Below are 72,089 nucleotides of genomic sequence, written 5' to 3'. Positions count from 1 at the left end.
CTCCAGCGTTATTCCCACCATTAATTTCTCCATTCTTCTCTGTGCACTCCATAACTTTGTCTCCATCGCCTTCGTCAGTTTCCATGTCTCGCATATGTCAATAATAGCTGTCATTATACATTGATTGTAGACTATGCCTTTCAAACATAAAGACAGAGAGCCTCTCATAATTTTTTATACTTACCAAAGATTTTTCCAACCAATTGTAATACGCCTTCTTATTTCATGATCTTTAGTCACTTTCACCATCTGGCCTAAATAATTATAATATTCAGCTTCTTCAAGACTCATCATCGATTATAATTTCTCTGAACTTTCGTGCTGAATATTACTTTGGTTTTACTTGTATTCATTTTTAAACCTACTTTGAGACTTTCCTTGTTCAGATCACTCAGCATATCTTGCAAGTCTTCTGCTCTTTCTGAAATATGAATGATGCAATTCGCAAAACTGAGGCGATTGAAATATTCGCCATTAATCTTCAAACCTTTCTCTTCCCAACTCAACCTTCTGAAAATATCCAAGTTGTCAGTAGTTTGGGTGAAAGTTATCACCCTCCCGTATTCTTTTCTCGATCTTTATCTTGTATTCGAATTACAGCTGTACCTTTCGCATATATATACACTATATATATATATATATACATATATATATATATATATATATATATATAATGACAATACTTTGTTATATAATGTCGAAAGGTGGTTCCCACAATTTATTAGTTTATATATTCATTAAAGGGGGCCCACAAAACAGAAGCGGCCATCAACAAGAGTAAACAACTTAACAAAAAAGACAATATAGAACTGCTGATGCATACTATCAAGTACCCAAGCAGCATTTGATAACATAGAACAAAAACAATTTGCGATAACGATAGGAAGGGCATTAGCCCTCTCGTTGCAAGAGGCCATAAGACCTACATTAGGCAGTTCCATGTCCCTTGCCACCAATCCTCCCTATCCATAAAGCTATCTAGCCTCTTAATACAGCCAATTATTTCAGTGCTCACTAAAATGGTAACTAAGTCTATTCTATTCGTTGACTAATATATTGGTAAACCAGTTCTTGCTTATTTTCTTCTTAAATATAAATTTGTCCAATTTAAATCCATTACTACGAGTCCTGCCGTGTTGTCTTAATATGATGACCTTGCCTGCACCACCCTTTATTGGTTATTTGGCAATTGGTTAAAAAAAAATGAGACCGAGTGTCTGCCACAGAGGTTCATGAAGTCACCTGCCGCTCAGTCGTGCCCGAAGACGTCACCTGCGCCCTTTGTACGACGACATCCTTATGTAATTTATCTTCATATCTGCGTGCATATCAATAGGTATGTTACTGACTAGTTTACCGTCGGCTGATTCCCTATATTATTTTTGTTTATTTAATATTTATTTTTAATGTTTCACCTTATTGTAATTATTGTTTATTTGGTATAAATAAGCTTGTCCTTTTATTTTGTTTTAGTAATTTTACCTGCAGTTATTGCATAATTATCATTTGAACCTTTACTAATTATAATATATATATATATATATATATATATATATATATATATATATATATATATATATATATATATAAAATCGGTATAGCAAGGTTGGCTTTAACGCCAGAAGCACGGTGTAGACTCAGGACCTCACCGTGGGAGGATACGATGCTATCTACTATACCAGTGTGTGGGCGTTATAATTATTCGATTTATTGAACTAGCACGGGCAATCTCTACGAATTGAAAATCTTTGTTCAGTAGCTCGTAATACTATACATATTTGATATAACGGTAATAATAGTTTGTTTCCATTAGATAATACTGAATGTTGCAACGGAATATTTATATTTATTTTAATTCATTTCGTGTTTGAGAAGCGACAGGACAGACCGGGAGAGTTCCAACAATATCCCCAAATCAAGATGTCGCTTGCGCTCGGAATTATGGTATTTGGAGCCCAAAGTTGTCTTCTAAAATATCGCCTTCGTTCGTGGTGGTCCTGTGTAGCCCCATATTACGACTTAAAATACGGTAATATATTTTAGACAGTCTCATATTATGACAAAAAATACGGTCATGTATTTTGGCAAATTATACAGTATGATACCTTCTTTGAAATGTTGCCATATTCGAGTTAATAATATTCGTATGGTGGTGCTGTTTATTCGTTTTTTTCTATTACAGAAAAGGGAAAAACGCACATGTAATCTGTGAAATGAATGAAAATTTTACTTTCCTCTTCCCAAGTTATACTTTTAATAGTATTTTATTTCATAAGTCTTGAATTTACATGTTCCTCATACAGCTGTTATTTTAGTATTTTCTCAGTATAATTAAATTTGTTGTGTATGTATATACATGTGTGTATATATATGAATAAAATCCTCTGACGCTAGTCAACAAAAATAAGACAAAGCCACTCGACCGTGTTAATCGAGAGAAGTGATTCCTTAATTAAACTTAATAAAATCGCCTGACGACAACCAGAATAATTGTGGAGTACAAGTCCACTCCTCCGAACGGGCTGGAGCACGTTTATTGATCCCTTGGGAATAGAAGGGTGCCTGGAGCCACTTTTGGTTAAAGTGTCGATTCGTAAGACTGGCACCTGTACTGGCCAACGCGTAGGAATGGAAAAGTTAACCTTCAGAAAAAAAAAAAATAAATACCTACCACCTACCCCAAATCAATTGTACATGTTCTTATGAATACTTGAATTCTTCCCTTATTATTTATGTAAATTTGGTCAATCGCTCTCCTTTCTGACGTTCAGAAATTCGTTCTACTGTGAGTGATGATTGGACAGACAAAAATGCAAGACTGGCAGGCGGGGGAGCAATGAAGGCGAGCCAGTTTTTACATTCAAACATTAACCGTTTGACATTTTAAGCTCTCCGGTAGTATTCCTGACTATGGCGTATACCCTATGACACCTATCGTGTAAATCGCCTTTACGCAAGATATATCCGTTGTTCTTTTGAATATTATTGTTGTACATCACAGCGATAGTCATCAGCTGGGCGCCAAGATATGACGCTGTTGATGCGTCGACAGCACGTCATGTCGTCGTGTTTATCGATCGACAGTTGAAATTGGGCGCGTGGAGTTAGCCTCCCTCAGTCAATCCAGTTCGAGAGGAGCAAGAACCAATATAAACTTTTTCTCTGGATGACATTAAAAATTATAATAAACGAACAAACAAATCAATAAATGAATATCATGCTGCTCCCAACTTGCAGTTGTGAAAAAACAAAAGAACATTGCTTCCGATTTATCAGGCGAATTCAAGCCTTTGTCCAAGCTGTCTTGTGAAAATCGGCAGTTTATGCCTCACCATGGCTAGCCGTCCCTACACTAAACATCTGGCACACTGATATGTTTATTCATTATTACTATCATTGTTTTCATGATTATTATTATGGTTATTACTATTTAAAATTATTTTGTCATTATTACTATTATTATCCTTACTGTTATAGTTTTTATTAGTTATTATTAATGTCATTATCGTTTTTATTACTATTATTATCATTCTTGTATATTATCATCACCGTTATTATTCTATTCTTATTATTATGAAGGTAGAGAGAATATTGTGTGTGGAAAGCAGAAGTGAATGGAAGCAACTTAAGAGGAAGACCGAGAATAAGGTGGATGGACGAAGTTAAGGGAACATTGTATATAAGATGAATGTCTGTCGAGCAGTGAAGAGTGTGCTAAAATAAGGAATGGAGGGAGGCAGGATGGGGTGAGTGAGTCGTAATTAGGTAAGGAGAAGACATTCTGCAGGAATATTTTAACAAATTATTCACATGTTCGGTGAAATGGCAAATGGACTTCAATGTCTCAAAGTACAGCGTGTTAAACGTAGGGTTACACAACCCGAAAATAAATATAACTTAGATAACACATTTTCAGAGAAAACTGAGTACGAGACTTGGGAGTACTAGTGAGTCCTAGCCTTAAATCCAGGAAACTGTGCATTAGCGCCAGGAGTAGAACTTAGTATTATGTTTCATTGTTTGCACGATTATAAATAAAAGTGCAGAGGTAGTTATCAAACTCTTATCTGGCGTTAGTTAGACCCACCTTTGACTATGCGGTACAGTTTTGGTCTCCGCCTTATAGAATGGACACGAATTCACTAGAACCAGTACAAGGGAGAATTACCAAAATGATACATGGGCTCAGAAATTGACCTTACCAAGAGAGGCTTAGGCACCTTAACTTACACTCTCTGGAAAGACGAAAGAGTGCGGGGTGATCTAATAGAAGTATTCAAGTGGATCAAAGGCTTTAACAAGGGTGATGCAGTTAAGGTCATCATATTAAGACAACAGGGCAGGAATCGCAGTAATGGATTGAAACTGGACAATTTTAGATTTAAGAGGGAAACAGGCAAGATTTGGTTTACTATTAGGATGGTTAACGAATAGAACAGAGTTAGCTAACCTTGTAGTTAGTGAACGCTGAAACTATCGGTTGTTTTAAAAGAAACTGTTATGGGTGGGGATGATAGGTGGTTATGGACATGGAACTGCCAAGTGTAGGCCTTATGGTATCTTGCAGTCTTCCTCATTCTTATATCACATGAAGCGGTGGGGGTCAACCTGCTTCAGCTGTCGGGTCCTGCTGTGTTGTGCTGTGCCTCACTACATTGCCTCTGACCCTGAGCAATGTGGTGAGGGAAGGGATGGCCTTCGTCCACGAGGTGCTGATATGGGAGACGTGTGTATCGAGTTTGTACTAGGCCACCCCCAGTATAAGAGGGAGAACCTATTTCGGTGTGTATATATATATATATATATATATATATATATATATATATATATATATATATATATATATATATATATATATATATATATATATATATATATGCTGGTACATTGTGACAAGTTGATGGTGGAAAAAGAAGTCCCGGGTCTAGTTCCGAGTTTCTGAGTTTATTCCTGACCGGTTTCGCTCTATGCTTCTGAAGAAGCATAGAGCGAAACCGGTCATGAATAAAGTCAGAAACTCGGAACTAGACCCGTGACTTCTTTTTCCACCTTCATATATATGTGGAAATGGAAAGAGTGAGTAGTTTGAAGTAAAGGTGGGACTTCGTCAAGGATGCGTTATGTCACCCTGGCTGTTCAACTTATACATGGATGGGGTGGTGCGAGAGGTAAATGCAAGGGTAGTGGGTCAGGGATTGGAGATGGTTAAAGAAAATGGAGAAAAGTGGGAGGTGAGCCAGTTGTTGTTTGCGGACGACACTGCGCTTGTGGCAGGATCGGAGGGATTGAGGAAGTTGGTGGCAGAGTTTGGGAGAGTATGTGATTGAAGAAAGCTAAAGATAAATGTGGGTAAAAGTAAGGTGATGAGATGTACAAGGGGTGAAAGTGGCAGTAGACTGGAAGTGAGCATAAAGGGAGAGCGACTGGAGGAAGTGGATAGTTTTAGATACTTGGGTGCAAATGTGGCAGGGAAAGGTGGAGTGAAGGTGGAGGTAGAATGTAGATTGAGAGAAGCGAGTAAATGCCTTGGTGGATTAAAAAGTGTAATGAGGAATAGACATTTGGGAATGGATGCTAAGAGGAGACTGCATGAAGGAGTGATTGTGCCAACAGCACTGTATGGGGCAGAAACATGGAACATAAGAGAAGAAGAGAGAAGGAGTTTGAATGTGTTTGAGATGAGGTGTCTGAGAAGTACGATGGGGGTTACTAGGCTAGATAGAGTGAGAAATGAGGAGGTGAGGAGAAGAACGGGGGTGGAAAGGGAGTTGGGAGATAGGGTTGATGAAAGAATATTAGGATGGTTTGGACACATAGAAAGAATGAGTGAAGAAAGACTAGTAAAAGAGGTATGGAAGGCAGATGTGGAGGGAGTGAACATGAGGGGACGTCCTAGGATGAGGTGGATGGATGGGGTGAAGGGGGCTTTGGGGAAGAGGGGAATGTCTGTTGAGGAAGGACGGGAGAGGACAGAAGACAGGGGCGAATGGAGAATGGTTGTATATGGATGATGTTGGGATAGCATGAGGTGGAATGGGCGGGTGGATGGGGGGTGAGGTAGTATGTGTGAGCAAAATTTGACGCAGCCCGAAGGGATTTCTCCCCGTCCTCTTATTTTATGCAATGGGGGGACGGAGAGGGGGGGTCGCCGATTTAATGAAGCGGCCTTGCTGTGGATGTGCTGTGTCTTGCGACACTGCTTCTGACCCAGGGCAGTGGACAAGGTGCAGGGATGACCCGTCATTCAGGAGGTGCTAAGATAAGAGGGAGGGTGGAGGGGTGTGGAGTGTATTCAGGGATGGAATGGGTGGGAATGATTTTATGCCTTTTTCTTTTTGGCTACCCCCCTTGTAAGGGGGAAAAAGCCTTGGTATATGTATGTATGTATATATATATATATATATATATGTGTGTGTGTGTGTGTGTGTGTGTGTGTGTGTGTGTGTGTGTGTGTGTGTGTGTGTGTGTGTGTGTATGTGTGTGCGCACGCATACATTAGGCCCTATTTTTTGTAATTGCCACTTACTTCAGCTCCCAGTAGTAGGCGTTTTGCCTGTCAGTGGACCTAGCATGTTCCTCCATCTGGCTCTATCATGGAAGGCCCCTCCCTCCCTTCCTCACAGTTTCCATGTTGTGGCTGGTCGTGGAGTTTCACGAGCAAAAGACTTTTTATTCCACCGGCTGGCTAGGCCTGTCGTAGCAACCCTCATCCTCTCTCATCAGGGCTTGGGACCGACAATGGCGTTTATTGTCACTATTATTATTATCATTATTATTATTATTATAATTATTACTATTACTATTATTAACATTATTCTTACTAATTATTATTATTACTATTATTATTATTATTATTATCATAGCTGTTATTATGGTCATTGTCATCTTTGTTATCATCATTATCATTGTTATTATCATTATCATTACTAGTAGTGCTTTTTACTGATATTGCTTTATGTTAACGCCGTTATTAAAACTACGATTACTACTGTTATCGTTATCGTCTTAATCTTATTTTAATTATTTGTTATATACATATATATATATATATATATATATATATATATATATATATATATATATATATATATATATATATATATTCATACTCGGCTACCATGATGAACCTGCACATGCTGTCGCATATCTTCACGGAATTAAAAGTCACCCGAGTTCGATTCCTGAAAAATTCATCTCCTCCGCCCAGCCGCACAAAAGGGCGCAATGCCTGCGCGGGCACGTCGACATTTTGGAGACGAAATGCCGATGAAAAAAATGTCTCCTCTCTGCTCCGCATGGAAATATATAATGAACGAATATATAGAATAAAACAAAATTAAATAAAAATAAATTAAGAATAATAAAAACACATACAAAGTTTCTCCACTTTTGTTGAAAATGTCGTCGGACTTGGCTGGATGCCACAGGACCTGCAAGACGATATGACGTCACGGCTCCCGAACCCACAAGACGACATGACATAATGGCTCCGAACCTACAGTCCCATACTGACTACAGTCGATATTTTACACATTATAGAGACACCCCAACGGACCAGAGTCACGTTGTAATCTATTATGACTGCGGATCCATTTCCACTCAAAAGATGAATGCTGATCAGTTATTATTGACAATCCTTAAATCACGTCACATACTTACGGAGGTAAAGGCGTGTTAGTTAACCTGACAAGCAAATTTGTAAGAATCCTTTTATAACAGAATAAAATCGTCTGACGTCAAACAGAGCACAATCCTTTTATATAGGAAGTTATTTCATTTCTACCGTGATGAATTTACCCCTAGTTCCTCTACACTAAGTCCATAATCAACAAAGCACACAAAAATAGAAATATATTAATAAAACTCTTAACCAATAAAATAAGAAATATATATTACATACACATGTAACCAGACTGGATCGTAATATAGAATTAATGCTAAAATAAGGCGTGATATATGTACCCCCTACCATGTCATATTTTTACAAAGGATTACAAAGGCGGAGCATGCCGACAGGAGACCTTTTGGGCCATAACTATGTCGGATACGAAAAGAAAAATATAATGAATAAATAGATAGAATATTATAAATAATAATAAATGCATAGGTATAGTTAAATAATAAATAAACAGGTAAACAGTAAATAATAATAAATTGACACAACTAAAAATAAATGTGAAATTAGGAAATTATAATATACAGACAAATGATAACAAAACAAATGATATAAACTAAATGACAGTCGTTACAGCATCTTGCTTAGGTGTTTATCTAAATGATTCTTAAAGCTTTGAACTGAACTACATTGCACTGCCTGTCCAGGAAGTTTATTCCATTCATTAACTACACGATTGGCGAAGTTGTTTCTACCCACTTCAAAATTAAATCTATTTCCTAACAGTTTTACTCCCTAGGTGGGCTGAATTTATCCTTGTTTAGAGGTTGACAGTTCCAAGAGGCTGAATGGAATTGTTGTCGACCTAACGACCGTTACACCCCAGTCGTGACGTCAGCAAAGCTTGTGACGTCATGTCGTGCTTGACGAGAATAAATATCTTCAATACGGAAACGCATTTTTACATTTTTTCTTTTTGCGTCAGGCGATTTTATTCAGCTCTAGGCTAGTCTGGGTCCCTATGATCGAGGGGTCCCGGTCCTTCTAGAATCTGTTCTCATCTGGGGTCCTTCCATCGGCAGAAGACAAGACAACACGAGCAAAGACAAGACAAGGAAGGATATTGCTGACAGAAGACAAAACAAGCTATGACAAGGAAGGATTGTACCAAGAGAAGACAAGACAAAGCGAGCTAACACAAGACAAGGAAGGATATTGCTGATAGAAGACAAGACAAAGCGAGCTATGACAAGACAAGGGAGGATATTACCGAGAGAAGACAAGGCAAAACGAGCAAACACAAGACAAGGAAGGATATTGCTGAGAGAAGACAAGACAAAGCGAGCTAAGACAAGACGAGGAAGGAAATTGCCAAGAGAAGACAAGACAAGACAAGACAAGGAAGGATATTACCGAGAGAAGACAAGACAAAACGAGCAAAGACAAGACAAGGAAGGATATTGCTAAGAGAAGACAAGACAAAACAAGCTAAGACAAGACAAGGAGGGATATTACCGAGAGAAGACAAGACAAAACGAGCAAAGACAAGACAAGGAAAGATATTGCTGAGAGAAGACAAGACAAAACGAGCTAAGACAAGACAAGGAGGGATATTACCGAGAGAAGACAAGACAACACGAGCAAAGACAAGACAAGGAAGGATATTGCTGATAGAAGACAAGACAAAACAAGCTAAGACAAGACAAGGAAGGAAATTGCCAGGAGAAGACAAGACAAGACAAGCTAAGACAAGACAAGGAAGGATATTACCGAGAGAAGACAACACGAGCAAAGACAAGACAAGGAAGGATATTGCTAAGAGAAGACAAGACAAAACGAGCTAAGACAAGACAAGGAGGGATATTACCGAGAGAAGACAAGACAACACGAGCAAAGACAAGAGAAGGAAGGATATTGCTGATAGAAGACAAGATAAAACAAGCTAAGACAAGACAAGGAAGGAAATTGCCAGGAGAAGACAAGACAAGACAAGCTAAGACAAGACAAGGAAGGATATTACCGTGAGAAGACAACACGAGCAAAGACAAAACAAGCAAACACAAGACAATGAGGGACAATGCAGGGAGAAGACAGAACGAGTTCAGACAAGACAACTGACGTATTACCCACAATAAAGGCCCGAGGTCATAGTGACGTCACTGTGACGTAGGCGACAATTATTTTGCGCGACAGAATAAGTTATAATATTGATAATAATAATAATGACAATAATAATGATAATAGTAATAATGATAAGAATAATAATTATGACAATCACAATAATAAGTAATAAGAATAATGATAATCATAATAATAAGTGATAATAATGATAATAACAATAATGGTGATAATAATGATGATAGTAATAATAATGACAATAATAATAATAGCAATAATGATATGAATAAGAATTATGACAATCATAATAAGTAATAATAATAATAAGAATTATGATAATCATAATAAAAACGATAGTAATAATAACAATAATGGTAATAATAATGATGACAATAATGATAGTGACAATAATAATGATAATAGTAATAATAATAAGGATAAGAATTATGATAATCATAATAACAAATGATAATGATAACGATAATGATGATAATAATGATGATGATGACAATAATAATATTCATCATGATAATGATAATACTATTAATAATGATAATAAATCAAGTAGAGAAAAATAATTGTCTTATGTTTATTATTTTGATTTCTCAGATTTCGTTTTCCTCTTTGTCATTAAGCAAAGAACGAACTAAGTGACAAAAATAAAATTCACAAATATTATTCAGTTGCACCTTAATTTCTAGAAATAATCTAGCAAGCTCTAACAAAATTTTCGAGTAATTCACAAAAATGGTTTTAGCCCAGATGCAACGTTCTTTATTCTAATAAAAAAAATACTATTCTATTCATCTTAGGCCTTTCACACTAGCGGTTTGAACCGCGCGGAAACCGCGGGGGTACCGCATAGTCAAGGTAAAACTGCGCGGTTGTGTGTGAACACCTCCATTGAGTTACATAGTAACTGAACCGCCGCGGATCAAACCGCTAGTGTGAACAGGACATTAGAGGTGGGGGCGGACCCCTATTCGAGGGACCTCCCCTCAGACCGAGACCCCACGCGGTCCGGCAACTCTCCTACATCAACATCAAACCGCAGGTTTTAGGAAAAATAAATAAACGAAGACTGACGACATAAAGTTTCCTCATCCTCTTCATCCTGACAAAGGGAACAACGATCTAATGATATCTAAGGTCTTAGCAACGCTCCCTGCCGGTTGCCAAGGCACCAGGTTCGAGTCCTGACAACCCCCAACACCTTCTGTGTTATGTCTTTGAATGACTATAGAAAGAATATAATAATTTCATATTATATATATATATATATATATATATATATATATATATATATATATATATATATATATATATATATATATATATATATGCAGACAAACCACTGGGAAAATGAAAGAGATGAGACCGAGCGCTTTCGTCTATTCAGACATTTTCAAGGTATAGATACATAAAAGAGACAAGTATATATACTCAGAAGGTTAAGGTGGATCTCTCCCAGTGCCATATTGGCTCAAGTGTCCGGACATTTGGTTTACAATTTTTGTTATGATAAATTCATCCAATTTGTATAATCCTTTACTTAAATTTAAATTATTAACAAATGTATTCTTGATCAGACTGGATTCTATGATGTTTCTATTCAAATAAGAATTACTTTTGACAATTACTTTAGCTTCATTCCAATTGATACAATGGTTAAAATCCCTAAGATCTCATTTTGTGTTTAACGGTAACTATTATTTACAGAATTTCGGTATGGCAATGGGTAATCCGATTTCTCCAATTCTTAGCAATCTTTATATGGAATTTTTTTAAACAAAGTTGTTACCCAATGTTCTCCCCCAAAATGTTACTTGGTTTAGGTACATTGATGATATTTTGTGCATTTGGCCTGTTAATGCTGACCCGTCAACTTTCTTGTCACAACTTAACGCCTTAGTCCCTTCAATCAATTTTACCATGGAAATAGAACAAAATAATCAATTACCTTTCCTTGATGTATTGATATACAGAAACGAAAGGTCTTTCAAATTTGATGTTTATAGGAAACCCACCAATGTTCTTTCATATGTTCATTTTTACTCTTCTCATCATTACAGGACCAAAGCATCTGTGTTATCTTCAATGTACCTTCGTGCTTATCGAATTTGTAGTCCGGAGTTTTTGGATGATGAATTCTCAAGAATAAATGACATAGCTTTAAAATTAAAATATCCAAATCATCTAATTGAAATTTCTCAAAAAATGGCTAGAAAGTCTTATTTTGATGACAAAACTAAAGAAAATTTTAATTCTAAAAATCTTCTCGTTCTTCCGTATCATGACAACTTCATTAAATTGCCGCATATTCTTAAGAATTTCAACATCCAAACCATTTTTAGGAACTCCAACACAGTCAAAAGTCTTTTGATTAAAAATTCCCCTGAAAATAAGGAAGGCTGTGTATATAAAATTCCATGTAAAGATTGCAACAAATGCTATGTTGGTCAGACTGGAAAGGAATTAAATGTTAGAATAAAGCAACACAAATATAGCGTTAGAAGTGGTCAAAAGTCCAACGCGTTATTTGTCCATCTTAGGGATTTTAACCATTGTATCAATTGGAATGAAGCTAAAGTAATTGTCAAAAGTAATTCTTATTTGAATAGAAACATCATAGAATCCAGTCTGATCAAGAATACATTTGTTAATAATTTAAATTTAAGTAAAGGATTATACAAATTGGATGAATTTATCATAACAAAAATTGTAAACCAAATGTCCGGACACTTGAGCCAATATGGCACTGGGAGAGATCCACCTTAACCTTCTGAGTATATATACTTGTCTCTTTTATGTATCTATACCTTGAAAATGTCTGAATAGACGAAAGCGCTCGGTCTCATCTCTTTCATTTTCCCAGTGGTTTGTCTGCATACTAGTATCACGCGTTCAAGTGATTTCTTCTGCATATATATATATATATATATATATATATATATATATATATATGCGTAGATAACCACTAGGAAAAGTAAGCTAACGAACCAGAGCGCTTTCGTATAATTACATCTTCAGTGCTGATACCAAAAAAGGAACTGAGGATGCAATTATACGAAAGCGCTCTGCTTGCTTCGTTAGTTTACTTTCCCTAGTGGTTACGTACGCATTTGTGAACACACGTTCCTAGTGTTTTTATTGCATATATATATATATATATATATATATATATATATATATATAATATAATATATATAGTATATACACATATATAAATATAAATATATATATATATATATTTTTTCATCCGACCTAGTTATGGACCAAAAGGTCTCCAGTCGGTCTGCTCCTCTTTGTAATCCTTTGCAATATTCTCCGTTTCTCATTTCCTCCCTAGTTGACATTTTCCAATTTTATAGTATTTGATATTTCATAATTATTTTTATATTCATAATTAACTATGTTTCTTAGAAATAAAGTTTCATAAATCGTAATTGTCCAGATTATTTCTATCCTCTTAAATCGATCAGAACCTGGATAAATATTAATATTAACTCTGTTTAATTAGGACAAATATTATTAAAGTAATTAAGCCCTAAAATAGTGACATAATTTTCTGTAATCTTGTTCTTTGTATGTTCTCCTTTTGCACAAAACAGTCAATTTTGACCCTTACGTCAAGGATAAGGTCGACAACTGACTAGATTAAACAAACAAACAAAATCATACACCACTTCGAAAGAGGTTAACTAACGTGGACTAAATCTAGGATTAATGATTTGTGAAAAACTCCCCCTATCAGGAGGACTTTGTGGCGTGGAATCGAGTGAACTGTGCCCTTGGACCCCAGCGAGTTGGACCAAGGGCACGGTTCATTCAATTCCACGCGGCGAAGTCCTATGTAAGGGGCACCGTTATAGCCTCCTGATAGGGAAGAGGGGAGGGCAAGTTTTGGTCTCGCATCACACCCAGGGTAAGGGTGGCAGCTTCGGTCGCAGCTCAGCGTCTCCTGGTGTAAGTCCGTATAACAACGTTTAACTGTGGATGAATTGGACCATCTGGCTGGTCCCCAGCTGGCACCGGATCGAACCAGCTACGTCCAGCTGCTGCCATCATTGATTAGTCCCTTTGTCAACTTCAGTAGCACCCCTACGGATCAGAGACACTCATCCTTCCTGTATATCTGGGGATTCCCCCCTCCCCCCCGAAAAAATTGTGTATATATATATATATATATATGTTATATATATATAATATATATATATACATATATATGTACATATATATATATATATATATATATATATATATATATATATATATACATATTCACACATGCAAAGTAGACCACTTGGAAAAAATAAACTAACGAAGCAGAGCGCTTTCGTATATTACATCCAGTGCAATAAGTACTTTTTGCACTGAAGATGCAATATACGAAAGCGCTCTGCTTCGTTAGTTACTTTTTTCTAAGTGGTCTACTTTGCATAAGTGAACACACGAACCCGTGTTCTTATTAGCATTTATATATACATATATATCAGTTGCATAAAATATATAGCCAATACCCCATACGGAGTGGGTACTATGGGTGATACTACGTCTACACACTATAAATACACTAGAAAAAGAATTGGTTACTAGTTTCCAAGTGTATAACCGCACTAGAGAAAGTAAAGTACGATCTTGTGAACAGGATATTCCAACGTGGTAGATATACTAAACAAAAAAAGAAAAAACAAATGCTAAAATACAGAATAATAACATATATCCTTTATCTACATATATAACATATATCCTTTATCCGCGGCCTTTGTACAAACCCTGTACAGCTAGACAGACAAGTTCTTGTGCACCTTATATCCTACAGATGCTGCATTTGACAAAGAGCATTTGGTAAAAAAAAATATGAGGGATTTTTATCATGAACGAGTGGGCTCAGCCTTTTGTTTACATCCTATTGTTTACATATGTTGCCATGACAACGACGGTCACCTTGCGCTCAGTCAATGGCTGATGAAAAGTCTTTTAATTTCATCTTGATGACGAATTATATTTATTCTTTATCTTTTATATAGGCAAAACAAAATATATAAAAATTTGTAGTCCAAAATAAGGTTAGATTGGAATAATTTCAACAATATTTTGTGCGGAGCATATGATGCATATCCAACCTTTGATCAAATCAATCAATCAATCTGCCATTAGGAGTCCCCTGTTGGACGAAAACCTCTGCCACGTTACTCCTGCAAAATTCTCTATCTCACCCACCACCTTCTACAGCAGGTTGACGAAGTGCCCTTTGGAGGACGTCCTCGGACTGCGGCGTTGGGTGCTCCTCCACGACCACTGCGCAGCCTCTGACTCTCTGTTCACTCGAGTACGAGTATATCCTCGAGTTTAAGCTGGTCCTCAAAGTGCCGATCCTTAGTGTTATACTATGAGTATGATGGGCGACTATCAAGACCCACGCAGTGACAGTATTTAAGGACCTCGAAGACGACCTTCGAGAACATCGAAGACGATATCGAGTGGGACCTCAGAGACGATCTCGAGTGGGATCTCGAGTGTGTCATCGACGACGGTCTCGAGTGGGGCCTCAGGGATGATATCGAGAGGGCCCTCAAGGACAATATCGAGTGGGACCTCAGGGACGATCTCGAGTATAACATTGGGGACAATATCGAGTGGTACATCGAGGACGTTTTCGAGTGGTGCATCGGACGATGTCAAGTGGGACCTCGGGGACGATGTTGAGTGGGACCTCGGGGACGATGTCGAGTGGGACCTCGGGGACGATGTCGAGTGGGACCTCGGGGACGATGTCGAGTGGGACCTCGGGGACGATGTCGAGTGGGACCTCGGGGACGATGTCGAGTGGGACCTCGGGGACGATGTCGAGTGGGACTTCGGGGACGATGTCGAGTGGGACCTCGAGGACGATGTCGAGTGGGACCTCGGGGACGATATCGAGAGGGACCTCAGGGACGATGTCGAGTGGGACCTCAGGGACGATGTCGAGTGGGACCTCGGGGACGATGTCGAGAGGGACCTCGGGGACGATGTCGAGTGGGACCTCGGAGACGATGTCGAATGGGACCTCGGGGACGATGTCGAGAGGGACCTCGGGACGATATCGAGAGGGACCTCAGGGACAATATCGAGTGTGACATCGCGGACGACCTCGAATGTGACATCGAGGACGATTTCGAGTGGTACCTCAGGGACGATCTCGAGTGTGAAATCGAGGACATTATCGAGTGGTACATCGAGGACGATATCGAGAGGGACCTCAGGGACGATGTCGAGTGGGACCTCAGGGACGATGTCGAGTGGGACCTCAGGGACGATGTCGAGTGGGACCTCGGGGACGATGTCGAGAGGGACCTCGGGGACGATGTCGAGTGGGACCTCGGAGACGATGTCGAATGGGACCTCGGGGACGATGTCGAGAGGGACCTCGGGACGATATCGAGAGGGACCTCAGGGACAATATCGAGTGTGACATCGCGGACGACCTCGAATGTGACATCGAGGACGATTTCGAGTGGTACCTCAGGGACGATCTCGAGTGTGAAATCGAGGACATTATCGAGTGGTACATCGAGGACGATTTCGAGTGGTGCATCGATGTCGAGTAGGACCTCAGGGACGATGTCGTGTGGGACCTCAGGGACGATGTCGAGTGGGACCTCGGGGACGATGTCGAGTGGGAACTCGGGACGATATCGAGAGGGACCTCGTGGACAATATCGAGTGGGACCTAGGGGACGATGTCGAGTGCGACATCGAGGACGATTTCGAGTGGTACCTCAGGGGCGATCTCGTGTGTGACATCGAGGACAATATCGAGTGGTACATCGAGAACGATTTCGAGTGGTGCCTCGAACGACGTCGAGTGGGACCTCGGGGACGATGTCGAGTGGGACCTCAATCCAGCAATTTAAATTTGAAGAAAATATAGAAAAGAAGCTTAATGTTAGTGAATACAACAACTGTTGAATAAGAAATTTGATAAATAAGCCGAGAAAGTAAAAACCAGATCTTACCGATGTTAAATCTTCATCATCTCCACCTTCCCGCTCTATGACGTCATATCGCCAGGAGCGTTACTATTGGTGAAAAGGTTCTTGTCGCCCCTCTCCGTCAACCAATCGTAGGCCTCAATACGAAATGCTTCAGGCATTAGTTGCAACATTAAAATGATATGAAGAATATTATACGTTTCCATTAATAGTCAGGCTTTCATAGAAATAAATCGTATTCTAATATTAACTTCTCAAATGTAATGATCGCAACTTCGTAGAGAATAAATTCCTTCACCATGCATTTCCGATAAAATCATTATTAGGTGACACATTCCAACACGATCACAGTTGTAGGCTACTATTTACATACTTGTAACTACATAATGATTTGTCTAGATATGCGGCAGCTCATGAAAATATTGCTTTGCTATGATGTAGACTTGCTATAACCACATTTCAATATTGATATTTTTCTAACATATGAAACTGATCAATCGGTCAACAAACCTTTGTGGTTATTTTTTTGTGCAAATGTGGATCCGCACTGTGAACGTGGGACGATCTTCAGGGTCTGAAATTTCCTGATTTTAATTATCATCCTTATTCCCTCTACACATAAGGCCGTATGTTGTCCATCACAAACGTTTGAAATTTTGTGACTAACAAATATCAGCCCTATTTTCTCCTTGCATAAGGTAAAGTTGGTTGTTGCTGCATTTTCTAAGACATTTTCCTCACGTAATTGTCCTCAGCTTTAAAATCGGCCGCTGTTTGCCAGAATATCTAAAATATAATCGTAGCGAAATCGTATATATATATATTTTCAACTTAATGATATTGCTTGGCGTTATACTCGTACATACAAGATACTGAATTATAGTAATAATAAAAATTGCCAAAATTATTCAATACATCGACAATAGCTGTGAAAAATAACTATTCTACCCCGTCCCCGGGAAGCTCCCAGGTCGATTCCCGATCCATCTTTATATATAAGTAAATGAATTAATACAAAACAAATACAATATAATAAAAAAAAAATCAAACTCGCTCCATACAAACATTACCATGCACACTCACAGGCCCAAACAAAACCGTATACACACACACACACACACATACGCATAGAGACAGCCGCCCTCATATTTATGTGATGACGTCGACAAGACGTATCCAATGTCCTTGACCGAGCCGAGTGTAGTATTGATTTCATCCTCACGCTATTATTCCCTCCCTCTACGCCCCAAGCATACACACACATACACAACGCGTGTAGCGGGTACCAAAAATCATTGGAGGCGGGGTTAGGGGGGGTCTGGGAAGGGGGTAGAAGGGGGGAATATATTAAGGTTGTGCTAACGAGAATTTGTGTTCAATCAATACACGGAGCAGTTGCGCATTGCATGTCCATTTTTTTTTTTTTTTTTAGCGGGCGTGCTCATAGTCTCTAAGTCTTGATTTTTAATCTTATCTGTTTATTTGTATTGTTAATATCATGTCTAATCACTTATCTGATGGATTATGTTTAATCACATTTTTGTGTTTATTTTATTTGTTTATTATTCTATCAAATCTACTTACATATATTTTTGAGTGGGTTTATCTGTATTTCGTATGTCTTGTCTTGTACACTACCACACACACACATTATATATATATATATATATATATATATATATATCTTTTATTTGTATTGTTAATATCATGTCTAATCACTTATCTGATGGATTATGTTTAATCACATTTTTGTGTTTATTTTATTTGCTTATTGTTCTATCAAATCTATTTACATATATTTTTGGGTGGGTTTATCTGTATTTCGTATGTCTTGTCTTGTACACTACCACACACACACATTATATATATGTATATATATATATATATATATATATATATATATATATATATATATATATATATATATATATATACATATATATATATATATATGGGAGCGAGTGGCGTCTCCCAGACAGCTGGAGAAAAGGGGTTCCTTTCTTAGAGCACAGCGGGGGAGAATTTCCCTCCCCTGAGACGCCATCTTGAACCCTTTGTCGCTGTTTTATCTCGCTAATAAAATCGCCTGACGACATCCATGACAGACACAAGATCCGAGTATCACTATGCTATTTAATTCGTGTCGAATTTAAGCGCATAGATTTTTAAATTATTTTATTTTATTCAGTATTAGACGAACATAGGCGTGAATCTTTAATCTCTCGATATATTTTAGTTAAATCTATTTTCACGGGAATGAATGTGAAGCTATTGCAATAAAACACAATGAAATTAACAAATAAACCAAAACGTACACCGATGATGACGGTTGCAGGATAACATTATCATGATAAATGTATATTAACCGCAGGAAATGCTGCCACATAAGGTTACATGAAAATATAATTAATAAATACAACAATTATCATTATAATAATAATAACTGGGATCAATATGGGGACCCCGAGAATCTTTATTCTGGCTGCTGTAAGCCGATTTTATTCAGCTGAAGGAAACCCGCTCTATGGCAAAAGGTTGATGTTTATTTGATCCTCAAGGTTTGCAATTACTTCAAAATACATTTCCCCACTCTTTCATTTTGTTTTCCCCGTGCATTTCTTCAGAAATCATCCCCCCACTAAACCAAATGTTGCTAACCTAACCGATGGGAATTTGGTGGAACGAGTTAACCAAATTAAATTTGGCGTCATGAGAAGTCGCCATACTTTGGTCCCGTTTCCCGCCACGCCGCTACATCTGGTGGCGTCGAACCCCCATCTGCTATTTATGGCCTCAGACATAAACTTTATTTTAAGTCTCCCTGTAGGCTTTCTCAAGGTACGCCAGCCCGCGCGTGTATGTGCGTGATTCACCAAGGTCTTTGATCACGTGTTGGACTCGTGACCGACATCTATTACCCTTCAAATTGAGAATTCTTATATACCCCGATCTATGGACAATGCTGTGACATACACATTTTCAGTCATGTGCAAAGCTCGAATTCAGATAATTGAATTAACGTGTGTGCGCGCGTCTGTCCGTATGTACACACGCATGAACGCGTCTAATGTGCACATGTACACGTTTGCTTTGTCTACTTGAACACTGTAGCCTTACATGCGTGCATTTGTCGTTTTCTAGACTGTCTGGTCGACCGCGTTCAATTTTTCCTCATTTGATGTTTTTTTTTTAAAACTGAGCTTATCTTTTATCTTTCTTTGTTTATCTATTCTATTTTAATTAGTCATAAGACTTTCTTCACTTCTTTTATAGTTTGAGTCGTTTCCATTTCGTGATTAATTTCACTCGCCTATTATTTTCACGACGGCACACTAAGCATGCTCATTTCTTTTGTTACTTCGTTTGGGTAGAAACGACTTTGGTTACAATATTCTAGACTTCCGTAAGAACATCTAACAATGCGCCTAACATTCGTATTCTAGGTTTAAAACTTCTTTACGTTCGTCATTTCAGCTTTTCATTATGACGCATTAAATCTGACATCTGGAAATTATATATATATATATTGCAACCGAAGTCACTTCTACTCAAACGAAGGAGCAAAAGCAATGAACATGATAGCGAGATAACCAAAATAATACACGAGTTCAGAAATTTACCGTGCAGGCACCTTAACTTACACTAAAAGGACACAGCGTGCGGGGTGATCTGATAGATGTGTTCAAGCGAATAAAGGTCTCCCACAAGGGTGATACAGACAAGGTCATCATATTAAGACGACAGGGCAGGCTTCGCGGTAATGGATTTAAATTGGACAAACTTAGATTTAAGAAGGAAATAGACTTAGTAACCATGTAGTGAATGCTGAAACTATTGGATGGTTTGAGCAAAAATTAGACAACTTTATGGATGGGAATGACACGAGATAATGGACATGGAACTGCCTGGTGTAGGCCTTATGGTCCCTTGCAGTCTCAAGTTCACCCTTATTTACTGGGTGTAAATATATACAGTAATAACGATCTGATAGCATGATTAAGTGATATGACTATTTTTTCATAACTAACACATGGGGATTGCCTGTCAAGCAGGGAAGGGAGAGGACATGGATGTTGTGAATTTCGCTTGAAGGGAGTTCTTGTCTGTCCCATAAAGTCTGAAGTGGATAAGGTTGGTGGGTTGCCATGGAAACAAAGCTGTGGGAAGTAAACTAGCTTTGGCTGTCTGACCCTGCTGTGGTGGTGCTGTGTCTTGCTGCATTGCTTCTGACCCAGGCAGTGGGCTGGAAACAGGGATGAACTTCACCCCTAGGGAAATAGATGTTTACTAGGGAAACAAATAGGTCTAGGGAATGTATACCTTGACTGGCTACCTCGCTTATAAGGGGGAAGAGACCTTTTGGTACATAAATAATACAAGTGGTTTGTCTATCTTAGTTGGCCCACCCCACTTTTAAGGGCAAGAAGCATTTTGGCATATATTATGTATAATCAGACTTCTGCCTTGCAAGTCTCTGTATCCTCACATATAATACTACACACCCATGCAAGATGGTCATACCTTTCTGTGTACATGTACAGGAAAGGATCCTGTCATGTTATAATCCCATGATACAAAGACAATCAGGGTAGACGCTTGATATCACCAATTACCTACCAACCCACTACATTTCAAATGAAAGTGTGTAGCCTATATGTGAGTGGTTGAATACCCAACACAACTACACACTTTTATTAATAATATGTAAACCTCAGCCATGGCTGAGGCAATGATGTAATGTATAATAAGCAGATATAGATAGAAACCTGGCACCTATGATATTAGAAATGCCAGGTCAGCATTTTGACCTGGGACATCCAGGCAGGTCCAAAGACTGGCATTCTGACCATGACAGTACTTGCAAATGGTCACTCTCACAATTGTATCCTCTGGCTAATATACTCAAAAGGACACTTTGAGTTTTAATCTGGGGTATATCCCTCAACCCAAGGATACATCTCTCTACCTGAAGAGCGGTCCTGGGCTGATGGTGTGAGGATGTAAACACACCAACAAATCTTGGGAAATTAGTGATGGTGTTATTATCCTATCATCACATCCCTTTCTTTCCCACTCAAATTCCAAAGTAATTTAGTTTAGTGACCATTGGACTTGAATCTATCAATTAAACAATCAATATAAATTCATCTGTTACCACAGGTTTTCCTTGTAGAACTTTCAAATGAACATAATATACTATAATGGTAATATGTACAATACATACAGTTCATATACCAAAGGCTTTCTTCCCCCTTACACGGGAAGTAGCCAGAAAACAAAGGCATAAAAACCACTCCCACCCATTCCATCCCCTACATATTCCACTCCCCTCTACCTTCTTCCCTCACTCTTATCTTGGCACCTCTTGGATGTCAGGTCATCCCTGCATCTTGTCCACTGTATATCCACAAAATGCTTTTTCATCTTTTAAGGGAGGAATGAATTAAAGCACATGTCTGCAATCATTCATACATGCATACCAAAGGTCCTTTTTCCCCCCTTATGTAGGGGAAGCCAAATCAAAACACACACCCCTTCCCAGGGGAGAAATAACTTTGGGCTGCGAAGGGATTTCTCCCCCACATTATAAACAAATAAAACCAATTCAACTTCATATTAGTACTTTAGGAATGAAGGGCCACCCTGTTTTCCGTCTCACTGATTGAATTAAAAGCAACACAGCAAAGGACAGTTCCTCTAGAGCCTTGAGTTTAACTGACTGAAAACCACAGCCTCTCTCTTGCAAGATTTGCAGCCTTCAGGTAAACATTTCTATGTTGTATTAGTTTGGGATTGTTTTTATGTTTTTGGAAAAGGGGAGAAGCAGTCATTGGTTGTTGGCTCTCCTTCTGTGAAAAAGTGGAGGACAAATAGTCAAAGTTGATTGAAAAAGATCTTGGAGATCAAGTGACAATTCCTCTGGATGGAATCAAGAACAATGACGAGATCTGATGACAAGCAAGAGAGAGAGTGTGATTTTACAGAGCCTAAATGTGTGATTTTCTACTCAGAAAATGGCAGTGATGGTTCAACTACCTTTTACCAGGTGATGGAATTTTGTTGTTATGTTTCTGTGCACTCATGACTGAGTTATATGTTGAACAGATTACTTACCTTCAAGAGATTTGGTCATGTGTGTATGTATTAACACAAAGAATGCATTACAGCTGAACTGTTATGAACAAATACAACACTCAAATACCTGGTTCTCCTAGTTGTGTGTCTATCAATAAATACACACCTATACCAAAGGCTTTCCCCCTTACAAGGGAGGTAGCCAAAAGAACAAAGGCATAAGATCTATCAATAAATACTGTACATTCAAACCAAATCTAAGATGAGGGGGAAACAATGGGTGTTGGATGGGATCAGAATGGGTAGAAATGGGTGCATGCCTTGGCTGGCTATGTCCTTTATAAAATGGATGACGACGACAACATTCCCTAGGCTGTCTAGCCAAAAAGTCCTCCCAGAGGAATACAATGGTTGGATTGGGACTTTCACATTAATCCCTTGTGGGGTGTATGTTGTCCTGTTGGCATGTGTAATTGTGTACAATGCAGTCTTCCATAATGTGTTGTATAGTTTGGGGTGGGATGTTACATCCTGGACAGATATCTGTGATGCACTCATCCATCCACCTCTGGTAATTTAGAAGGGCTGGACGGTGATGTGCCGCAGCCTGGCCAGATGGACTTTGTCCTCTCAAGAGAGAGAGGATTCAGAGGGAAGGATGTCGGTATGTGTGTGTGTATTTACCTAGTTGTACTTTATGGGAAGGGGAGCTATGCTCATGGTGTCCTGCCTTTGTATCTTGCAGTGTCTAGTTTGCTCTTAAATTCGTGTATGGTTTTTGCACACACTATTGTTTTGTCCAATTTGTTTGTGTGTGTGTGTGTGTGTGTGTGTGTGTGTGTGTGTGTGTGTGTTGGGGAGGGGGGTTTGGTATGTAGAAAGATAGAAATACAAAGAATAATCTTTGTTTTTGTATTTTGAGAACTGACCAATATCCACATCAACACACCTCACTTGAACAGCTACAGCACTTTTGATCAATCAATCCGTTTCCCTCAGTCTCTCGTGCATAATACCCACAATCTTCAGGTAACTGGCAACAGCCTCTGGGGAGGACCAGAGGTAATTTAGAGAAGAGATATTGCATTTGTGTCTCAGGATTGTGAGTGTGAGGTGTCGTGGTATTGGGTGTTCTATGTCCTCTGTGAGGTAGATTGGTCTAGGGCAACCTGAATCTGTGGCCAGGCCCCTTCTGTGTCGATACTCTTTTACATCACTTATGACATCAAAACAAAAGAAAAAATACATAAATTTTATTGGAAAAATTAAAAATCACGAGAAAAAAAAATTACAAAAAGTTGACACAAACGTAGGCCCACAACTTCTCTACTTCTTTCTTTCTAGATTGGCCATCTTGGAATATAGAAAAAAGGAGAGGATCTAAAAACAAATCTTCTGCTCCTTTGGCAGTGAAACTTACCAACACTCAAGGTCTTCTCCCTGCTTCTTTGGCAGTGAAACTTACCAACACTGAAGGTCTTCTCTGGGTTGTTGAAAAAGTACCGCAGTCTTGAATATGCAGTGCATAATTGACTATATAAACGCATCTATTACTTTGGTTTCTCCTTTGTTCTGCTATCCAACATACTGTTGTAGTTTTTCGTAACCGGCCATCACCAAAAACTTGAAACTGCTGTCGTCTGTGAGGTCTGACAGTTCATCACACTCAAGGAATTCATTGACAGGTAAGAGCAATTCCTGAATATCACTTCCTGTATAAAAAAAAATAATAATAAAAATAAATAAAAAATAAAATAAATAAATAATATATTCACATATAACAAGGGCTTTCTCCCCCTTACAAGGGAGATAGATAAAGTCATACATACATATAACAAGGGCCTTTTTCCCCCCTTACAAGGGAGGCAGCCAAAGTCAAAAGGCATAAATCTACTCCCTCCCATTCCATCTCCACATACTCCACTCCCATTCACCACCCCTCCCTCCCTCTTTTCTTGGCTCCTCCTGGATGACAGGTCATCCCTGCATCTTGCCCACTGCCCTGGGTCAGAAGCAATGCAGCAAGACACAGCACATCCACAGCAAGGCTGCTTCATTTAATTGGTGACCTCCCCTCTCTGTCCCCTCATGCAGAAAAAGAGAAGACAGGGAGAAATCCCTTTGGGCTGCATCAAAATATAATTCACACATATTCCCTCAGACCCCCATCCTCCACCCACACCCTTCCATGCATCACAGCATCATCCATACACAACCATTCTCCACTCACCCCTATTTTCTGTCTTTTCCCTTCCTTCCTCAACAGACATCCCCCTCTTTCCCAATGCCTCTTTTGCCCCATCCATCCATCTCATCCTTGGTCATCCCCTCAAGAACACTCCATCCACCTCTGCCTTCCACACCTCTTTTACTAATCTTTCTTCACTCATTTTTTCCATGGTTCCAAACCATCCCAATACTCTTTCATCAACCCTATCGCCCAATTCCTTTTACACGACCGTTCTCATCCTCACCTTCTCGTTTCTAAGTCTATCCAGCCTAATAATTCATATCATACTTCTCAGACACTTCATCTTAAATACATTGAAACTCCGCTTCACTTCCTCTCTTATGGGCCATGTTTCTGCCCCATACAGTGCTGTGGGCACAATCATTCCTTCATACAATCTCCTCTTATCATCCATTCCTAAATGTCTATTTCTCATTACACTTTTCAATCCCCCATGGCATTTACTTGCTTCTCTCAATCTACATTCTAACTCCACCTCCACTCCTCCCTTTCCTGCCACATTCGCACCCAAGTATCTAAAACTATCCACTTCCTCCAGTCTCTCTCCCTTAATACTCACTTCCAGTCTGCTGCCACTTTCTCCCCTTGTACATCTCATCACCTTTTACCCACATTTATCTTCAACTTCCTTCTTTCACACTTTCCCAAACTGTCACTAACTTCCTCAATCCCTCCTCTGATTCTGCTACAAGCGGTGTCGTCCACAAACAACAGCTGGCTTATCTCCCACTTTTCTCCATTTTCTTTAACCATCTCCAATCCCAGACCCGTTACGCACCACCTCATCCATGTATAAATTGAGCAGTCAAGGTGACATAACACATCCTTGGCCAAGTCTCACCTTTACCTCAAATCACTCACTCTCTCCATTTCTGATTCTAACACAAGCTCTACTATTCTCGTAAAAACTCTTGACTACTTATAACAGCTTTCCTCCTATCCTATATATTTGCAATACCTCCCACAATGCCTTGCTGTCTACCTTCTCATAAGCCTTTTACAAATCCATAAAAGCCCAAGAAATATCCTTACCTTTTCCTAAAACTGTCTCGTATATCTGTCTTACCACAAAAATCTGGTTTATGCAACTCATACCAGTCCTAAACCCACACTGTTCCTCACCAAGTACTCCCTCTGTTCCTCTCCTAATCCTATTGTACTCTAAGTTGCTAGCATTATGCTACATGTACATTTAGTAAATGCGTAGTTAGAATTCCGTATGTGTGTTTGTACATGGGTGCCACAGCGTGAATCTTCGAGAACGTCCATAATTGCCATTGGTACATCTTAAGTAATTATCAAATTATTTGTAATGCGAAAGTTGAGTGAATGGGATATAGATCCTTATTACTATCAAATTTGAAGTTGTCATGTAACTGAAAGTGTATGAATGTAAAATTTCTGTGTGCGAGTGAATAATTAAAATAATTGTATAAATTAGATTTAGCAACTGTTTTTGGATCAGTCACGCAGGCAGTGAACAGCGTGAGCTCTCGTAGGGTGCATTTCAGGTCATTTTTCTTGACTGTGGTGAAAGAGTGTGAAGACGTAGATTGTACTTTTCACGTACAATATATATTAACTTTTGACGTGCAGCGTTTTACTCCACCTTATTGTTAACCAACCAATAATCCTCTCAATCAAAACCCTCCCATAAGTTTTCCCAACTACACTTAACAAACTGATTCCTCTGAAACTACTACACTCACACTTGTCCCCTTTTCCCTTGTAAAGTGGAACTATACAGGCACTCCTCCAGCCCTCCGGCACTCTACCCTCTCTTAAACAAACATTAAATAACCTCACCAGCCAGTCCACCACAACTATACCTACTTTTTTTCAGACATTCTGCATGGCATCCATCCAACCCAGGTGCCTTACCTGGTAAATACGGTAATAATCTCCCTGGACACCATATAAACCATTACCTCCCTTTTGAACAAATCTGTACAACAAATTCTATTACTAGCCCGACACCTAAACCCTTACCTTGTGTAAATGCCAATTCAATCGTCTTAAAGAGAAGGGTATCGCTGATGGCATCAATTGGGTTATCAACGTCCAAATCTGACCAACTGTTACGTCGAACGGCTCTGACCCAAATGTCTTTCTTGAGTTGCTGAGCTTCTTCGAGACTAGGAACATATGCCAGGAGATCTAAAGCTTTCTTGAAATCAAACTCGTTAGCATACAAGTTCTCTTCTCCAGTGTACATCTAAAGAAAATGGGTAAAGAAATAGATAAAATACATTACGAGACTACAATCTATTATAATACAAATATAGCTGGAATGTGTTTAATTCATAAACACTGAGAAAAATAGTAAATACATATCGTAAACATGATACCAAATTTCTACATGAGCACGAGTGAAACATTATGAAAAAAAAAATAATAATAATAAATAAATAAATAAATAAATAAATAAATAAGATAAAATAAATAAATAAAATAGATAAAAAAAAAAAATAATAATAATAATAATAAATAAAATAGAATAAAATAAAAATAATCTATCAAAAAGATTCCAAAACTTTAAAACTGTCATTCAACTCACATGGATTAACTGAGTAGGCGTGAGGACACGCATTGTGTCGGCATCGAGGGAATGCGCAGAGAGGACGCTCTCGGGAAGCTGTTCCTGGAAGAGAATCAGATCTTCCTCCTGACTCATTTCCGTTTCCAACTCGTCCCCAATCGCTCCGCTTGCCAAGCCGCACAATTTGCTGAGACTCAGGAGTGTCTGGTATGAAACAAAAGAGAATCAGAAAATTGGAATGAATAGGTCAATACATGAAGATACACACAGATTACTGTTTTTTGAATGCTTGTAACAACATCTTTTCACTGTCATAGTTTTATATTGTTATAATCTTGTAGGATGTATATTTTCAGCAGAAATGCTGCTATACCCAATAAGCCAATGATTATTATCATTATTATATCTCGAACAAACTGAATGAAGAAACAGTGAGTGCAAAAACTATACCAGAATTTAAAATCAAACTGGATGCTGAAAGATACAAAAGCGGGTCACTACGAGCATAGCTCTCTTCCCCGTAAAATACAACTAGGTAAATACATAAATACAGCAAAGGCTTTTTCCCCCCTTACAAGGGAGGTAGCCAAAGGACAAAGGCATAAAAACCACTTCCACCCATTCCATCCCCACATACTCCACTCCCTTCCCTCCCTCTTATCTTGGCTCCTCCTGGATGACGGGTCATCCCTGTATCTCGCCTACGGCCCTTGGTCAGAAGCAGTGTCGCAAGACATGAAGATACTACATACAATATACTGTTAAACCTCGCCCAACAACACGACTTCAGTGTACATGAAATTTCACATTTACACAAACAGGTAAAATATCCCAGTGTTTGCCAAACACGACCATGATTCACGATAGCATGATCTGAATAGTCCACCCGGTCATTTTGTGAGCCCAATGTCTGGAGAGGGTCTGGGAACCTAACCTATTTTTTCCAATAAGATTTGTTATTTGCCCAACACGAAATTCATCCTGCACAATGGGCTAAGGAACCTAATATTTGTGTTGGGTGAGGTCTGACTGTATTATATACCAATTGGCTTCTTCCCCCTTATCAGTAATGAACCATGCCCTTGATCCAACTCACCAGGGTGAGCAGGGTTCAAATCATCATTGTCTCGACCTTCGCCACAAGTAACAATGTCCTGTAGTAAGCGAGTATTTCCACATCAGGACCCAGAAGACAGAACTGGTTTACCATCCCCGCTTCCTCATTCACTCAAAATAATTTACAGAACTGACAAGATCATCTCTTCTGACTGTGTCATTTTACTGTCCATTTACATCCATTCTCCCTTCACTCCTAACTTGTACACTCTCTTCCCCGCTTGACAGACATTCCTCTCGCACAAAAAGTCCCCTTCACCCCCATCCATTCACTGCATTCTTGGTCTTCCTTTCAATTTCCATCATCTACTTTTCTTCACACTTTTTCCTAACAATGTCCTTACTCCTTATTCCAATATATCCAAACCATCTCATTACTCTTTGATCTACCTCACTCGCTGGCTGAGCAGGTTAGGGCATCTTTACTTGCAGCAAAGGTCGAGGGGATGGTGGTTCAAGTCCTGCCACTGGCAAAGTTTAACCAAGGGCATGGTTCATTAAATTCCATGCTACAAAGTCCTCTCTGAGGGGCACCGTCCTAGCCTTCCAATAAAGGGGAATTTGTGATGTTATACCAGAGGTTCACAACCTTTTCTGGCTTGAGGCCCCCTTGCCCAGCCTTTCAGAAGTCCCCAGCACCCTTATTAGAAAATCTAAATTCTAGTTTGTCAGTATTTTGTTGATTCAACATCAGCGTAACAAAATTTCGTCCCTGGATAATATGAAAATACTCATCTTTACACTGATGCTGCTTTAGTGAACAAAAATGGATGACAATACAAAAATATAACTGTGAGAGTAATTTTTGCCCTGAATTTTGGTGGCACCCTCAGTTGATCTCACGGCATCCTTTGGTGTTGCGGCACACCAGTTGGGAACCACTGTGTTAAACCATATCCCATCACCTCATTCGTGTCAAAACTCACTGACACCATGGATGACCCAACAACAATAACGGCCAAAATCCATTCCTGACGGCATTACCTTCTTCCTGCTCAGGTAATTCGATTCCTCGTATGCGAGCTGTTTGAGCGTGCCATGTGCCTTTGTGAAGTCCCTCTGTTGCAGGTGATGCAGCCACGACAGCGAGGTGTAATCCTGCAGGAACCTGGCCAGTTCCCCGGCTCGTCCTCCGCTGTGACTGAGGAGTTTGCCTCGTTTTCCAGTTTCTAAGTACCATCGGAAAACAAAGTCGGGGAACCCCTGAAGGAAATTTTTTAAAGAATACTTTTTAGTGTTTGGACTTGGACACCAAAATCTTCACATCTCAAACTCCTTTTTAGAAGATGAAGAAGAAAATTAGCCTGTATATTTATGGATCTAGTGCCAATTTGGATTTATCTACATATGTACATATACACATGAAAAAAAAAAGTTATATATATATATATATATAACTTGAAGTCCACAAATATTGTGTCAAACTCACCTCAGATCCAAACTGATTCATGTATCTGTTTAACCTATCTTGGTTATCTGTTTTGTCACACACTTCCACAAGAGTTCTGAAGTCACAATACTTCTCCGCCAATCCCACCGCTTGGTCATATTGGCCATCAGCAACTGTAAAAAAACATTTAGAATTAACAAAACCATTAACAGAAACATCTATATACATACATATACCAAAGGTTTTTTTCCCCCTTACACGGGGTAGCCAAAAGGCAAAGGCATAGAAACCCCTCCCACCCATTCCATCCCCTACATACTCCACTCCCCTCTACCTTCTTCCCTCCCTCTTATCTTGGCACCTCCTGGATGACGGGTCATCTCTGCATCTTGTCCACTGAATACATGGGGACTTTAAAGCAATCAACCTTTTATATACACATAACTACAATACTCAACATGGCTAAGTCAAATCGCATGCTTACCGAGGGGTTGAATTAGATTATATCTGTCTCGTTCATAATCCTGAAGGAGCTTTTGATGCCAATCAACATCTAGAACAGCCAAGGACTGGAGATGGGGTTGGTAACCCGTCAGAACAATGTCACTCAGTTCGACCAGTTGCCCATACAGCTTTCCACGGGTAGAACCATCCTCAGCACGTGCCACACCGACCTACAGATTAATAACAACCTATTATTTCATAAAATATATATATATATACATATACCAAAGGCTTTTTCCCCCTTACATGGGGGGGTAGCCAAAAAGAAAAAGCCATAGAAACCACTCTCACCCGTTCCATTCCCTACATATTCCACCCCCTCCACCCTCCTCCCTCCCTCTTATCTTGGCACCTCCTGGAATACCTCACTATACGACAGAGTGCTATAAAGTAGGTAAAACAAATGTTGGGTGCATATATGTAAAAGCCCGAGGAGGCAAAAATTGAGGGGGGGAGGGGGTTGAAAGGGTCAGTGAACACAACCCCTCTATTATTTACAATTAAAACCCACCTCCATATACAAATTTTCGCATTGTGACTGGTCAACTGGGAACACAACTCAGTTGTTGTTGTTGTTGTTGTCGTTCCCTAGACTGTCTGTCCGAGCAGTCCCGTCTCCCCAAGGAAGGCCACAGCCGAAACTGGGTTTTCCCACAAATCCTTTATAGAGTGTATGTTGTGTTGTTTGCATGCATGATTGTGTATAATGCAGTCTTCCATTATGTGTTGTATGGTATGGGGTGAAGTGTTACATCCTGGGCAGCTGTTCACAACACGGTCGTCCAGCCTCTTCTGGTAGCTTAGAAGTGCTGGGTGGTGACCACATCGCAGTCTGGCCAAGTGGACTCTGTCCTTTCGTGGGAGAGAGGATTCAGAAGGGTGGATATCAGGGGGTCTGGCATGCAGCAGTGTGTTGTCTTTCAGTGTGTTAATGGAGCGGTGAGTGATATGATTATGAATATGTTTCCGGAGGCTGGTATTTGGTGGTTGTGGAGGAAGAGAAGAGAGTATCTGTGCGTAATAAAGGTCTTTGGGTGTAGTTTTAATGTTTCTTGGTGTGTGTGGGTGTTCTGCTATGTAGTGTAGCGGGTGTGATGTGTTTGTGGTGGCTGCAGCAAGTGTTTGTGTGCCTCTCATGTCGAGGTGGTCCTTGACTTTGAGGACTTTTGTTTCATGGTGTAAATGGTCTGTAGGTGATGTATTTGTGCAGCCTGTAATTGTTTTTAGGGCTTTGTTTTGTATGATTTGAAGGGTGTTGTGGTGTGTCTCACTGAGATTAGGAGCCCATGCAGGACTCGCATAATTCATCACTGAGCGTATGCATTGTTTGTATATTGTTATATTAGTTTCTTTGTTTTGTCCAAATGTTGTTCCAGTGATTGATTTAAGTGCGTTAAGTCTAGGTGTGCATTTGTTTTTTATGTTTGTGAGGTGTTGTTTGAAAGACATGGATGTATCGTATGTTACACCAAGAATTTTCGGTGTGTTTGTGTGTGGTATAAGAGTGTTGTTGATGTAGAGATGAGGTATGTATTTGTGTTCTTTTGTCCAGTTGGTGAGAAGTGTTGCTGTAGATTTGGTTGGAGCTATTTTGAGTCTGTTTGTGATGAACCATGTGTTGAGTGTGTCAAGGTAAGGCTGGATTATTTCTGCAGCTTTGTCTGTGTTACGATGTGTGCATGTGATTGTTATGTCGTCTGACACACAACTCAGTTGTATAGTGAGGTGTTCCTGTATATTATATGCATAACAATATATACCAAAAGGCCAATTCTCCCTTATACGGGGGAAGGCTTCGTCAAAGCATACACCCGCACTACACCTATCCAAAATTCTATTTGTTATCCCCACATCTGAAAACCTTGCAGACAAAGAGTCATCCCTGTCCGCAGCTACACTGGGTCAAAGGCAATGCAGTAAGGCAAAGCACTTCTACAGCAGAGCCCGAGAGCCTATCTATATAGGAAAAGGCTTCTTCCCCATTATAAGGGGGGTAGCCAATCAAGGCATACACCCATCCTCCACTCATCCTATCTAGCCACCACAATGATGCCATTTTGTGAGAATTTTCCACAAATTTGCTCACATGGGATGTTTTGTGAGTAAATTATATGTTGCAATGAAGTTATTTGTGTATATAATAATTCCTCCTTTTTGTGGAAAAAATGTGGAAATCCAGATTTCCTTGTGGGAAATTTTGTGGAAAAAATCTCACTCATTTGTGGGAACTGGCATTGATCACAGTGGCAACACTGAGCCCAAGAGCAACACTGGCCGATCCGCACGGCCTCATTCTACAGTAAACCCTCCCCCCTTCAAAAAGATAAACTCAGGACCTTGACAGTTGTTGAGTGTTGTTCGACGATAAGTGTTCGAAGACCTCTGGGACCCGTGCTGGCTGTCCATGGTACGTATTCTGCGGGAGGATCAGTCGCACTGGTGCCAACGGCTTCGTGGGTTTTGGCTTCACTTGCAGCATGGAGCAAAATAAGGAGGAGAGCATTGACGGAGTAGATGCTGCTGGGGGCATCCCGAGGTGCGACATCGGCGGACAAAATCTAACAAGAAAATAAGAGATAATAAAAATATTTCCATTTAAAAATAAACAGGTTCTTTATCACAGTTTTCTTAACTAAGGCCACATTGGTTATTATGCATCATTTAAGGAAACTTATCACCTACATCTTCCTGAGCTTTAAGAAGACCCCAAACAATCATCTCGACGTTTGTTACTTTTCTGTAGAACAAATCTGAGTGAGTGAGACTTCCTGACGGAGTTTCACCGCTGTCAGCCAACGAATGTCTGGCGGAGAAACAGAAGCACCAGTTATTGTCTGTACGCAAGTATTTGTATGTAAATATACATATCTATGTATGCTAATAAGAACACAGGTCTGTGTGTTCAATTATGCAAAGTAGACCACTTGGAAAAAATAAATTAATGATGCAGAGCGCTTTCGTATATTACATGTTCCGTGCAAAAAGTGCTCTGCTTTGTTAGTTTCTTTTTCCAAGTGGTCTACTTTGTATATCTATGTATCTATATACCAAAGGCTTCTTTCCCCCTTTTAACCACTTCACTCCGGGCCAAAATCTCGCGGGCAGCATTAGCTGCCAGACGTACGATGTTGCGTCATAATACTCGCACCATATAAAATAGTCACCGCTTATATCGATCGTTCTCTTTTTCACCCGTGAATTTTAATAACCATAGAAAATGTGATGAAGCCAGTTTAGAGAGTATGTCAGTTATGCAGGGACAACTACAATAAATATAATCAAGACGCCGATATGGCAGCCTAGTGTATCCACTTGCTCCTCCTGCCGCCTGCGTAGGCGGCACCGTATGGAAGAGGTTAAGGGAGGCAGTCAAGTCAAAGGTATTCATTCACTCTCACTCTCTCCACTCCCATCCACCACCTTTGCCTCCCTCTTATCTTAGCTCTTACGGAGAAAAGGTCATCCCTGTTTCCTGCCCAATGTCTGGGTTAAAAACAATGCAACAAGATATACATACATTATCATTAGTAAAGTAGTATAGTTCCATTTTACAAGGGAAAAGGGGACAAGTGTGAGTGCAGTAGTTTCAGAGGGATCAGTTTGTTAAGTGTAGTTGGGAAGGCTTATGGGTGGGTCTTGATTGAGAGGATTAGGAGAGGAACAGTGTGGATTTAGGACAGGTAAAGGTTGCGTAGATCTGATTTTTGTGGTAAGCCAGATATGTGAGAAAGCTATAGGAAAAGGTAAGGATGTTTTTTTGGGCTTTTATGGATCTGGAAAAGGCTTATGATAGGGTAGACAGGAAGGCACTGTGGGAGGTTTTCCAGATATATGGGATAGGAAGAAAGCTTTTAGGAACTGTCAAGAGTTTTTACGAGAGTGTGTCAGGAATGGATGCGAAGAGGAGACTGTATGAAGGAGTGATTGTGCCAACAGCACTGTATGGGGCAGAAACGTGGAACATAAGAGAAGAAGAGAGAAGGAGTTTGAATGTGTTTGAGATGAGGTGTCTGAGAAGTATGGTGGGGGTTACTAGGCTGGATAGAGTGAGAAATGAGGAGGTGAGGAGGAGAACTGGGGTGAAAAAGGATTTGGGAGATAGGGTTGATGAAAGAGTATTAGGATGGTTTGGACACATGGAAAGAATGAGTGAAGAAAGACTAGTAAAAGAGTTATGGAAGGCAGATGTGGAGGGAGTGAACATGAGGGGACGTCCTAGGATGAGGTGGATGGATGGGGTGAAGGGGGCTTTGGGGAAGAGGGGAATGTCTGTTGAGGAAGGAAGGGAGAGGACGGAAGACAGAGGTGAGTGGAGAATGGTTGTATATGGATGATGTTGTGACTGCATGAGGAGGAATGGGCGGGGGGGTGGGGGGTGGGGTAGTATGTGTGAGTTAATTTTGACGCAGCCCGAAGGGATTTCTCCCCGTCCTCGCCTTATATGCAAAGGGGGACGGAGAGGGGGGGTCGCCGATTAAATGAAGCGGCCTTGCTGTGGATGTACTGTGTCTTGCGACACTGCTTCTGACCCAGGGCGGTGGGCAGGGTGCAGGGATGACCCGTCATCCAGGAGGTGCTCAGATGAGAGGAAGGGTGGGAGGGGTGTGGAGTGTATTTAGGGATGAAATGGGTGGGAGTGTTTTTATGCCTTTCCCTTTTTGGCTACCTCCCTTGGAAGGGGGAAAAAGCCTTGGTATATGTATGTTTGTGTCAGGATTAGAAATGGAGAGAGTGAGTGGTTTGAGGTAAAGGTGGGACTACGTCAGGAATGTGTTATGTTGCCCTGGTAGTTCAACTTATACATGAATGGGGTGGTGCAAGAGGTAAATGCAAGGGTGGTGGGTCAGGGATTGGAGATGTTTAAAGCAAATGGAGAAAAGTGGGAGGTCAGCCAGCTGTTGTTTGCAGACAACACTGCGCTTGTAGCAGGATCAGCGGAGGGATTGAGGAAGTAAGTGACAGAGTTTGGGAGAGTGTGTGAGAGAAGGAAGTTGAAGATAAATGTAGGTAAAAGGTGATGAGATGTACAAGGGGTGAAAGTGGCACCAGACTGGAAGTGAGCATTAAGGGAGAAAGATTGGAGGAAGTGGATAGTTTTAGATACTTAGGTGCGAATGTGGCAGGAAAGGGAGGAGTAGAGGTGGAGATAGAATGTAGATTGAGAGAAGCGAGTAAATACCTTGGTGGATTAAAGAGTGTAATGAGAAATAGACATTTGGGAATGGATACTAAGAGGAGGTTGTATGAAGGAGTGATTGTGCTGACAGCACTGTACGGGGCAGAAACATGGAACATAAGAGAGGAAGAGAGAAGGAGTTTGAATGTGTTTGAGATATGGTGTCTGAGAAGTATGACAAGGGTTACTAGGCTGGTTACTAGTGAGAAATGAGTAGGTGAGGAGGAGAACAGGGGTGGAAAGGGAGTTGGGAGATAGGGTGGATGAAAGCGTATTGGAATGGTTTGGACACATGGAAAGAATGAGTGAAGAAAGACTAGTAAAAGAGGTATGGAAGGCAGACGTGGAGGGAGTGAACATGAGGGGGCGACCTAGGATGAGATGGATGGATGGGGTAAAAGGGGCTTTGGGGAAGAGGGGAATGTCTGTTGAGGAAGGACAGGCGAGGACAGAAGACAGGGATGAATGGAGAATGGTTGTATATGGATGATGTTGTGATGCATGAGGTGGAATGGTTGGGGGATGGGGGTGAGGTAGTATGTGTGAGAGAAATTTGACGCAGCCCAAAGGGATTTCTCCCCGTCTTCTCCTTTTCTGCATGTGGGGACAGTGAGCGGGGGACAAGATGCAGGGATGACCCATCATCCAGGAGGTGCCAACATAAGAGGGAGGGAAGAGGGTGGAGGGGAGTAGAATGTATTGAGGATGGAATGGGTAGGAATGGTTTTTATGCCTTTGTTTTTTGGCTACCTCCCTTGTAAGGGGGAAAAAACCTTGGTATATGTATGTACGTATATGAAATTAAATTAAAAACCAAAAGTGCATTAGCTTATCTCACTTGTTCTTGCAGAACCCTTAGGGACCTTTTGCCGAACCTTAGGGTTCCAGAGAACTCTGGTTAAGAAATGCTGACGTAGATTTTAGACGTTACCTGATTGCCATATCGACTAGTTGGCGATATTCCTGATGGTGGGTGTGGAGTGCAGAAATCATGGCCAGCTTCTCGCCATGCTCGAGAACGAGAGCTTTGGTCCACGTGGCATGGCTGTCTCCGACGGTGACCAATGACAACCGTGGCCAAAGTCCCGTCTGTGGGGCACAAAGAAACTTATTTCATCCGCAGTGAGAAATGAATCTTTCGTGGAATGTATCTAACCATTTTTCTGTGTTATTTTACCATTTGCAATTGAATTCTCAATTAAATAAATAGTGGTTTTGGAATATTGTAATTGACAAAGAATAAATACACAGAATATTGAATATGAGAATCGAAATGTTCAATATAAGGAGAGTTAAATTTGTGCAGCCTGTACTTAAGCTACACAATCTATACACAACATTCCCTTTACAAGAACATCATGGAGAAGGACATTAAAGTGTTAGCCATATCAGATTTAATATTTCTAATTTATTTTATTATGATTATCATCATCATTTTTTTTTTTTTTTTTTTTTTTTAACACAATAGATTTTTCCACTGTAGGCAATGGTTATGTGGGAATTATATTTTAACAGAGCCCAAAGGGATTTCTCCCTGACTTCTCTTTTTCCACGTCAGGGGACAAAGGTGGGGGTGGGGGTAGGGGGTTATGTTATGCTGCATTACTACCCAGGGCAGTGGGTGAGATGCAGGGATGACCTGTCATCCATGAGGAGCTAAGATAAGAGGGAGGAAGGGGTGGTGGATGGGAGTGGAATGGGTGGGAGTGGAATGGGTGGGAGTGGGTGCATGCCTTTTGATTTAGCTACCTCCCTTATAAGGGGGAAAATGCCACTGGTATATTGATGGACAATGGATTTCTCCCACAATGGGTGATGTCAATTCAGTCATAAGTTGAAAGAATAATAAAGAGAGAGAGAGAGAGAGAGAAGAGACAGAGAAGAGAAAGAGAGAGAGAGAGAGAGAGAGAGAGAGAGAGAGAGAGAGAGAGAGAGAGAGAGAGAGAGAGAGAGAGAGAGAGAGAGAGAGAGAGAGAGAGAGAGAGAGAGAGAGAGAGAGAGAGAGAGAGAGAGAGAGAGAGAGAGAGAGAGAGGAGAGAGAGAGAGAGAGGAGAGAGAGAGACAAAAACAAACAGGGTGGTTGAAGGAGGGAGGTGGGGGGAAGAGACTTACAAACACAGAAACACTAATCACAGAAGTTCTCTCATATAAAGTTCTTCTAAATACCAGGGCAGTGGGCGAGATACAGGGATGACCCGTCATCCAGGAGGTGCCAAGATAAGAGGGAGGGAAGAGGGTGGAGGGGAGTGGAGTGTGATGGGGATGGAATGGGTGGGAATAGTTTTTATGCCTTTGTTTTTTGGCTACCTCAATTATAAGGAAGGAAAAAAGCTTTTGGTATATGTATGTATCAATACCAGGCCTTTATGTTAATACACTTACCTCTTTCAGGAACTTCAAATAGTACTGGTAAGCTGTAGTTTTGTCCGAAAGGAAATTGGCGATAAGAAGGGGAGCAGTTGCTTCTACTTTTGCTTCTTGTAGGTTCTCCGCCCATCGTGGATCGTTGGCAGGAGTGTCGTCCAGTAGGTTGGCTGAGAGTTGCAGCACTGTTCGGTCTAAGGTTGTGTTGTCCAAAAGGTCATCGAGGATACTCTAGAATAGAAGTGAGTACTATCAAACTAGAATAGAAGCGAGTACTTTCAAACTAGTAAAAGAGGTGTGGAGGGCAGAGGTGGAAGGAGTGAACATGAGGGGGTGACCTCAGATGAGATGGAAGGGATTTCTTCCCGTCTTCTCCTTTTCTGCATGAGGGGATGGAGAGGGGAGGAGGTAGCCGATTTAATGAAGCAACTTTGCTGTGGATGTGCTGTGTCTTGCAACAAAGCTTCTGACCCAGGGCAATGGACAAGATGCAGGGATGACCTGTTATCCAGGAGGTGCCAAGATAGGAGGGAGGGAAGAGGATGGAGGGAAGTGGAGTATGTTGGGGATGGAATGGGTGGGAATGGATTTTATGCCGTTATTTTTTGGCTACCTCCCTTATAAGGGGAAAAAAAGCCTTTGGTATATGTACATACTATCAGACATCGCCCAACATATCTTGACCATGCAGAAAATTTCACATTTACACAAATAGGTAAGATATCCCAGCATTTGCAGAACACGACCATTATTCACAATAGCACGATTTCAATAGCCAGCCAGGTTGTGTTGTGCGCCAGTGTCTGAACCTGTTTTTTCCGACAAGACCTGTTATTCGCCCATCACAAATTTCATCCTACATGATGGCTAAGGAACCTAATACTCGTGTTTGGCGAGGTCTGACTGTATGTCATTTACTAGGAGAAAAGAATCTTAATCATTTCCACAGCTCGCTCTCTCCTTCTTTCTCTAAGGCTCTCTCTCTCACACACTCTTTCTCTAGAGCCATACAGGAATATCTCACTATACAACTGAATTGTGTTCCCAGCTGACTGGTCGCAATGCGAAAATTCATATATTGAGGTTAAGGGTTTTACATGTAATTAATAGGGGGGAGGGTTGTGTTCACGGACCCTGTCATCCCCCTCCCTCTCAATTTTTGCCTCCTGGGGCTTTCACTTACATCCAACTTTTGTTTTACCTACTTTATAGCACTCAGTCGTATAGTGAGGTATTCCTGTATAATCGAGACACCAACACCAGCATCTTTGTCTACCCACTTGCACCTCATGACGCCTACATTGGCATCATAGTATGGAAGATGTTAACCAAAAATCTAAGTTCAAGTTCTCGAAAGTTTCCACATTACATACCTGTGCTTGAGTCATGTTCTTCCTATTGTAGTGGAGGAAAGCCGTTTGCAGTCGGGTTACTTTGTCTTCGCTCGAGCCGATCTGCTCCTGACCTACGCTGGCGATGGACATGCTAAGAGCCTCGGAAATCCTTGACGGTTGATCTTCTGCTATGCTCTCGTTCAACATCATACTGTAATACATTTCATCCTGAGTGAAGGACTTTACAAAGACTAAATTTTTTTTGCACGAATTAATCAAATATTGCATTCGGTTTCATTAAATGAAAAATCGACAGCCCTAAAGTGGTTGATAATAGTCCTCTGGGTCTTCTACAGATCTCTCCAGGAAGAAACTTTGGACTGTTGTCCATGTTGTGTGAGTGTTGGACTGTTTCTATGTCAACAGCCAGAGCCCTTACATGCCTAATTGCCACCCCAGGGCAAAGTTCTCAGCGATGCCCACCCCTCCCCCATCACCACTAACTCCACCATTCCCTTAAAGACTATTATAGCTATTGGCTTGCGAAATAATTAAACATATTTTATAAATGTTATTTAATGTCCCGATTGCAGAAAGAATATGGGAAAAAAAATTCATATTCCGTTGATTCTAACACAAAATTTGTATATTATGGTAATATATGCAGGGCTTCATTGACCTTTTTTTTCATTATAATTATTTTGTCAGCCTTGTGGGTGGCATATCCAGACTAGAATTGCCGCCCCAGGGCATATACACCCCTCTGCCTCCCCCCCCCATGTGAAGGCCCTGTCTCTGGCTGACAGTCATTGGGGGAGGGGGGGGGGCATTCACTGACTATCAGCTCTCCATGTATGAAAAATACAAGAAATACAGCCGAAGTTGATAGAGATTTAGGGTTCAGTCCAAGGACCAAATGTCAGCCCCACAGGGCTGCACCACATGATGGTGAGGGGACTGACAGGTTTTCAAAATAGACAGTTTTGCTGTCCATCTTGCAGTACCACTACATACAGATAGCAGTTGTTGTGGTGTACATGCGTGCTAAAGGCATTGTACAATTGTCATGCATTGTACTTGTGAGTAGATCGGGAAATACATGCTTTTCCCTTTTGTATAAAATACTATGAAACTTATTTCTATTAATTTATTAAAATCATTGTATTAATTGCACTTCCATGTGGTTGTGTATGTTCTTCTCGCCAACCCAAAGTGGCATCAGTTTTGATTACGCCTTCAAAGAGTACGCACATTTTTGTTGTAGTGCTTATTCAAGTGATTAATACAATATTTTACATTGTTAGTATACTTCCATTAGCCACCCGTGTATATAGTTACTAGTACCTTTCTTTCATTAATGTACATGAGAAGAACGTAGGTAATAAATTAATTACCTGGACTGGTTAAGCTGATGAGCAGGAGATATGGAGACAATACCATTATTCGCAGAAAAGAACAGCGGATAACCCTTCGATCTGCCAACCCCAAAGATACTGTCACCAGCTCCTGAAAATTCTACTCGATCTCCCGAGTCTCCTTCTCCATTTGCTGTACGGGATGAGGAGCAAAAAGTAAAATGAAGAGCTCATACAAAGATTCAAGTCTGTATTTTTTCATTAATTATTTTTTTCATGATCATAAAAAAAAAAAATCAATAAATAAATTTTTTTGATTTTACCAGACATGTAACAAGACTAAAACATTTAATATACTTTGGATCCTTTTTTAATTTATAAACACAAAAACCTAAACATTACAAAAAACGAGGTATATTCTTTACCTGATACACACAAAACTGTGGTTTTGTTATAAATATAAGCAGTATTTTTGCAAAGCAAGAAACGCTGGGAGAGCAACACAGATTCTGCCGACTCCTGGTAATATTCGGAATGCTTGAGGACCGAAAAATTACTGACTCCAGTGGGAGGTGCATCAGTGCTTGTATCCAAAGTTACTAAAAGAAAAAGAGAAAGAACTATGTATTAATATCCTCCAGTCCAAACTTAGATATACATATCTTATAGAGATTCAAAAAGGACAGCTACAGAAGACCCGAAAAAGAACAGCTTCCCACACAGAGTGATAGATATATGGAATAAGTTGGATGAAAAATAGGGTGTGCAACCAAAATACAAGACTTTAAGAAGAAACTTGATCTCACAAGATACAAAAATGGGTCAAAACAAGCATAGCTCCCATTCCTGTAAAATACTAGGTGAATACAGTTTGAATATAAGAAGTATGCTATAAAGTCTTGTTAGTTATGTCTTGCACATCTTTATGTAATGCTGCATTACATCAGGAACCACCCTGTGATGAATGAAATGTTATAGTCTGTAGTTATCATTTCCTGATTCATTTCCATTTCATAACTTATCAATTAGTACATACATACAGTGAGACCTCTCGTTAACGGACATTAATTAGCTGTGTTTTTTGTGTTTTCGCTGTGTTTTTGCTGTTGTTCAGTGCGTGCAATCACTATGCCACCCAAAAACCACTCCAAAACACAGAAAACACAGCTAATTAACGTCCGTTAATGAGAGGTCTCACTGTACATATACCAAAGGCTTTTTCCCCCTTACAAGGGAGGTATCCAAAAAACAAAGGCATAAAATCCACTCCCACCCATTCCATCCCCACATACTCCACTCCCATTCACCCCCCTTCCTCCCTCTTATTTTGAGTCCTCGTGGATGATGGGTCATCCCTGTATCTCGCCCACCGCCCTGGGTCAGAAGCAGTGTCACAAGACACGGCACATCCACAGCAAGGCCGCTTCATTAAATCAGCAACCCTCCCCTCTCTGTCCCCTTATGCAGAAAGAGAGAATATGGGGAGATATCCCTTCAGGCTGCGTCAAATTATTTTCTCACACATACTCCCTCACCCTCCCATCCCCCATCAATTAGTAGCAGCCTATTACATAGTACTGTGGACAGCCCCAACCTCACTGAGGAACCTTCAGGGAAATCCTACAACCATGATTGTGTTTTCTTTGACAACACAGGTACAGCCTGCCTCACAAACTCTAGTGATGTAATTTGAAGTGTACTGGTCTCACATTTGTTCAGCTGTGGGTTCCATACCCATGCTCTTCTCCGCTTCCCAGCAATGACTGTTCACTGCCCCAATAGTCTAAGTGCATGGGACAAAGATGATGACGCCGACCACAGCAACATGCCTCCTGGTATAGGCTCCTCACTTCCTATGCCCTGCCTTCATTCAGAGATAAGTGGGCATGTCATGTTCAGGTGGAGTGTGCATGTAGTAGGAAGATGTTGGGCTGGCTTGGCTTAAGTGTGTTGCTTGAATATGAAAACCATTCACTCTGAGTACCATCCAATACAGATACTCCTCTATTTACAAACATTTGACTTACTAACTTCCAGACATACAAACAAAGCCTCAAGCCTACTTTACCTGATGTGATGATTCAATGATGCATGACAATACTCGCATTATTAAAGAAAGTTATGATTGTATTACTCAACCTCTCTCACTCTGAATATTAATGACCACAGAAAATATGATCAAGCCAGTTCACAGAATATGGGGGGTTACTCAGCTACAACTACAACATAAATATAATCAAAACGCTGACACAGGCATCCTTATATATCCACTCATGGCTCATGCCTCAGGATGGCTACATAGGCACCATAGTACAGAAGGGGTTAATATTATTATTCCACACAACAATTACTAAACCCCGGTGTCTTACCAGCTTTCATTAGTAACCATGTAGTGAAAACTGAAACTATCAGTTGCTTTAAGAGGTTAGACAACTTTATGGATGAGGATGACAGGAGATCATGGACATGGAACTGCCTAGTGTAGGTGCTTATGTTACTTCCACTCCTACAATCTGAGCCTCCTTCTCCAAACAACAACTCCCTTAAATATTTACCCATCTCCATCTCTTTCACTGCCATTAGTATCAGTCTATTTGGGCCTTTCCCCTCTTCCTTGCTCCACTTCCTCTAAAAACACTTTTCTAATAACTTCAAAGTTCTCTATTGAATACCTAATCCACCTTCCATCTGCACTACTCTTAGTCTTTTTTTCCCTTGCATTTCACTTCCATCTTCTTTATTTTGTATCTCACAAATCCTTTCCCGTTTTTCTTTGCAACCATTCCTCACATGCTCACTTCTTTTCTGATGGCACATCTTCTACGTTCCATATACCATCTATGTGCACCTTACCATTTTTCTTTTTTGTATACTGTGTAGTGATGAGATGTTTTTATATTATTGCTGTCCCCACTTTACACTGTCTCCCTCAACCTATTCAAATTGATCTATTTATAAGAATTATAATTATTATTACTACTATTATCATCACCATTATTATTTTTACTACTTGTCTACTACATCATCATCATGACCTCTTCCTTCTCTGATCCCCCTGTGGTGGTAGGAGGGAGGGGGGTGAGAACAGACACTAAATATTCCCATGAATATCTTAAAGAGAATTGCATGAGGCGGAATCCGATTGTTAGGGATTTACCACTCTACATTTTTATCCTACGAAATACGAAAGAATCTCCATCAAGGTTGAATTTTAAAGTCTCCCTTACATTCAACTAATTCTCTGCGTTCCATTTCAGAAAGAAAACGCTACTTCCTTTATCGTTAGATGTCGCTTCATTCACCTACTTCTTGTTTGTAAACATCTAGACACTCCCTGATAGATTGTAACACAACATATTGTGCCCCTATACACACCGAAGTAGGTAATGGTTTCTTATTAATATGATGTATCTGTGTATGTGATACACAGCTAAATAACGGGTAGTAATTATCTTGGAGGTCTAATAACGAAAATTATTAAACACATCCGCAATTACCACAGCATGGCTCATCTGTCATGTTCATGTTCGTTCGAGCTTTGAAGTGATGTGTTTCATTAATTTTTGGAAGTAAACTTTGCTTACTCGCTGTCTTATGTCACATACGTAGGATAAAATGCTTGTAAATACTGTCTTGGTATGATTTCTGTAATATAACTGCTTGTTGATCATTGTAAACTCAAAACTGCCCGTGAATCGTGTCTCGTGATACATACTCAATTTGCTCAAATCATACAAATGGGTTCGATGAATTAACTTAAGACAATAATATCGTCAGTTTCTAAAGACCCACACAGGCGGATTTCAATGAAAAATAGGAAAAATTCCTGAATCCTGCAAACATGGATATTTAACATGAATTTTAGTCTAGTAACAGCTCCTACTGTAATATATTATAACCTAATGTAAGCATTCCATAGAAAATATAGATCTTTGAAATTCAAAAAGAAAATATGTGAAATATGTGTTTGCATGATAGAAGAACAATGTCAAAATATAATAAGGCCATCAAAATAAAAACAAGGAAAGGTCATAGGTGAAACAGTACTAACCTAACCTTTCCAAGTCAAAGATTATTTTTTCCTAAATTTTTACCCATTTGCATTTTAAAACAGAACTTAGTCACAATTAAACTTAGTCTGAAAAATGCCATTGGGTACCATATAACTATTTAAAACCAACCAAAAACAAGCAGAAATAATTTTTTCAAGAAAATAGGCAAAGAGTATATGTGGTTTCAACATCCGAATTTTAGGTTAGGATAGGATGGAATAGGTGTTGACATAAATACTCTTAATGACCTTAGCTACAGGAAAAGAAAGAAGGAAAAAAGAGAGAGAGAGAAGCTGCCATATCAACAGGAGTACCAATCAATCAAGTGCAAATTATAGACATGACAATATTATAATTTTTTTTCCCTAGACTAACTTATCAAAAATAATTTTGTTATGCACCACATCCTTGTCTCCTAGTTTTTTCTTGTAAAATTACAGAAAAGATAGGAATACAGAATACCTAAATTAATATAATTTCTAGTAACCAAAGACAGTTGCTATTTTTGGTGGCTCCATCTCATTTTCAAAATCTGTCAACCATTTCGCACCTTGTCATGAGGTGCAACCCTAAGAGGCTGACACTCAGTCCCTGAATTGGGCTTAAGATTTCTCTTTATCCACCTTGACTGCACTTACACCTTTGCCCACATGAAGAGGTGACAACTCCTGGCTGTTCTTATCACTTTGAGCTATCGACATACATTCCCACACTAAATCAAGTCAGACAATAGTCTAATGGTGGTATTCTTTACAAAATTCTTTACCTTCCAAGGATTTATATGATTTATATAAGGAAAGAATTTTTTTTTAAAGAATACCACCAAAGATTCGTACGGTTGTATTCTTAGAAAATATATATATATATATATGTCCTTTCAATTTTTTTTTGTTTTTTTTGTTTTACCACTAAAATGTCTTCACAGAGATCTGTGGCAGGGCCAAACTACTGCTACCAGCAAATGTGAAGCTGCAAGTTTCCACTTAGTAAAACTCAAGGCATCAATTATTTTTATATAACTGCTAATCTCAATGAAGAATAAGTCTTTATGTAAAAATTAACTTTTTTGTCACAAGAGCTGTGAATATTAAATTTTCTCCATTTACAGGACATTTGACGTGGGTGACACCTTACATAATGTCTGCCAGGAATCAGGCAATCACACAGCAAATTCAGCAAGACTGGGTAAATCGGGAATATATTGAGGTAAGGCATTTTGGAAAGAAAAAATAAATAAATAAATAGATAAATAAATAAATAAAAATAAAAAGCTGATACACTGACTAAGGTACAACTTCTACATCTGTCACTAGAAATCACTTAAAATTGTACAAAGACAAAAGAAATGCTTGAATAATTTTTTGGTTGGAATCTGTACTGTAAATTATTGGAATGTTACGCTAATTTTAATGCAAAGGCATGGATGAACAGGCTTCTTGTACTAAAACCATTTTTTCCCTTCCCAGGTAATCACAAGTAACATAAAACGGATTGCAGAGTTCCTAAACAGCTTTGACATGTCGTGCCGCTCAAAACTCAGCCAACTTAACGAGAAACTGACAACATTAGAGAGAAGAATTGAATATTTAGAAGCTAGAGTTACTAAAGGAGAAACTTTAAATTAATTTCAGCGTATGGTGCGACTTTCGGGGAAGTCCGTATGAATGACACATTTTCCTTCATTTTCTTTATATCATGCTATGTAACATAAGCTTTATTTACTACAATTAAAAGAAGTATTTGGAGAACCTGTGTTAATATCCTTTATCAATCTTGCTTTAAGTAGTGTGTGAGAGTGGAAGGGGTGGGGGTAGGTATGTGCCTTTGATAAGAACAGATAAGGGACCTGGATTAGATTGGTGTCATGCCAAGTGTCTGAAGAAGGGAGGTAGAATAATAGTGGACTGGCTGGTGAGGTTGCTTAATGTGTGTCCAAGGGAGGGTAGAATGCCAGAAGACTGGAGGAATTCCTGTATATTTCCACTTTATAAGGGAAAAGGGGACAAATGTGAGTGTAGTAGTTTCTGAGGGATCAATTTGTTCATTGTAGTTGGGAGGGTTTTGATTGAGAGGATTAGGAGAGGAACAGATGGAATAATTGGTGAGGAACAATGTGAGTTTAGGAAAGGTAGGGGTTGTGTGGATCAGATTTTTGTGGTAAGGCAGTTATGTGAGAAAGCTTTGGGATAAGGTAAGGGTTGTTTTTTGGGCCTTTATGGATTTGGGAAAGGCATTTTAGGAGGTTTTACAGATATATGGAATTGGGGGAAAGCTGTTGAGGGCAGTCAAGAGTTTTTACGCGAGTAGAAGAGCCTGAGTTAGAATTAGAAATGGAGAAAGCAAGTGGTTTGAGGTAAAGGTGGGACTGCATCAAGGCTGTGTCATGTCGCCATGGCTATTCAATGTGTACATGGACATGGTGGTGCAGGGGACTGGAGATTGTTGAAGAAAATAGAGAAAAGTGGGAAGTGAGCCAGTTGTTGTTTGGTGATGACACTGTGCTTATGGCAGGATCGGAGGAGGGATTACGGGAGTTAGTGACAGAGTTCGGGAAGGTAGATGTGGGTAAAATCCATGTGATGAGATGTTCAAGGGTAAAGGATGGCAGTGAGTTGGAAGTCTAAAAGGTTAGAGGCTGGAGGAAATGGGTAGCTTTAGGTATTTGGGGTCGCATGTGGTAGGAAAGGGAGAAGTGGAGGTGGAGGTAAATTGTAGATTGAAAAAAGCAAGTAAATCCCTTGGGGGATTAAAAAGTGTTATGAGAAATAGGCAACTGGGAATGGATGCAAAGAGGAAATTGTATGAAGAGGTGATTGTGCCGATGGTATTGTATGGGGCAGACTTGGAATTTATGAGGCAGAGATGAAAAGTTTAAATGTGTTTGAAATGAAATGTCTGAGAAATATGGTATGGGTTACAAGGTTGGATAGTGAGAAATGAGGAGAGTAGGAGTGGAAAAGGAGACAGCAGATAGGGCTGATGAAAGATTATTGGACACATAGAGTGATGAAAGATTAGTAAAAGAGGTGTGGAAGAAGTGAACATGAGGGGATGACCAAGGATGAGATGGATGGATGGGGTGAAGGGAGCATTAAGCAAGAGGGGAATGCCTGTTGAGCAAGGAAGGGAGAAGGCTGAAGATAGTTATGAGTGGAGAATGTATATGGATGATACTGTTATGCAAGGAAGGGAGGGATAGAGGGTGCTTATGTGTGAATGATATTTTGACACAGTCTGAGGGGACAATGACTGAGGTCACCGATTAAGTGAAGTGGCCTTGCTAAGGATGTACTGTGTGTACTATGTGCTGCATTGTGTTTAACCCAGGGCAATTGGCAGATGCAGGGATGACCTGTCATCCATGAGGAACTGAGATGGGTGGAGGGGAGTGAAATGGGGTGAATAAGTACATGCCTCTGACTTAGCTACCTCCCTTATATGGGGATAAAAGGTCTTGGTATATAGATAAACCTCCCTTAAGAGGGGGAAACACTTTTAGTATATAGATAGCCTTAAGTAGATGTGAGCACCTAAAGTTTCAAGCACTCAAATGAACATGTTTATATTTTACAGAATTGTGAACTGCATCACATGTTTGAAATATGGTGGGGGTTATAAGGATGGGTAGACTGAGAAATAAGGCGAGATTGAGAGCTGGCAGATAGGGTTGATAAAAAAAATACTGGGATGGTTTGGACATGCCAACAGCTTCCCCCCCCCCCCATCTTTTGCACTCTCTCTTCCTTACTCAACAGACACTCCTCATTCATACCAACAGTTTTTTTCCCCTTTACATGGGAGGTAGCTGAAGTCAAAAGGCATAAATCCACTCCCACCCATTTCATCCCCACACACTCCACTCCCATTCACCACCCCCTCCCTCCCTATTTTCTTGGCTTTGGACATAAAGGGAAATTAAAAGACAAAAGATAAGCAAAAAGTATGGAAGGCAGAGATGGATAGATGAACAGGATGAAGGGGCCTTGGGTATGAGGAAATTTCTCATGGTTATACAGGATACAGTTATAATCATGGCATAGACCATTCAGTACCCTAAAGATACATAAGGCATCCAGAAACAGAGGGGCATCCCTGCTACTTTAACTGGTTTCGAGTTAAGCATGTATGTATATCTCAAAACCAGTAACAGTGGCAGGGATGCCTTACATATTCAGCTCCACCAAATATATTGAATAGGGTGACGCCAAAGAACAGTCTCACCAAAAACTAGGTGGCAAGGAGGTGAGATTACTGCCATGACTTCTCAGAGCACTCATGGCAAGCACAACAAATAATTCTATAGGCATTCTTGTTGGATCATTGTCTCCTAAAGGTCCAACTGCATTGCCTCTTATATGGACACTGCCTTTGAATGCGAGTATATATTATCCAAGCAGATCTAATCCTTGGACAGTGAACAAGATGAGGATCTATACATGTACTTGAAAAAACTGTAACAAGCAAAACATCATACAAATACAATAAAGGCTCCGTCCTCACATTTAGAGTTTATTTCATAGATCTACAGTATACATTGCAAGAACCCTGGCAAAAGACCACAAGCTGGATAGTTTGATGGAAGAACTGGAGATTAGCTGGGACTGAATGAAGTCCATAATGAGGAAGATAAGTTCAGGATGCACCCATTTCCTTCCCATTAATACTCACATGCCACACTCCCATCTCACCACCTCATTTATGAAGGACCATCCCTCTCCCCTGCCACATTGCTTAGGTCAAGGGCAATGCAGCAAGGCCCAATACCAAGTGATGCTTTTCTCCCATTGCCCAGGGCAGTGGGCAAGATGCAGGGATGACCTGTCATCCAGGAGGAGCCAAGATGAGAGGGAGGGGGTGAATGGGAGTGGAGTATGTGGGGGATGAAATGGGTGAGAGTGGATTTATGCCTTTGACTTTGGCTACCTCCCTTGTAAGGTGGGAAAAAGTCCTTAGTGTATGTATGTATCATTGTAGGAGAGAGGTCAAACACAGAGTATGGGATCCAATGTATCTAATGTTTTGCCCAGCAGGGCTTCTTCAGAAATAACATCTGGGTGAATCGTTAAATACATTGGATCCCATACTCTGCTTTTGGCCTCTCTCTCCTACAGTGCTGTTGCAGTCGTTGCTGCTTTTACTCATGTATGTATCATATTTCTCAAACAATTCTCCTTAAAACCACTGACTCTTCCTTTCTGCCTCCTTTATTTTCCAAGACTGTTCCATAGTGCTTTGGGTATGTTTACTTCATACAGTCATCTCATTGCATTTATCCCTAAATACCATTTCCGGTATCACTTTTCATTCCATACAGATATCTATTTACCTCCTTTACTCCATGGTTTCGGCCTCTCGCCCTTCATGCTCGCATCCAACCCACCACTCTCGTCACTTTACTTTTACCCACATATACTCTCAGGGCTGTATTCTTAAATGAAATTTCAAGACACAAGACCGAATGAAGTGACGACTATGATCCGTACTCCCCATGAGCATAAGGCTGATGACATGGAAAGCATAACTTCTCAGACACTAAGAATCTGTGCGAGAATATAGCTGTCAGCTTTCTCTCCTCATAAACCTTTCCGATGACTTTCGAAGGAAGTGGGAAAGAACTGGTTTACTAATAGAGAGGTCAACAAATGAAACAGACTTAGTAATCATATAGTGAGTGCTGAAACTATCGATTGTTTTAAGAAATGGTTAGACAACTTTATGGATGGGGATGACAGGTGGTAATGGACATGGAACTGCCTAGTGTAGGCCTTACAGTCTCTTGCAGTGATACAAACTTAAGTAATTAAACCTTTCCACTGAGATAAACAATCGGTACCTCTGTGCGGTGGTTTTGCACAATGGACATTAGAGAATCATCTCCTTACTGCTCATCTTCAAAACATAAGAATGGAGGAGGCTGCAAGAGACCATAAGGCCTACACTAGGCAGTTCCATGTTCCTTACCACCTGTCATGAGTAAAAGCAGCAACAACTGCAACAGCACTGCATTTGACCACCTGTCATCACTACCCATAAATCCATCTAATCTCTCAAAACAACCAATCATTTCACCACTCATAACACTGTTACTAACATGTCAGCACCCTCATTTCCATTTGGAGGTGCAGCCCTGAGTGGCTGACACTCCGTCTCTAGACCAAGTGATGGACATCAGGTAGAATCATCTCCCTGGCACCCTTCTTCAAAGCCTGTCTACACCCTTATATCCTCCTGGGGATGGCACCCCAGGGGGCTGACACTTGGTCTTCCGACTAGGCCCAAAATCATTATCAACATTGACTATTTCTACCACCTTTTCACATGAAGAAAGCTGATAACTGGCAAATACTCTTTTCATCCTGTTATGTAAAGCTGGAGAGTCCTTTTGTCATCAGATGTATTATAAGTGTGTGTGTGATTCACCATGATCTTGAATCACATGTTGGACTCATGATTGACAGCTATTTCCCTCCTGGAAGGGAGCTCAGAGCTCATATATGACTGATTTATGGGTAATACTGTGACCTTACATGCACACACACCCCCAACTCCCCATCCACAAGAGTTGGAGTAACAACTCACAGTGCAGCGATACTGAAATTATTTCAGCCCTGGGCAGGATTAGAACCTAGACCACAGTAGTAGCAGCCAGGAACTCTACCACTGCACCATCAAGTGTATGTGTTTGTGTGTGTATTTACCTAGTTGTATCTTATGGGAAAGGGAGCTATGCTCATGGTGTAGTTTGCTCTTAAATTCATGTATGGTTTTTGCACACACTACTGTTTTGTCCACTTTGTTCCAGATGTCTACCACTCTGTGTGGAAAACTTTTTTTTTTTCAGGTCTCTTCTATAAATACCCTTTTTGAGTTTTTTTGCATGTCCTTTTGTGTTTCTTGTCCTAATTTAGTAAGCCCTATCAAGGACTTCTGTGCCTTTCATGATTATGTAGATGGTCAGTAGGTCACCTCTCTCCCTTCTTTGTTTAAAGTCAGTAATTTCAATTTAGCCATGTCTCCTCATATGACAGGTTTGAAAGTGCTGGGGCCATTTTCATGGTTGCTCTTTGGATTCTTTCAAAATATTCTTTTTTGGTACTGGGTGACCATAATGGTGCAGCATACTCCAGTCTTGGCCTTATTAGTGTGACTAATATTTTTTTTAACATTTCTTCATCTAAATAGGTAAAATCCACCATTATTGATCTTAGCAAGTTGTAGGATTCTCCAACAATTTTGTTTATTTGTTTATCAGGGGACAAGTCATTTGAGATAATTACTTCCAGGCCTTTTTCAGATCCCACTTTCTTCACTTCCTTTGTTCCAATTTTATATTGTCCTGATTTTTTTTTTTTTTTTTTTTTTAACTTTACTTTTTCTGAACTCCATTATGCTACATATCTCAATGATGAAGTCTACTTCCCACTTCTGACTCTATTTCCAAGCCTTGTCTAGGTCTCTCTGTAGTGATTCACAATCAGTTTCGGTTTTCACTTTCCTCAACAATTTAGCATCATCTGCAAAGAAGCTCATGTAACATTGCACATCTTCATCCATGTCATTCACATAAATAGCAAACATTATTGGAGCCAATACTGATCCCTGTGGAACTTCACTAATCACTTCCTCCCAACCTGAACACTTTTCTCTGAGCACTACTCTCATTTTTCTTCCATGCAGGAAATCCTCCATCCAGTTTAGTAGTACCTTGTATCCCTCCTATGTTTTCCATTTACCCATTGTGTCATCGTATGTTCTATAGTCATGTCAAGTAATACATTTCCCCGTTGATCCTCTCCACCTTTCACTGTCTTCTCTTCCCAACAGTTTTTTTGCAGTTAAAATCTCCCATAACTACTAAGTTATCTCCATCCTTCAGTATTTCATTTAATGAATGCCTTGTATCATCTAACATTTCTTAATGCTCGCCCTCTTTCCAAGAGTCCATTTTTAGGGGCACATTAATCACCACAAACTTTCTACTTTTCATGTCACTGTCTTCAACTTTTATCATGATCATTTCTACGCTGTTTTTACCCTCAGTAACCTTTGCCACATTTAAGTTTTTCTTGGCCAAGAACATGATTCCTCCATCCTGTTTTTAATTTCTGTTTTTGTTCCAGTAATTGTATAACCCATGTCCAACACTATTAGGTGGTACTGGACCCCTTAATTTCATCTCCACAATTCCCATTTGTCTGGTTTTTCTTCTGACAGGTAATCATTTAGTTCATTCAATCCTAAGATTGATCCATCTATGTTACTATAGGCCACTTTTAATTTTCTTCCTTCTCCATCCTGTTTTCTGTTTCTTTTGTTTCGCTTACCTTGATGTACCATTTTCTCAGCCTCATGTCTAAGACCCTCCAATAGTACTCCTTGCTTTTGGTCTCCATTCTCTTTGCTTTTTTTTTCTTCTTCTTCTGAGCTTCACCTCTTAGTTTCTTCTCTCTTTCTATTTCCTCAACATTCATTTCTCTTTTTATCCATATATTGTTGTAATGTTGTGTGAGTGTGTGTGTACATATGTGTGGGGAGGGATGTTGACCCTGTCTTCACTGTGCCAAGATGGGACACAGATGAGAGGATCTACTGATGTGGCCATCTGCCATGACTTGGCCCCCCCCCCCTTTTCAGGGAAATTCCACCCTAGGTGCTGCAACTCCAGATGAAGGTGAGGGTGTTGATGGGTTTTAAAAATTAATATCAGGGAGATGATTCTATCAGATGTCTGGTTCATAAAACCACCACTTTCAAGTTGATCCACATTCTTCGTGTCAATACAAATATAACCAAAGAAGCCAAGTCATGAAAAGTGTGTGGCAATGTGAATACAAAAATACACATGACCTCCAAAGATTGAACAAACTAAACTTACTAACTCTGGGGCAAAGAAGAGAAAGAGGCAATTTGATAACCATGTAAAGAATTATGAAAGGGATGGAAATCCTTGATAGGGATGATCTACTTAAATGGGACAGAAGAAACACAAGAGGACACGAGAAGAAACACAAGAGGACACGAGAAGAAACTTAAGAAGGGCAGTAACAGAAGAGATTTGAAAAAGCACAGCTTTCCACACAGAGTAATAGATACATGGAATAAATTGAATGAGAAAACAGTGAGTGCTAAAACTATACATGATTTTAAGAAAGAACTGGATGTGGAAAGATACAACTGTGGGTCACTACAAGCATAGCTCTTCTCCTGCAAAATACAACTAGGTAAATCTGCAAGGATTAGGGGGGGGCACAATAATTTCCAAATTCTCTCCCCCTTGACCCATACTATATGCAAGAAAATTACCAGGAGATATTTAATAAATATCAGCACCTCTAAACAGCAAAAATCATAAAAAAAAAAAAAAAAAATGTTCAACACAAGATAACACATTAAAAAATAAATAAATATATACATATACATATACCAAAGGCTTTTCCCCCCCTTACATGGGGGGTAGCCAAAAATAAATAAATAATAATAATAATTAATCAACAAATGTGGACCCCATGAATATCAGGGCTCATCTATCAATCAATTGTTCCCTTAAATTAGTGAAAATCCCAAAGACCCACATTGGCTAGCAAGTCCTCAAAACCTCCCACAGGTCTCTAGAAAGAAAAAGAAGAAGAGGAAGAAGAAGAAGAAGAAAAAGAGAGAGAGAGAGAGAGAGAAAAAAAAAAAAAGAGCAGCATTGCATTGGTGTGGAATTGTTACTTACTATGTCACTAGCTACAAGTGACATAAATTGCAGGAAGTAGGCAACCCTTTATGCTGCCCACCTGAGAAGAGTAGTGTGAGCCCGTCTTTTAGTGCGGGTATGTTCTTGGACTTGGCCACTCTACCTACAAGGGGGACAGGAGTCTCTATACATACGTACTTACCCAGTGCATATACGAGCTGTTGAGAGACCTGCGGGTTGACAGCCGCAGTGAGGATCATGACGGAAGAAATGGCTGTGGGCTGCATGTCCACTAACCAAACCCTCAGCTGAGGTGCCGTTGCTCTTTCCCGTCCCTAATCAAACAAGAAATAAATCCTCGTAGAGAGAGAGAGGAAAAAAAAAAAAAAAAGGATGCTGATAATCCATACTTCTCAGGCATTTCATCTCAAACACATTTAAACTCTTCCTTTCCTCCTCTCTTATGCTTCATGTTTCTACCCAATACAGTGTGGTTGTCACAATCACCCCTTCATACAATCTCCTCTTATCATCCATTCCCAAACGTTTATTTCTCATTATAATCTTTAATCCCCCCAAGGCATTTACTTGCTTCTCTCAATCTATATTCTACCTCCACCTCCACTTCTCCCTTTCCCACCACATTCACCCCCAAGTAACAGCTATCCACTTCCTTCAGTCTCTCTTCCTTAATACTCACTTCCAATCTTCTGCCATCCTCTCCCCTTGTACATCTCATCACCTTACCTTTACCCACATTTATTTTTCATTTATTTTCAACTTCCTTCTTTCGCACACCTTCCCAAACTCTGTCACTAACTTCCTCAATCCCTCCTTTGATCCTGCCACAAGTGCAGTGTTGTCAGCAAACAACAACTGGCTTATCTTCCACTTTCTCAATTTTTTTTAAACCACCTCCAATACCCAGCCCCATTAACCTTGCATTTACCTCTCTCACCACACCATCCATGTATAAATTGAACAGCCATAGCAACATGACATATCCCTGATAAAGTCCCACCTTTACCTCAAACCACTCGCTCTCTCCATTTCTAATTCTAACATAGGCTCTACTACTCTCGTATAAACTCTTGACTTCTCTTAACAGCTTTCCTCCTATCCCATATATCTGCAATACCTCCCATAATGCCTTCCTGTCTACCCTGTCATAAGCCTTTTCCAAATCCATAAAGGCCCAAAAAACATCCTTACCTTTTCCTAAAGCTTTCTCACATATGCCTTACCACAAAAAAAAAAAAAAAAAAAAAAAATCTGATCTACACAACCACTACCTTTCCTAAACCCACTGTTCCTCATTAATTACTCCCTCTGTTCCTCTACTAATCCTCTAAACCAACACCCTCCCAAAAGCCTTCCCAACTACACTCAACAAACCCCTCTGAAACTACTACTCACACTTGTCCCCTTTTCCCTTGTACAATGGAACTATACAGAAATTCCTCCAGTCCTCTGGCACTCTACCCTCATTTAGACAAACATTTAACAACCTCACCATCCAGTCCACCATCACTGCACCTTCCTTTTTTAGATACTCCATATGACACCCATCTAACCCAGGTGCCTTACCTGCTCTCATCATTTTCATAACTGCTTTCACCTCATCTTTTCTTATTTCTCCCCTATTTTCCTCATTTATCAGTCATTTTCTTAGTGCCTCCCACTGCAACTACCTTTCCCTCCCTATCCTCTTCCACATTTAACAACTCCCTAAAATATTCTGCCCATCTTCCTCTTACCATTGTCTCTTCCATTATCTTCTCTCCATCTGCACCTTTTACCTTTTCTTCTCTACTTGATTCACCTCCCCTTCCTCTCTTAATTTCCTTCCAAAACATCTTTTTATTACTTTCAAAATTTTGTCATACTTTTCCCACACTTTACATCAGCTCTCCTTTTTTTCTCCTTTATCTTACACTTTACTTCCCTTCTCTTTTCTTTTACCTTTCATATGATTCATCCTATTTTGCAACCAATCTGAGAATATAAATACAACTACAAATATATTACTACTTACCCAGACATGATCAACAAAGCCTTCTCTGATGTATTTCTCTACATTGCACTGGTATAAGAGTTTGTCCGACTCCCCAACTTCAACATGCCACTTCTGCAGGAAATGTGCCGACAAAACCAGGATCCAGTGTTCTCCTGATTTTGCACCGGGAATTCCTACGGCACGGACAAACCTCTGACAAGTAACGGAGAACATATTTAAAGTTAACTTCTGAATCAACTTCTACATCTATAAAGCACGGACTCAAATGATACACCATAAAGCAAAACTCGAAAAAGTACAAAAACAAGACTCACCGCTTCAGGAGCTTGAGTTGGCATGGAACCGAAGACAAGCGACGACACTCTTTTTGACATTCCACCAAGCCATCCAGCAGGAACTTTAAGGAGTCTTACGTGAACGGACTGTTGCCCACCCAGCCCAGATGACCCTGGCTGGATCAGTAATGTGGTGGATGTTGTTGTGGCTAAAAAACATCCCAGAGAACAGCCCAGGAACAAAACACTGTCACACTCTTGACCCTAGAAGAAAAAGAAAAAACAAAATACAATAAATGAATAAAATAAAAATAAACAAATAATGATAAAAAATAAATAATATATACATACATACCAAAGGCTTTTTCCCCCTTACAAGGGAGGTAGCCAAAAAACAAAGGTATAAAATCCATTTCCACCCATTCTATCTCCTCCACTCCCATCCACCCCCCTCCCTCTCTCTTATCTTGGCTCCTGCTGGGGCCAAGAAAAAATATAATTAAATAAAATAATAATAATAATAATAATAATAATAATAATAATAAAAAATAAAACAATTATAACCTATCTATTTGTATATCAAGGGCTTTTTCCCCCTTATAAGGGCAGTAGCCAAGTCAAAAGGCAAGTAGCCACTCCCATCCACTACCCTTTTCCCCCCTTATCTCATCTTAACTCCTCATGGATGAAGGGTCATCCCTGATTCCTGCTCACTGCCCTGGGTCAGAAACAATGCAGCAAGACAGTGCACCCTCAGCAAGGCTGCTTCACTTTATCAGTGACACCTTCTCTCCGTCCCCTCATGCAGAAAAAGAGAAGACGGGGAGAAATCCCTTCGGGCAGCGTCAAAATATCACTCACACATAAGCATCCACTACCCCCCACCCCTCCCTTCCTTACATAACAGTATCATCTATACACAGCCACTCTCCGCTCATCCCTATCTCCTGCCCTCTCCCTTCCTTACTCAACAGACATTCTCCTTCTGCTGACTGTCCCCTTCACCTCATACCTCCATCTCATAATAAATAAATTATAATGACAATACAGAAGCTCCTCTACTTACGTTCATTCATTTTACGTTTTTTCGATTTTACATTTGAACTGACTGTAAAAAAAAAATTTAAGTGAATTTTTTAGTTTAGCGCGCTCTCCGTAGTTCAAACGATACTTGCACATGACGCTGCGTCCATTGTTTACATTGCACAAACGACAAACTGAACATGCCTTGCCTCCTCCTCCTCCTCCACCATCTCAATTTATGTTGCTTGAATTTAATTTATTTGAAATTAATGTTATTATTTTACAATGTTATGTGTATAATTAATGATTTAGGGGTGTTTTATAAGATACAGTAATAGAATTTACGGATGTATAGTACAGTAACAACTTATGTTCATTTTCAACTTACGTTCGGCCGTTCGGAACGTAACTAAAACGTAAGTTGAGGAGTGTCTGTATAACTAAATAAGGATAAATATGATCATGAAAGACCTTCATATGTTATGGGTATGAAGTATAATAATAATTAATAATTTTTATGAACCAATGAACACGTACCTGAAGCTCGGTGCTAACTTCATGGTAGGAACCTTCATGAGCAATACTCGGCCAGTATCGTACAAAACCTTCAGGTGACACAGCAATGCACGAGGGCACCTGCATAAAAAACAAAAAACAAATCCTTCTTAGAATATACATCCAAGTATAATGTAAATACATACATATATATATATACCAAAGGCATTTTCCCCCCTTATAAGGGAGGTAGCCAAAAAAAACAAAGGCATAAAAACCACTCCCACCTATTGCATCCCTATCACACTCCACTCCCCTTCACTCTCTTCCCTCCCTCTTATCTTGGCACCTCCTGGATGACGGGTCATCCCTGCATCTTTTCCACTGCCCTAGGTCAGAGACAATGTCACAAGACACAGCGCATCCACAGCAAGGCCACTTCATTAAATTGGAGAGCTCTCATCACAGAGGGTAACAGCTATTGATCACATGTCAAACATATGATTCAAGACCATGGTGAATCTCTCGCACATACAAAATCTTGGAACCTAGGGAATGGATGATCATCCTACCCCTATCACACTGTTTTGACCAAATGCAGTGCAGCAGGGCATAGCTCATCATGATGATATATACATACATATACCAACAGCTTTTTTCTTCTTACAAGGGAGGTAGCCTAAAAACAAAGGCATAAAATCCACTCCCATCCATTCCATCCCCACATACTCCACTCCCATTCACCACCCCTCCCTCCCTCTTATCTTGGCTCCTCCTGGATGACAGGTCATCCCTGCATCTCGCCCACTGCCCTGGGTCAGAAGCAATGTAGCAAGATGCAGCACATCCACAGCAAGACCGCTTCATTTAATTGGCGACCACCACTCTCCGTCCCCTCATACAGGAATAGAGAAGATGGAGAAATCCCTTTGGGCTGCATCAAAATATCATTCACACATACTTCCTCACCTCCCATCCCCCACCCACTCCCATGCATCACAGCATCATCCATAAACAACCATATATACTAAGCATTTTCCCCTTTACGCAAAGGGTGGCCATGTCAAAGCATATACCCGACATTCATCAACATTCATGGTTAACACATACACATGATGTCAACATTCCTCAGAATCTCTCTATTATGCTACTTACCCCAGAGAGCCTTGAATCTTCAAAGTACCCGTTGGCCACTCTTGGAGAGACAGCCCCTAACTTTAAACAAAAATCTCACCATCCTAGGACACGCATATAGCAAAATAAATGACTACCCCACATTAAAAAAATAAATAAATAAAAAATAGAAGAAAAATAATAAATTAATAAAAAAATAAAAAAAAATTAATAATAATGGTAAAAACAGTCTATAAGTACTAAACTCAAGTACACTTCTTCAGCCTAGTTCCCAACAATCAAGAGGACTCAAAGAAGTAATTCAGTTATAGACAAAGCTTCAAGAATAATGAGTCTACACTGGGTTTTCTTTGTGTATAGAAATTATGGATGGATGGGGTGAAAGGGCTTTGAGAAAGAGGTGAGTGCCAGCTGAGCAAGAAAGGGAGAAGGGAAGGGATAGGGATGAGTGGAGAGTGATTGTGTAGGGATATTTTGATGTGGCTCGAAGTTTTTTCTCCATTGTCTCTATATTTTCTGCACGAGGGAAAATCGGCAACCCCTCCCTCTCCGTCCCCTCATGTGGAAATGGAGAAGATGGGTAGAAATCCCTTCAGACTGCTCTTTTCACATGATATGTGATATGGTTTAACGTCACAAACTCCTCCCATCAGAGGACTTTGTAGCATGGAATTTAATGAACCATGCCCTTGGTTCAACTTCACCGGTGGCAGGATTTGAACCACCATCCCATCGACCTTCGCCGCAAGTAACAACACCCTAACCCATTAAACCCAAGACACACAAGAATGAAAGTTGCCACATTCAATCAGGTCTCACACCATAACTGAAGAAGAACTAATATACAGTTAGCAGAGCTCCAGACATTATTGACATACACACACATACATACATACAAACTAGACAAAACAATAGTGTGCAAAAACAATACACGAATTTAAGAACAAATTAGACATGGCGAGATACAGAGACAGGACACCACGAGCGTAGAAGATACAACTAGGTAAATACTAACCACACAGAAATATTAATTTTCCTCACTGAGTGATTTACAGGGAGATACAGTGGGTGTCGAAGGGTCTCTTTGAAGAAAGAACCAGAGAATCCGACAAGAAATAATGGTCTCAAACGGTCAGGAAATAGATTTAATTTGGAAGTGGGTAGAAACAACTTTGCCAACCATGTAGTTAATGAATGGAATAAACTTCCTACAGAGGCAGTGCAATGTAGTTCAGTTCAAAGTTTTAAGATTCGTTTAGATAAACATCTAAGCAAAATGCTGTAATGACTGCCATTTATTTTATTTGTTTGTTTATTATTATTTGCTTGATTTTCATTTATTATTAGATATCTGTCAATTTATTATTTACTATTTACCTGTTTATTATTCAACTATATGCATTTATCTATTCTATTTATCATATTATTTTAATTTCTATTTATTTATTATTATTCTTTTTTAATTATTATTATATATTTCTTTCCACATCTGACCCAGTTATGGACCAAAAGGTCTCCTGTCGGCATGCTCCACCTTTGTAATTCTTTGAAACAGATTAATCAATCTACTCAGGAAATGCCCCTGAAACATACATCACACAGACGACACAAAAACCCACCATCAGACACTACCCCACATTAGCCCAACACAGACAACAATATATTTCTTCTCTGAGGAACTTATGAGAAAACCCTGGGGGCATCTGTCAAATACCTTTGTGCTGTGGAATTCCTGAAAGCGAAAGAGAGAGGGCAATGGAGAAGTATTATATACAAGAATGACAGTGTAACTTAGTTAATATTTAAAACTAGCCTGAAGTTCAGGTTTTCTATATTTACTATGGCTGAGCGGGTTAGGGCGTCATTTCTCATGGTGAAGGTCGAGGGGATGGCGGTTCAAATCCTGCCACTGGTGAAGTTGAACCAAGGGCATGGTTCATTATATTCCATGCTACAAAGCCCTCTGTGAGGGGCACTGTCCTAGCCTTCTGATATGGGGGAGTTTGTGATGTTAAACCGTATCAAATCAAACTAAAGGTAATAAATACCTCATTTCATTTCATATATCACAATTCCGTTTAACATTGAGAACACCCTATCAGGAGGCTAGGTTGGTGCCCATTACAGAGGACTTTGTAGCGTGGAATTTAATGAACCATGTCCTTGGTCCAACTCACTAGTGGCAGGGATCGATCTGCCATCACTTTGACCTCTGCTGCAAGTACTGACACTCTAATCCGCCTGGCCAGCGAGTATCCTTCGTATATCATACAAAAAAATTTAGACGCTCCTCTACTTAAGTTCATTCATTTTTCGTTTTTTTTATTTTACGTTTGAACTGACTAAAAAATATTTTTGAGTGAATTTTTTAGTTTAGCACACTCTCCGTAGTTCAAACGATACTTACGCATGATGCTGCGTCCATTGTTTACATTGTACAAATGACAGACTGAAAGTGCCTTGCCTCATCCTCCTCCTCTTCCTCCCCTCCTCCTCCACCATCTCAATTTATGTTGCTTGAATTGACGCAGCCCGAAGGGATTTCTCCCCGTCCTCGCCTTATATGCAAAGGGGGACGGAGAGGGGGGGTCGCCGATTAAATGAAGCGGCCTTGCTGTGGATGTACTGTGTCTTGCGACACTGCTTCTGACCCAGGGCGGTGGGCAGGGTGCAGCGATGACCCGTCATCCAGGAGGTGCTCAGATGAGAGGAAGGGTGGGAGGGGTGTGGAGTGTATGTAGGGATGAAATGGGTGGGAGTGTTTTTATGCCTTTCCCTTTTTGGCTACCTCCCTTGAAAGGGGGAAAATGCCTTGGTATATGTATGTATGAAATTAATTTTATTATTTTACAATGTTATGTTTATAATTAATGATTTAGGGGTGTTTTATAAGATACTGTAATAGAATTTATGGATGTATAGTACAGTAACAACTTACGTTCATTTTCAACTTACGTTCGGCCGTTCGGAACGTAACTAAAACGTAAGTTGAGGAGCATCTGTACTCCTTTATAAGCGTAGTTTTAAATTGTCCATAAATGTCTGTACATTAGTAGCTGGTAAACCAGCATATTTTAGAAATTAAATCACATCTCTTTCTACACCTCGTACTTTCCTTCATTGGACATCTCTCATTGGCCAGTGACTCAACCAATCAGAGGTCATGTTGTGAATGCTGGACATTGCTTAACTTGAATATCAATTACTGATAAACTATAGTTCAACTTGTATTTTAATATTTAAGGTTCTGTGTTAACTATCATAGTGATTGACTGTAGCTTTCCTGTGCACTTGCATCAACCCATTATTGCCCAGTTGTCATTTAATAATTATATTCTGGTTAATACGAGATAATTTTACCTTTGAGTATTTCCACATTAACCACTTCAGTACAAGTCAAATTCTCGCGCACAGCATCGGCTGCCATATGTACGATGGAACACACTACTCGCATTATAAAATATAAAGACACTGCTGTATTACTCGTTCTCTTTTACTCTATAATAATAAACACAGAAATCGTGATCAGACTCATTTACAGAATCCGGGAGTAACTCATGTCCAACTACAAAAAATATACATACAATCAAGATGCCGACGCCAGCATCTTTGTGTACTCACTCGCGCCTCATGATGCCTACATAGCTGTCATCGTACTGAAGTGGTTAAGCAACTATTTCTTTAACTTCCTGTAAACACTATTTTCTTTATTAGAAAGCTCTTAAATCCGTTACTCAACAACTTTAAGAAAAAATCAAGCACTTTTTAAATCTATATAGCTGTTATAAAAAAACATCTTATATAAAAAAATAATACATAAATTTAACACAAGCTTCAACTTAACACTTGTTCAATACCTATATAGCTGTCATAAAAAATATTTTACATAAGAAAATAATACATTAATTTAACACAACCTTCAATTTAACACTTGGTCAATACCTGGTTCTCACTAGATGCATACACCGTGACCAACTGTGCTCGGTGTGCTAAATCTGAAGGTGGAAGAGTGAGTTCTCGGAACTGTGTGTTAGCCAAACGCTTCTCTCCTTCAGGACGGTAGCGCCATATGAGAAGTCGCCGTCCACACACCAACCATGCCCAACCAGATGGATCTAGCTGCGCAGACATTTCTGTGTTGCCTGTGAGCGATAATCATGAAGTTTAATTTCACCACAGAACATAGCATGTGCAATACAAGAGATTTTGTGACATTTTTTTTTAACCCAAACAGCAAGGGGACTAGGAATCATTGAAACAGCCTCTCCTTTTGCAAAATATAAGTCACTACAAAAAAACAATTCTAATTAAACTCCTAAGTCACCTCATTGATTTTGTCCTGATTAATACCATGATTTTATTTAGTTTACGAGCATATCTAGGCTTTAAAGGATGAGAAGCATTCTTGTTTCAATGAAAAAGTGAAGGAAAAATAGTAAATAGAAAAATAAGGTCTTTCTTACGATCAGCATAGGCTAAGACTTCCATGACAAGAGCTGGAAGAGATGAACCATAACTTTCCATGTGGTACTGTCCACTTCCTTCGATCAATTGGGAGCCCTGGAAGGACCGGTTCAGTGGTGTCGTACGTCTGCAACATCAAACAACAATTGTCAATAAATTCACAAACTAAAAGCACATCATTTTATGGAAGTTTCTGACTGAGACATTAAGTCAAGAATATAAAGAAGTTTGATGATTTGGATTAACATCACAAACTCCTCTCCTATCAGGAGGCTGGGATGGTGCCCCTTACAGTGAACTTTAATGAACCATGCCCTTGGTTCAACTTGCCCTGAGCAGGATTCGGATCGCCATCATCTCGACCTCCGTCACAAGTAATGACACCCTAACCCACTCAGCTAGCGAGCATCTAAGAATATCAAGTAATTCAAACAAGAAGTACAAACACAAGATTGGTCTGATAACACACATTAAATACCCATGATGCAATGCCCTCACTGGTAACTGATTTGTATTTTGTTGGCAATAACTACAGTTTCTGTCCTTGGGAACAATATCACTTTGAATAAGTGGAATTTTGAGGTGAAGTTGTGCAATGTCATCACGGTTGTTCAAGATGAATATGAATGGTATGGTGACGAAGGTAAATGCAAGGGTGCTGGGCAGGTGCGTGGAATTTGTAAATAAAAATAGAGGGAAGTGGGAGATGAACCAGTTAATGTTTGAACTGCCGACTGTAGCCAGTTTCCCTGGGACTGTGGAAGTAGCACCACATGAAAGTGATAGTTGCTGAGAAGTCTATTGAAAGAAACACCACAAGTGAGGATGGAGACTTTATTAGTACGTTTCGCTTGTCACAGCGTACGTCGTACTAGTAAAGGCCTTCGTCCTCACATGGTGTTTATTTTGATAGACTTGTCGGCAACTGCCACTTTCATATAGTACAAGTTCCACAGTCCCAGGGAAACTGGCTACAGTCGGCAGTTCAAACATTACCTGGTTCACCTCTCACTTCCCTCTATTTTTATTAACTAGTTCCACACACCTGCCCAGCATCCTTGCATTTACCTTTGTCACCACACTATTCATATTCATCTTGAACATCCGTGATGACATTGCACCACTGTACTGTAATGTACAACTTACCCTTGCGGGAAGGGAGATCTTTTGGCTCCTGGAGTGAATATGTTGCCGCTTCTCCTTTTAGCCGCTGCCGCCCTGGCACTGGCAGAGCTGAAGGACAAGCTCCCGGTGGCACTTTTTGGTGTGTACATCTTGGTGAAGTTCTGCAACGAGCCCTGCAAAAAATAATTACTTGCATGAGTAGTGAGGAGCGTGTGCTGGGAGGCATGTATCTGCAGCTGAAGCCGTCACCTTTGCCCTATATACTTGGACTGCTGGGAATCAAAGAGAAGTGTGGGACTCAAACATGTGGCTAGGAAGATGCAAGACTATGACAAAGGATTACAAAAGGATTACAAAGGCTGAGCATGCCAACAGGAGACTTTTTGGTCTATAACTAGGTTGGATGCAGAAAAAAAAATAATATAAATAAATAAATAAATAAATAAGTAAAAAATATAATAATATAAATAATAATACAAAATAAATAAAATAAATAAATAAAAATTATAATAATATAAATAATAATAAATAAAATAAGAATATTAAATATGAATAAATAATGACTATCAGATAATGAACTATATGTCAAATGCACCATCATCAACTAGGGGTATAGGCCAAGGAATGTGTTGCTTCACTTCCACGGTCTCTCCGAGCAAGCTCCCATGCAGACACCCACCCTTCCCATCCCAAACAATTCTCGACAGATTCGATCAACTTGCCCCAACCATGAATTCTGTAAATTTTACTATAAATTGTTCAAATAATTGCCTATGTGTTTATGTTGTGTTCTGTTATGTGTCATGAGTTGTAATAGCCTTATGATAATTCATTTCTAGAATAATTGATATACATAGCCCTCAGAATGCAACAATGTTAATAAATTACTTTCCTCCATAATTTTTTTTTTATCTTATTCATTTACTTATTGTTTTTAACTTTATTTTATCAGGCATGTGATTGGGGTCTGATAAAAGAGAGAGAGAGATAGAGATAGATAGATAGATAGAGAGAGAGAGAGAGAGAGAGAGAGAGAGAGAGAGAGAGAGAGAGAGAGAGAGAGAGAGAGAGAGAGAGAGAGAGAGAGAGAGAGAGAGAGAGAGAGAGAGAGAGAGAGAGAGAGAGAGAGAGAGAGAGAGAGAGAGAGAGAGAGAGAGAGGAAAGATGTGAGAGCAAAGCGACCAAACAGTTATGATTTTAATTTTTTTTTTTTTTTTTTTTTTTTTTTTTTTGTAGACTTCACCCCCACACAAGCACACTGGGGTGCTCCGCCATTACTCTGCGCCATCACTCAGGTCACGGCAATTTTTTTTCTTTTTTTATCTGACCTTACCTAACCTAACCAACAATGCTCCCAAACCATAAGCTGAGTAATAGAAATTTTTACCATGATCTGAGTGATGGTGCGGAGTGACAGTGGAGTGCTTCAGACCTTTGTTGATCAGTGGGGGGCGGAGAGATTCTACAGTTATTATTATCATTATTAATATCATTATTTTCTTTTCTTTTTTAGCTTGGTTAAAAAAACTTAAATAATGCCAAACTGTGAAAAAACCTTCTTAAATTCACAGAATTTCATGGAAATGCAGAAATTTTACATGCCTGTTTTATTTTCTATTACAAAACCACCACAAATAAATGATAAACAGTCCTAATATTCATGGCAAAATATAAAGCATTTGTTACAAAGCACAAAGTGAAGATAAAAATGATATACAGACAAGTGACGCTTCCCAGAACATTAGTAAGAAGTTATGAAGAATTTAGTCTCAGCGACATGTAGCATCCATAAACACAAAGTTTCAGTAACCTCTTCAATTCAATTCAAATATTCGCACACACATCAGGTTGCATGATCTACGATGGTGCATCACATTATGCGCATTACAAAACAAAGTTACTACTATTATACAATATTTGCTCTCTTTCATGCTAAATAAATATAACATCATAGAAAATGTGATCATGTTCTAAGAATATGGGAGTCACTCAACTACAAAATAAATATAATCAGGAAGCCGATGCTGGCATTCTCATATACCTCCCCTCGCAGCTCATGATACATACAATGGCGTTATTACATTCAAGAGGTTAATTAGTAGCCCTATACTAATCTATGGTACACGTAAGTTTTACAAACTTAATTATTTAATACCATCCATGCCAGGATACCCAAGCTCCAACTCCAACAGCCTACTACACTAGACCATGGAGGAGAGAGTTGGTTGGCCTCTGTGGAGATCTGTCTCAGCTGTATCGATAACTGACAGAATAAATTTCCAGGAATTCCAGCCCCAGGTAATAAAAATTTACTTAGTATTCTTGCTTTCATAAAATTATCTTTTTCAACTAGAAAAGATCCGTTATATACCTCAAACGGATCTCTTGAGTTTGCATAGGAACATCACATGTATATTAAATCATTTTTCCAAACGATTTCATTCATATAAAAAAAAAATCCCACTTGAAGGTTTCTGAATTTTCATTCAATGGATCCAGTGACACAAAACTTTTAATTGTCCAGCAACTGAGTGACATAAAAACGGCTGTACCAAAACGATTAATGAGTCAAGGGTCCGTTTTATATTTCAAATACAAAATGAAACAAATCACTAGTCTTAAATAATATTAAACGTTGCCACTACTGACTACACGCCTTTCATGGGGCCACCACTACTAGTTAAATACAATAAAGAATATTCCACTTGTAATGTATTACTCTTTCTATGGCTACATATAGAGGTACAATAAGTGAAAATGTAATACCTTTTAAGAAATAAATAATATTGTGTTTACTAAATGGCTTTCCTTCTTCCAACCATTCTGTTCAAAACAAATATAACGTGTGGTACCACACACGAGCTTGAAAAGCGCTAGATTGGTCAATTTTATCAATTCTTAACAACAATGTTGCAATATAGTTTAAAATTTGATTGAAATCTGAGGCAAAAATATTAAACCATCAAAACTGAGAGTAATAACTCTTTTTTCTGTGAGACGGGTAGCAGATGGATGTACTGTATTATAGATTCTCTTCAGTTTTCCAATTCTTGGAATTTATTCCCTTTCTCAGTACATGACGAAATCCCCTTCCTTTGGAGGGCTTAGTATATATATATTTCTACTTGTCACGAACTCTCATCTATGCAATGGAGTACTGCATGTTTTATATAGTTAATATTTCTTTCAACTCAGAATACTGATCCATAAATATTTTCCCTTCGCTCTTCTACCCTTCTCTAATCTCTTCTCTCTTTTTGGTAGATTATTCTTCCCAAGGATAAAAGAGCTGGTTGTTACTGAAAAACACCTTTTAATCATCGTTTCTAAAGAGTTGCTATTCTGGATTTTTTAACAACAATGCACTTTGGAAAAATGAATTCAGTGTCTCAATGATTAGAAACAAGAATAAACAAGCAAAGTTCTTGTTGCTGTGATCTGAAAAAGATCATCTGACATTATCGATAATATAATGTTTGTTGGAGAGAGGGTAGAGTGCCGGAGGACTGGAGAAGTGCCTGTATAGTTCCTCTTTACAAGGGAAAAGGGGACAAGTGTGAATGTAGTAGTTTCAGAGGGATTAGCTTGTTAAGTGTAGTTGGGAAGGCTTATGGGAGGATCTTGGTTGAGAGGATTAGGAGAGGAACAGAAGGAGTAATTGGTGAGGAACAGTGTGGATTTAGGACAGGTAGAGGTTGTGTAGATCAGATCTTTGTGGTGAGGCAGATATGTTAGAAAGCTATAGAAAAGGGGAAGGATGTTTTTTGGGTTTTTATGGATCTGGAAAAGGTTTACGACAGGGTAGACAGGAAGGCACTGTGGGAGGTTATGCAGATATACGGGATAGGAGGAAAACTTCTGGGAGCTGTCAAGAGTTTTTATGAGAATAGTAGAGCTTGTGTCAGGATTGGGAATGGAGAGAGTGAGTGGTTCGAGGTAAAGGTGGGACTTCGTCAAGGATGCGTTATGTCGCCCTGGCTGTTCAACTTATACATGGATGGGGTGGTGCGAGAGGTAAATGCAAGGGTAGTGGGTCAGGGATTGGAGATGGTTAAAGAAAATGGAGAAAAGTGGGAGGTGAGCCAGCTGTTGTTTGCGGACGACACTGCGCTTGTGGTAGGATCGGAGGAGGGATTGAGGAAGTTGGTGGCAGAGTTTGGGAGAGTATGTGATAGAAGAAAGCTAAAGATAAATGTGGGTAAAAGTAAGGTGATGAGATGTACAAGGGGTGAAAGTGGCAGTAGACTGGAAGTGAGCATTAAGGGAGAGCGACTGGAGGAAGTGAATAGTTTTAGATACTTGGGTGCAAATGTGGCAGGGAAAGGTGGAGTGAAGGTGGAGGTAGAATGTAGATTGAGAGAAGCGAGTAAATGCCTTGGTGGATTAAAGAGTGTAATGAGGAATAGATATTTGGGAATGGATGCTAAGAGGAGACTGTATGAAGGAGTGATTGTGCCAACAGCACTGTATGGAGCAGAAACATGGAACATAAGAGAAGAAGAGAGAAGGAGTTTGAATGTGTTTGAGATGAGGTGTCTGAGAAGTATGATGGGGGTTACTAGGCTAGATAGAGTGAGAAATGAGGCGGTGAGGAGGAGAACAGGGGTGGAAAGGGAGTTGGGAGATAGGGTTGATGAAAGAGTATTAGGATGGTTTGGACACATGGAAAGAATGAGTGAAGAAAGACTAGTAAAAGAGGTGTGGACGGCAGATGTGGAGGGAGTGAACATGAGGGGACGTCCTAGGATGAGGTGGATGGATGGGGTGAAGGGGGCTTTGGGGAAGAGGGGAATGTCTGTTGAGGAAGGACGGGAGAGGACAGAAGACAGGGGAGAATGGAGAATGGTTGTATATGGATGATGTTGTGATAGCATGAGGTGGAATGGGTGGGTGGATGGAGGGTGAGGTAGTATGTGTGAGCAAAATTTGACGCAGCCCGAAGGGATTTCTCCCCGCCTTCTCATTTTATGCAATGGGGGGACGGAGAGGGGGGGGGTCGCCGATTTAATGAAGCGGCCTTGCTGTGGATGTGCTGTGTCTTGCGACACTGCTTCTGACCCAGGGCAGTGGACAAGGTGCAGGGATGACCCGTCATTCAGGAGGTGCTAAGATAAGAGGGAGGGTGGAGGGGTGTGGAGTGTATTCAGGGATGGAATGGGTGGGAATGATTTTATGCCTTTTTCTTTTCGGCTACCCCCCTTGTAAGGGGGAAAAAGCCTTGGTATATGTATGTATGTATAAATTTTAACATTATTACGAGTTTTCAGTGGTTTAGCCTAATCAGAAGGAATAGATCAATAAATAAACAAATAAATAAATACAAAATAAATAGATAAATAACCAATAAATAAATAAATGTATATATATATATATATATATATATATATATATATGTGTGTGTGTATATATATATATATATATATATATGTCATCAAAATCCCTAAAACATCTACAATGATTTACAGAGGAAATAAGAAGAAATTCCTTTGAGCAGCATCAATTCACCACCCTCTCCTTTCCCTGCTCGACAGACATCCCCCTTACTGTATACCCTAGGCCCCCTTCCCATTCTTGGTCTTCCCTTCAATTTCATTCCATCCACCTCTGCCTTCCACACTCATTTTGCTAATATATATATATATATATATATATATATATATATATATATATATATATACATATGTATATATATATATATATATATATATATATATATATACATTTTTTTTACTCTTTTTATGTGCCCAAACCGTTCCAATACTCTTTCACCAGTCCGATCTGCCAGCTTCCTATCCACGCCCCCTCTCCACCTCACCTCTTCATTTTTCTCTCTGTCCATCCTCGTAACTCTCATCATGTTTCTTAAACACTTCAATCTGAAGTACATTTAATTTTCTTTAATCCGCCTCCCTCACATTCCAAATTTCATCCCTATACAGTATCATACAGTGTATACCCGTGGTTCTTAACACTGGACTGGCGCTACCGCACCTTTGATGTCCGCCGTTTTGGAGAGGGGTTTGAAAGTCCTGAAACCCTGAAAGTATTTTTTATTTATTTATTCATTTTATTTTTATCTATTTATTCATTTATTTATCTATTTATTTATTCATTTATTTATCTATTCATTTATTCATTTATTTATCTATTTACCTATTTTTTTATTTGTCTATTTATTTATTTATTTATTTATTTTATTTTATTTTTATTTTTTATTTATTTATTTTTTTATTTATTTTTTTCCGCTGACCGGGTATCGAACCCGGACCTTCCGCGAGAAAACGTTGTATCAATTATTTGGTTTTGGCACTCACACCTAAAAAGGCTGCCCATCCCTGACTTCTGGTACACCGTTCGGAGTCAGAGCCAATGCAGTGAGACACAGCAAGGGCCCGACAGCCGAGGCTGGTTTACCCCCACCGATTCATCGTAGAGCGGATGAGAAGAATGTCCCTTTGGGTCATGTAATCTATTCATCCGTTGATATATATTCTTCCCCAATCTTCCAGCTTCGATTTGTGTAGTCTGCCTATTCCAAGGGTTTAAGTATAGATGTATAAAAAGAATACAGCATAACAAAAGATTTATTTGATTGTATAAATACATTATACAACTGTGAACAAGCCTACCCTGTACTACACTGTACATGAGACGGCTGGGATAAAATTCAACATTGTATGAAAACCGGCTGGTATATAATTCAATACCTTTCATAAAGTGACGTACGTTAATGATTTTGTTTTGGTTAAAAATAAACGATCTTAATCAATTTGAATAAATAAAAGATACACTACATGAAAAAATGTACAAACAGCATAACAAGTGATAATATTCTAATTAAATAAGTACATTAACTACACTTCAACAATAAATCATCTATACGACATAACAATGAACGATAATTCTGTTGAAATAAATACATTAATAACAATAGGCTAAACATTATTCAACAAAATAAATTATAGAACATAACGAGGAAGGACAATTACACTTAAACGAATAAATTAAATA

At 39.6% G+C, this 72,089-nt stretch overlaps 2 protein-coding genes across 4 annotated transcripts; one reads left to right on the top strand and one right to left on the bottom strand.

Annotated features, from left to right (window-relative positions):
- Positions 1 to 24,023: 24,023 nt before the first annotated feature.
- Positions 24,024 to 67,996, bottom strand: Nup133 (nuclear pore complex protein Nup133). 2 transcript variants are annotated; one of them, XM_076198463.1, is made up of 22 exons: positions 67,845 to 67,996; positions 65,100 to 65,251; positions 63,953 to 64,080; positions 63,432 to 63,631; positions 61,204 to 61,221; positions 58,398 to 58,496; positions 56,877 to 57,101; positions 56,581 to 56,754; positions 54,748 to 54,880; positions 41,240 to 41,413; positions 40,854 to 41,007; positions 39,499 to 39,670; positions 38,144 to 38,356; positions 36,693 to 36,850; positions 33,268 to 33,388; positions 32,922 to 33,143; positions 30,566 to 30,755; positions 30,121 to 30,254; positions 29,676 to 29,894; positions 27,594 to 27,779; positions 27,026 to 27,251; positions 24,024 to 24,497 (listed from the first exon to the last, which is right to left on the bottom strand). In XM_076198463.1, exons 2-22 carry the CDS (start codon positions 65,225 to 65,227, stop codon positions 24,361 to 24,363), a joined length of 3,411 nt encoding a protein of 1,136 aa, XP_076054578.1. In that variant the 5' UTR covers positions 65,228 to 65,251; positions 67,845 to 67,996; the 3' UTR covers positions 24,024 to 24,360. The 2 variants fall into 2 exon arrangements, with proteins under 2 accessions (XP_076054578.1, XP_076054579.1); XM_076198464.1 differs by lacking the exon at positions 61,204 to 61,221.
- HSPC300 (haematopoietic stem/progenitor cell protein 300) lies at positions 44,072 to 46,614 on the top strand. Of its 2 annotated transcripts, none has more exons than XM_076198472.1 (3): positions 44,072 to 44,193; positions 45,975 to 46,072; positions 46,333 to 46,614. In XM_076198472.1, exons 2-3 carry the CDS (start codon positions 46,004 to 46,006, stop codon positions 46,489 to 46,491), a joined length of 228 nt encoding a protein of 75 aa, XP_076054587.1. In that variant the 5' UTR covers positions 44,072 to 44,193; positions 45,975 to 46,003; the 3' UTR covers positions 46,492 to 46,614. The 2 variants fall into 2 exon arrangements, with proteins under 2 accessions (XP_076054587.1, XP_076054588.1); XM_076198473.1 differs by having other exon boundaries at positions 44,072 to 44,197.
- Positions 67,997 to 72,089: the final 4,093 nt, after the last annotated feature.

Source organism: Oratosquilla oratoria, chromosome 15, assembly GCF_046742065.1.
Source record: "Oratosquilla oratoria isolate Oo_2021 chromosome 15, ASM4674206v1, whole genome shotgun sequence".
Classification (NCBI taxonomy): domain Eukaryota; kingdom Metazoa; phylum Arthropoda; class Malacostraca; order Stomatopoda; family Squillidae; genus Oratosquilla; species Oratosquilla oratoria.
This window is presented reverse-complemented; position numbering and strand designations above follow the sequence as displayed.

Excerpts from the sequence above, each read along its gene's own strand:
- HSPC300 (XM_076198472.1), top strand. The coding sequence starts at position 46,004 with ATGTCTGCCAGGAATCAGGCAATCACACAGCAAATTCAGCAAGACTGG. Across the intron at positions 46,073-46,332 it reads TAAATCGGGAATATATTGAG|GTAATCACAAGTAACATAAA; the intron begins GTAAGGCATTTT and ends TTCCCTTCCCAG.
- Nup133 (XM_076198463.1), bottom strand. The coding sequence starts at position 65,227 with ATGTACACACCAAAAAGTGCCACCGGGAGCTTGTCCTTCAGCTCTGCC. Across the intron at positions 57,102-58,397 it reads AAGTTAGCACCGAGCTTCAG|GGTCAAGAGTGTGACAGTGT; the intron begins GTACGTGTTCAT and ends TTTTTCTTCTAG. Across the intron at positions 54,881-56,580 it reads GCTTTGTTGATCATGTCTGG|GGACGGGAAAGAGCAACGGC; the intron begins GTAAGTAGTAAT and ends TTGTTTGATTAG.